At 46.3% G+C, this 72,089-nt stretch overlaps 1 protein-coding gene across 1 annotated transcript; it reads left to right on the top strand.

The window, feature by feature from the left end:
* Positions 1 to 60,999: 60,999 nt before the first annotated feature.
* On the top strand, positions 61,000 to 61,914 carry LOC143768100 (olfactory receptor 11L1-like). Its single transcript, XM_077256787.1, has one exon. The coding sequence runs from the start codon at positions 61,000 to 61,002 to the stop codon at positions 61,912 to 61,914; it is 915 nt and encodes a 304-aa protein (XP_077112902.1).
* Positions 61,915 to 72,089: the final 10,175 nt, after the last annotated feature.

The raw sequence follows: 72,089 nt of genomic DNA, 5'->3' as shown, positions 1-72,089 counted from the left end.
CATGGGATATTAATTGTGATTTACGTTGATAATTTTTAGGTTTTATTGCTCTCAACACATTCCACTATGTAATGAATAAAGATTTACAGCTGGAATATCTCATTCAGTGATATCTAGGATGTGGGATTTTAGTGTTCCATTTATTTTTTTCAGCAGTGTATATATATATATATATATATATATATATATATATATATATATATATATATATATATATATATATATATAGTATATATATGTGTGTGTGTATTTTGACAAGTTTTTCCTTTTTTCCTTTGAAAACGATGTGTAAACGTCAGAGAACTGCTGTATGTAAAATCTGATAGCAATCGCAATGCACTCGGATGTACATCGGATGCTAAGTGTGAAAATCGCATTGTACTCGCACGACGCTCACTTGACACTAGCATATCACTCGTCCATTTTTTCGGTCCTGATATCGGAACTTTTTTTCTCACATATGGGTACATACCCTAAAGGCTCATACTCATGTGTGCGAGAAACAGGAGAGTGCAATCCGATAAAAAATCGGATTGCACTTCGACCAATGTTATTCAATGGGTGACATCTCATTTGCGAGTTTTTTCTCAGCCGAGGGTGCGAGGAAAAAAAAAAAAAACCGCACAGCACTTGCACCACGCGAGTGCTGCCCGATTTTTACGCACCGGTATCCTTTAAAAAGCCGGTAATTTCATGTGAGTTGTACAGTAAAATCACACTGACATGTTAGAATAGAATAGATAGAATAGATATATACACAAAGAATAGGTATATACTTTATATACAGTATATGTCAGTGAGACACACATATATATATATATACTGCTCAAAAAAATAAAGGGAACAATAAAATACCACATTTTAGATATCACTGAATGAAATATTTCAGTTGTAAATCTTTATTTATTACATATTGGAATGTGTTGAGAACAATCTAATATATAATTGCCTAGAATACTACTTCCTGCAATTTGTGCCAACTTCCGTGGCTTTGTCCGGAGCTAATGTCCGGAGATAATGTCCAGAGCTAATGTCCGGAGCTAATGTCCGGAGCTAATGTCCGGAGCTAATGTCCGGAGATAAGTGACGTCACCAGTGTCCTACACCCAGGCAGAGCACAGGGGCCCCAGGCAGCATATGGGGCCCCAGGCAGAGCACAGTGGCCCCAGGCAGAGCACAAGGGCCCCAGGCAGCATATGGGGCCCCAGGCAGCCTATGGGGCCCCAGGCAGAGCACAGGGGCCCCAGGCAGCATATGGGGCCCCAGGCAGAGCACAGTGGTCCCAGGCAGAGCACAGGGGCCCCAGGCAGCCTATGGGGCCCCAGGCAGAGCACAGTGGCCCCAGGCAGAACATGGGGCCCCAGGCAGAGCACAGGGGCCCCAGGCAGCATATGGGGCCCCAGGCAGAGCACAGGGGCCCCAGGCAGCATATGGGGCCCCAGGCAGAGCACAGTGGCCCCAGGCAGAACATGGGGCCCCAGGCAGAGCACAGGGGCCCCAGGCAGAGCACAGGGGCCCTAGGCAGCATATGGGGCCCAGGCAGAGCACAGGGGCCTTAGGCAGCATATGGGGCCCCAGGCAGAGCACAGTGGCCTCAGGCAGAGCACAGGGGCCCCAGGCAGCTTATGGGGCCCCAGGCAGAGCACAGTGGCCCCAGGCAGAACATGGGGCCCCAGGCAGAGCACAGGGGCCCCAGGCAGAGCACAGGGGCCCCAGGCAGCATATGGGGCCCCAGGCAGAGCACAGGGGCAGCATATGGGGCCCCAGGCAGAGCACAGTGGCCCCAGGCAGAGCACAGGGGCACCAGGCAGAACATGGGGCCCCAGGCAGAGCACAGGGGCCCCAGGCAGAGCATAGGGGCCCCAGGCAGCATATGGGGCCCCAGGCAGAGCACAGTGGCCCCAGGCAGAGCACAGGGGCCCCAGGCAGCATATGGGGCCCCAGGCAGAGCACAGTGGTCCCAGGCAGAGCACAGGGGCCCCAGGCAGCCTATGGGGCCACAGGCAGAGCACAGTGGCCCCAGGCAGAACATGGGGCCCCAGGCAGAGCACAGGGGCCCCAGGCAGAGCACAGGGGCCCCAGGCAGAGCACAGGGGCCCCAGGCAGCATATGGGGCCCCAGGCAGAGCACAGTGGTCCCAGGTAGAGCACAGGGGCCCCAGGCAGCCTATGGGGCCCCAGGCAGAGCACAGGGGCCCCAGGCAGCATATGGGGCCCCAGGCAGAGCACAGGGGCCCCAGGCAGCGTATGGGGCCCCAGGCAGAGCACAGTGGCCCCAGGCAGAGCACAGGGGCCCCAGGCAGAACATGGGGCCCCAGGCAGAGCACAGGGGCCCCAGGCAGAGCACAGGGGCCCCAGGCAGCATATGGGGCCCCAGGCAGAGCACAGCGATATTTTGGACCACTGTGCGGTGTTTCAGACCCCCTGTGTGATGTCTGGGGCCCTGTTCTTAAGTATATTAAAGATTAAAGTAACGTATATTAAAGTATATTATAGATCAAATTTGACACGTTTATGAGCACCATTGAGTGATATACTCAAGAATGACATAATTTTTCAACATTTTATGGTTTCAAACTGTAAACACTCAGAGTTTTTTTTACTTCAACCAGAAAACCTTAACGGTTCATAAAAAACTTGACTGTTCAGGATATGATAAAAGTCATAGTATTCTGAATCTTTAACTTATAAAGATACCTTTACATGGGGTGATTATTGGTTCCAGAGAGGCTTTCGGCCGATAATCGTACACATAGCTGGTGACAGGACAATACAATATAAACTTTCAAAGGTAAACACTGATAACATTAAAATCTAATATATAATTGCCTAGAATACTACTTCCGGCAATTTGTGCCAACTTCCGTGGCTTTGTCAGGAGATAATGTCCGGAGATAAATGACGTCACCAGCGTCCTACACCCGCTCAGGGTGGACAAAGATATATGCCTTCGTGGTGATTTTCTGATTGGTTGCCGCCTGCCGCGAGCGACCAATCAGAAATGTGCCGTACTGTGACACACTCCGCCCGCCATTTTGGTGTGATTTTTGAATTTTTACCTCACAGCAAGTTGTACTTATTAGAATTATTTAAAATGAAGGCTTAGCTAAGCCCAAGAGATGATTAAAAACGTTTCATACCAACCCATCAGATGTAAAATTACTGTGAAAATACCTGATGGGCACACAAGTATGCGCCAGTATGGGTACTAAGAGCTTTTCCACATAATAATGAAATATTTTAAAATGTCATAGAACATACCAATATACAAAGTTATTGATACATATTATTTATTATTTACATTATTGTTCTTAAGCAAAGAACCGTTGTTGTGGCATTTGCCACAACACGCAAAGTTATTGTCTGATGTCTTTCATTCCTCCCCTCATAAGCATGTTCATGGATCCTGTGTAACTGTACCTTAAATAACAAGAATTGTCAAGAGCTGGTGAGTGCAGCCATTTTTTGTTCTTTCTTACTATTATTTATTAGTTGTATTATTCTTACATTTGAATAAATAAAGTATATATGGATTCTAGACTCCCGATTCTTTAGAATCGGGCTGCCATCTAGTAAAACATAAAAATGATCAATGTAAACCAAAATGAATATCACATGGAGGTCTGGATTTGGAATGATACTCAAAATCAAAGTGGAAAATCAAATTACAGGATGATACAAATTCAGTGGAAATGCCTCAAGAAAAGGAAATGATGCTCAGTTGTGTGTGTGTTGCCTCGATGTGCCTGTATGACCTCCCTACAATGCCTGGGCATGCTCCTGATGAGGCGGCAGATGGTTTCCTGAGGGATCTCCTCCCTGACCTGGACTAAGGCATTCGCCAACTCCTGGACAGTCTGTGGTGCAACGTGACGTTGGTGGATGGTGCGAGACATGATGTCCCAGATGTGTTCAACCAGGGGAACAGGCAGGCTAGTCCATAGCTTCAATGCCTTCATCTTGCAGGAACTGCTGACACACTCCAGCCACATGAGGTCTGGCATTGTCCTGCATTAGGAAGAACCCAGGGCCAACCGCACCAGCATGTGGTCTCACAAGGGGTCTGAGGATCTAATCTTGGTCCCTAATCGCAGTCAGGCTACCTCTGGCGAGCACATGGAGGGCTGTGCGGCCCTCCAAAGAAATGCCACCCCACACCCTTACTGACCCACTGCCAAACCGGTCATGCTGAAGGATGGTACAGGCAGCAGATCGCTCTCCACGGCATTTCCAGACTCTGTTCCTCCTTGAACAAAGGCTGAGGTAGCAGTCCTGCTGCTGGGTTGTTGCCCTCCTACGGCCCCCCTCCATGTCTCCTGGTGTACTGGCCTGTCTCCTGGTAGCGTCTCCAGCCTCTGGACACTACGCTGATAGTCACAGCAAACCTTCTTGCCACAGCTCACAATAATATGCCATCCTGGATGAGCTGCACTACCTGAGCCACTTGTGTGGGTTGTAGAGTCTGTCTCATGCTACCATGAGTTTGATAGCACAACCAACACTCAAAAGTGACCAACACATCAGCCAGAAAGCATTGGTACTGAGATGTGGTCTGTGGTCTGCACCTGCAGAACCACTCCTTTATTGAGCGTGTCTTGATAATTGTCAATAATTTCCATCTGTTGTCTATTCCATTTGCACAAAAGCATGTGAAATTGATTGTCAAACAGTTTTGCTTCCTAAGTGAACAGTTTGATTTCACAGAAGTTTGATTTACTTGGAGTTATATTCTGTTGTTTAAGTGTTGTCACGGGGAGACTAGGTGAGCGAGAGCTAATAACCCGGGCCCCTGCAATTTCCCTCAGACTAGGGAAATCCTGACTGACCCTCTACCTGGAGTTTACACTGATGGTGTGCATGTCCAGGCCTCGAACCTCACCCTGTCTCCTGTTTCAACCCTAGGCTGAAACCTGCGCCCACCACCCATTGAAGAGGTAATACACCAATACCCACAGTTAGCACAGACAAGGATAAAGGAAAATATACACCACGCCGCAGTCACTCAGGAATACAATATAAATGTGCAGGGCAAAATAAATACAAATATAGGAAGGAGTAAATAAGACTAAGGAAAATACACCACCAGCATCGAATCTCCAACAACCAGCTCTCCACTCCAGACCGAGATAACAACGCACAAGACAGAAGCTATAATCGGCAACGCCCAATGATCAGGAGAACTATTTAAAGGCAATGGGCATGGCCCAGCTTCCAATCCGAGGATCAGGTAAATTAACCCCGGAACAGCTAGATAAAATCTAGCCGACGCCAATGAGCAAACAGTGGTCAAAAGGGGAATTACCGCTGTCTGTCGAACGACCTGGTCTGAACAGCGTCCGACATGACAGTACCCCGCCTTCTACGAGGGACCCCAGGGCCCTCACGGCTTATAGGACCCGGCTTGTCTGGATGGCGACGATGAAAAAACCTGACCAGCCGATCCACATGAATATCCGAGGCTGGTACCCAGGACCTCTCCTCAGGCCCATAACCACGCCAGTGTACCAAGTACTGTAAAGTGCGACGCACTACACGAGAGTCAACCACCTTGGAGACTTCAAACTCCAAATTACCATCCACCAAGACTGGAGGTGGCATAGGCACCGCGTCCGTAGAACCCACCACCTTCTTTAGAAGAGACCTGTGGAACACGTTGTGTATCTTATACACCGTAGGGAGCTCCAATCGGTACGCTACTGGGTTAATGACGGCGGTGACCCTAAATGGACCAATAAACCGTGGACCCAATTTAAGGGATGGTATTTTGAGTCTTATGTTTTTTGTGGATAACCACACCCAGTCATCCACACTCAGGTCCGGACCTGGCACACGCCTACTGTCAGCCACACGTTTGTACCTAGCACCCACATTCAACAGGCGCTGTTTAACTCTCCTCCAGACTGATGACAATTGTGCTCCTAACTGATCCTCCTCCGAAACGCCGGAAGAGCCCCTCTGACTCAAGGTACAAAATTGAGGATGTAGCCCATAAACACAAAAAAGCGGAGACTCCCCAGACGACTCCTGGCGGTGATTATTGATGGCAAACTCAGCCAAAGGAAGAAAAGTAGACCACTCCTCCTGGTTATCAGAGACAAAGCAGCGTAGGTACTGTTCCAAATTTTGGTTCATACGCTCAGTCTGACCATTTGACTGAGGATGGAACGCCGAAGAATGAGACAACTTGATCCCCAGCCGTGAGCAAAATGCTTTCCAAAATTTTGCCACAAACTGAGACCCCCTATCAGACACTATGTTAGACGGAACCCCATGAAGTCTGACCACCTCCTGCACAAATACCTGAGACAGAGTCTTAGCGTTAGGCAACAAAGGCAAAGACACAATGTGCGACATTTTAGAAAACCGATCAACAATCACCAAGATGACCGTGTTCCCAGCTGATGAGGGCAAATCAGTGATGAAATCCATGGAGATTTCCGTCCATGGCTTACTAGGTACTTCAAGAGGAAGTAGTGTGCCAACAGGACGGGAGCGGGGCGTCTTAGCCCTAGCGCACGTGGTACAAGCTGACACGTAAGAGACCACGTCCTGTTGGATCTTGGGCCACCAAAACCGACGTGACACCAACTCCAAGGTACCTCTAACCCCTGGGTGGGCAGCCAGGACAGCATCATGATGCTCCGCCAAAACCTTTAAGCGGAGATGAAGCGGTACAAAAGATTTGTTGATGGGAAGCTCAGATGGTACCTCCTCCTGAGCCTCGGCAATCTCAGCCTCAACCTCGGTAGTGAGAGCCGAAACCACAACACCCTTTTGGATGATGGGTACTGGATCTTCCCGAGGTTCACCCCCCGGAAAACACCTGGACAGAGCATCCGCCTTAGTGTTTTTAGACCCCGGTCTGTAAGTGACAACAAAATTGAACCGCGTGAAAAACAATGCCCAGCGTGCCTGCCTGGGGGACAGACGCTTGGCTGACTCCAAATACAGCAGATTCTTATGATCGGTAATAACAGTAACCTGATGTACCGACCCCTCCAAGAAGTTTCGCCATTCCTCAAAGGCCAACTTGATTGCCAACAACTCCCTGTTGCCGATATGGTAGTTACTTTCAGCGGACGACAGTTTCTTGGAGAAATAGGCGCACGGACGCAAACCACTCAAAGATGAGCCTTGAGATAGTACCGCCCCCACACCAACCTCAGACGCATCGACTTCCACAACAAAGGGTTTTGATACGTCTGGCTGCACAAGAATGGGAGCTGAAACAAAACTGTTCTTAAGAAACTCAAATGCGCGCACAGCAGCCTCAGGCCAAACGGAGAAATTGGTACCCTTTTTAGTCTTGTCAGTTAGCGGTTTAGCAATGATGGAAAAATCCTTGATAAATTTCCTATAGTAGTTAGAAAACCCAAGGAACCTCTGAAGTGCTTTCAGGTTATCAGGACGTTCCCAAAGCAGCACCGCTTGCACCTTAGCGGCGTCCATTTTAAAACCAGAAGCAGACACAATATAACCCAAGAAAGGCAACTCTTGAACAGAAAATACACATTTCTCAAGTTTAGCATACAGCTTATTCTCTCTCAGAAGCTGTAACACCTGCCTGACATGATTTAAATGAGCATCACGGTCGCAATAATATATGAGGATGTCATCTAGGTACACGATAACGAATTTCCCCAAAACATGCGAGAACACATCATTGATGAAATGTTGGAACACTGCAGGTGCGTTAGTCAACCCAAAAGGCATCACCAAATTTTCAAAATGACCCTCAGGGGTATTAAAAGCCGTCTTCCACTCATCACCTTGACGGACTCTTATGAGGTTGTACGCCCCCCTGAGGTCAAGCTTGGTAAACCACTTAGCACCCGCCACCTGGTTGAACAAATCTGGTATCAGTGGCATCGGGTATGGATCACAAACCGTAATCTGGTTCAACTCTGTGAAATCCAAACAGGGGCTTAATCCACCATCTTTCTTCTTCACGAAGAAGAACCCTGCTGCCACCGGCGAGGATGACGGCCTGATGTGCCCTTTGCTCAAGCTTTCAGCAATATAATCTTTTAACACTTGTCTCTCCGGACCGGAGATGTTAAACATCCTTGCTTTAGGCAACTTGGCCCCTGGTTTAAACCTGATAGAACAGTCATAGGGACGATGTGGCGGCAACTCTGAACAACCTTTTCAGAGAACACATCCACAAAATCCAGAAGTGACTCCAGAACGCTTGAAGTCACCGCAGCCACACATGTGGCCAGGCAATTCTCCTGGCAGAACTCGCTCCACTGAATTATGTCCTGAGTTTTCCAGTCAATTACCGGGTTGTGCATGGACAACCAAGGAAAACCCAAAACCACCTGAGCAGGAAGATTCCTGAGCACCTTACATGTAACCCGCTCGGAATGTAGAACCCCAATGTGGAGCTTCACCTCAGCCACAAATTCAGTAATCTCTCCCTGAGAGAGAGGAGCAGCATTGATGGTGACCACATGGATAGGATGAGACAGTTTTTCAATCCTAAAACCTGCTGTGCGCGCAAACTCCTCATCAATGAGATTTGTGGCTGAACCATTATCCACAAAAACAGTAATTGGCAGCTCACTGCCAGCGATAAAAACCTTAGCAGGGAGCATGCATTGAGAAACCACCATGGAGGATATACATAAGCTCAGATTGGTCTCCTCCACACCCTCTGAGCTTAGAAGTTTTCTGCCGTTGCGTTTTTCTTAGACAGCATAGGACAGATGTTAATAAAATGACCAGATTTACCACAGTAAAAACAGGCTCCCTGCTTCCTGAGCTCAGGGGCTCGACGCTTCACATGTGACACCCCTGCGATTTGCATAGGCTCCGTGGGCTCACCTGCAGCAACCTCACGTGAACCTAAACCCTCTCCCAAAGGCGGTGTCTCATGCTCCCCCTGACGCAAACGGCGATCAATGCGGACAACCAGACTCGTAGCGGAATCTAGAGAAGCAGGAGTCTCGTACATCAGAAGGGCTTTTTTAACCCTTCCAGAAACCCCATGAATAAACTGACTCCGCAATGCTGGATCATTCCATTGAGTATCGATCACCCAGCGACGAAATTCAGAACAGTAATCCTCTGCAACTCGCTCCCACTGGCGAATAGTGCGTATCTTAGATTCTGCTAGCGCCATTCTGTCAGGTTCATCGTAGATTTTTCCAAGAGAGGAAAAAAAACTCTCCACAGAGTCAAATGCAGCAGAATCAGATGGCAAAGAAAACGCCCATGCTTGGGGATCCCCGCTTAACAATGACAACACCAGGCCCACATGCTGATCCTCATTACCCGAGGAGATCAGGCGCATACGGAAATATAGTTTGCAAGCTTCACGAAAAGAAACAAATTTACTGCATTCCCCAGCAAATTTTTCAGGCAAAGGGAATTTAGGCTCAGCAACTCTTCCTGTCGCTCCAGCTTGCAGATTAGATACTGCTAGTCCCTGTTGCTGAACTGCCCCCCTCAACTCAGTGACCTCTAGGGACAGCGCCTCCAACTGGCGGCTTATGGAAGTCATGGGATCCATGACAAAAGAAAAAAAAAGAAACCCCCTTTTTTTTTTTCTTTTTTGTTGTTGGGCCAATTATAATGTCACGGGGAGACTAGGTGAGTGAGAGCTAATAACCCGGGCCCCTGCAATTTCCCTCAGACTAGGGAAATCCTGACTGACCCTCTACCCTGGAGTTTACACTGATGGTGTGCATGTCCAGGCCTCGAACCTCACCCTGTCTCCTGTTTCAACCCTAGGCTGAAACCTCCGCACACCACCCATTGAAGAGGTAATACACCAATACCCACAGTTAGCACAGACAAGGATAAAGGAAAATATACACCACGCCGCAGTCACTCAGGAATACACTATAAATGTGCAGGGCAAAATAAATACAAATATAGGAAGGAGTAAATAAGACTAAGGAAAATACACCACCAGCAACGAATCTCCAACAACCAGCTCTCCACTCCAGACCTAGATAACAAAGCACAAGACAGAAGCTATAATCGGCGACGCCCAATGATCAGGAGAACTATTTAAAGGCAATGGGCATGGCTCAGCTTCCAATCCGAGGATCAGGTAAATTAACCCCGGAACAGCTAGACAAAATCTAGCAGACGCCAATGAGCAAATAGTGGTCAAAAGCGGTCTGTCGGACGACCTAGTCTGAACAGCGTCCGACATGACAGTGCGGCAGTATCCAAAGAAAGGACACGAAGCGAACTGTGTTGTAGAGAGTGAGAAACGAAGTCACAGCACAAGGAGAAAACACCGGGAGGAGTTCTGCCCTGAGACAGGCAGCCTCCTTCTGAGGCGCGTAGCCGGTGGCCGGAACACCGAGGGAGTAATTGACTCTACGCATTACTTCAGAGACCAGCAGGACAGTCAATTCCAAGTTGGCTGCCCAACCTTAATACCTAAGAAGGCACGGTGGCAAATTGTGGGGGTCGGGGCGTCTCTAGGGTCCCTATAAACAGGCCTCAGGCCATCCCAGTCATACGGGTTTGTCCTATCCATACCATCTGGGGGAAGAGAGAAGACATCAGAAACATCCACGACAGTTGTGAGGACCTTACCGAGTTGCCCAGCAGGGAGGGACTACAACACACAGGTGCTAGTAGGAAGGCTACTGATTTCCACCTGGATAAGGGGACTCTGGATTTGCCTTCGGACCGGCCGGACTCTGCCTACCCTGTGGTCCGTACCCTGGACTGTGGATGCTGAAGCTTCCAGTAAAAGGTAAAGAGACTGCAACCTTGTGTCCTCGTTATTCCCTGCGCCTCACATCATCCACCATTACCATCTACACTTCTGGGAAGCCCTGGGGATACACTGCACCTGTGGGAAGGTATACCATCTTGCTGCTATAACATCACCCCAGCGGACCCCTAAGCAGCGTCGGTCACCCTGACCGAGTACCACAGGTGACGTCACGAACACCGTACAAACTACACCTTTAATTGGACGCCCCTCAAAGGGCCACGGACCGGGTCAGGCCACCGTGACATCCCCAGAACCGAGAAGGACCCGGTACCGAGTACCCCATTGCCCCGACGTGGGGGCGATCCATATGTTTAACACTTTCATACTATTGGATTAATAATGGATAGGTGTCTTATTGACACCTCTCCATTATTAACCAGGCTTAATTTCACCTTACAATAGCAAGGTGACATTAACCCCTTATTTCCCCATATGCTAATGCTACAGGGCAGTGGGAAGAGAGACTAAGTGCTGGAATAGGCGCATCTTACAGATGCGCCTTTTCTGTGGTGGCTGGGGGTAGATGTTTTTAGCCAGGGGGACCAATAACCATGATCCCTCTTTAGGCTATTAATATCCTCCGTCAGTCACTGGCTTTCCCTCTCTGGCGAAGAAAATTGTGCGGGAGCCCACGCCAGTTTTTTCTGTGATTTAATCCTTTAATTTAACACCTACAGCTCCCAAATTTTACACACACACACACTACTAACATGATTAGTGAGGGACAGGGACATATAAAAATCTAACTGATATGCAATAGTTTACTGTATGTAAACCATGTCTCATATCCTTTCGGGTTCTGCAATGATTATGCAGAAGCTGACAATTGAATTACCCGTTTTTCAGCTATCTAACTCTCTATGAAATATATATATATATATTGTAGCATTTCACCCACTACGGGTCTTGGGGAACACTCACTTGGCATAGGATTCAAGCACTCAGGCGCGGTACCTCTCATAAATCTGTCCATATGGTTTATTCAAACTCCGCATAAATCAGACAGGGGACAGTCCATTTCATTACAGCCATAAAACATTATAAGACATCAGACAGTTCGTGTAGCAGATAGGCTTCTCTGCTGTGTGCTATGATCCCCTTGTCCGGGGTTACCTCTCAGGAGTTCCACTCCTCACACTGACTTCACGTCAGTCCCAGGTCCTCAACACAGATCGTCCAGGTCTACGGTCTCTAGGTGCTTCCAGGACGACTCCACTCCCAGGAGTCTCCAACACTGACCGTCCAGGACCTTGCACAGGAACAAACGGTTCCATACACAGGAACCTCACAGGAACCGTGTGACCCACACCCTGGTCATATTATCTACCTGTAACCACTCCCATGGGTGGGAGTGTGGTTGTGTGGCTAGTTTGTCCTGCCCATCTCACACAACTAGCCTAGTAAGTCTCCCTTATCTATTATACAACATTACACAAACACTTGAGGGACTACATGTCCCAGAACAACCACGTTACATCAGACTTACCACGCAGACTCCCTCTGCGACACATATCGGCCATTCACAACACTGCCAGTCACTGTTTCATTACAACTATGCCTCCAAGTGCATCTTGAAGTGCACACACAGCGCCCCCTGGCTATAACATTGGTCACTGCACCACATACCTCCCCCCTTGCACCACATACCTCCCCCCTTTGTTCAACCCTATCGGGGTGGACACACGACATAAACCTGGGGTTCCGATACCGGGAACCCACGTCACCTTTGATAGGCCTTCCCTGCCCCCAGCGGTCAGTTTGTCGGCCCTGGGCTTCAACCCTTGAGTCACCATCCGTCTGTGTCAGCAGACCCTTTTTGGTCAACCCACTTACAGTCGAGTTGACTGTCTGGTCTGAGTCTGACCCTTCGCTACTACGTCTGCTACCAGGTTTTCCACCTCGGTCATTCAGCCCTGAGCTAACAGAGGAGTCACTTCTTTGGACTCTTCTATTCTTTAGGGTATCCTTTCATATCTCCATACCCTGGGTTGGAAATGGTCGCCATCTTATATTTTGCAGCTGTTTATTAATCTTCAGACGTTCCAGTCTTAGCTGCTCTATCTCCTTAAGATACGTCACCCGGTATTCAAGAAGCACTCGATTGCTCCTAAGGCTATCTACTGAGCCAATTACAGCAAATGGAACCATCCCATCTTCACCAGTTACCTGGACTTCGCCAACATCTGGAATCCTCACTCTTGCCACACCGGATCTATTCACCAGGTCCTGCATCACTTTTCCAAATCTACCAATGACTTTCCCCACCAGATTTCTGGGTACTCGAACGACGTCTTCCACAAAGCCCAGCCGACTTTGAGCTTTCCTGGCATGCTCCAAACGTCGAGCCGCTTCCTTGTTCCTCAACAGGATCATTTGTTTCGTGCAAAGACATTGTAGGTGCATATCCTTCAGGATAGCTACCCGCTTTACTGTGACTTCCTTAGTGGACAGTATCACCAACTGTTTCGTCTCTGGTGCCCAGTTCACACTATGCGCTTCCACTGCTTTTCTAAAGGCCTCATGCACACCTTCACCGGTACAGGCTTCTTGCACCTCTTCGGGTACATCAATCACAGTCTTGAAGAGCAAGGTCTCACTCTCTTCATGGATATACAGATCCCTTTTTGCCTCGAACCTTTCCACGAAGACATCTGCCACTATCGGGTGACTGTCTTGTTCTGCTTTTAGCGCCAATTCATCCTCCGCTTTACACTCTTCCAGATCCCTGGCCAGGATGGGCACTGGCAGCTTCACCTCATTATCACTCTGGTACCGCCACTGTGAGTCTTTGACCAGCATCTTCTTCTCTTGCAGAAGACCACTTAATGCTTCTCTGAGCCCTTCCACATCTTCCCTTAAGGCTTTGTTCACACTTTATATAAACAACCACAAGATGGCAGCACAATGCCTGACATCCAAAAAGAAGCCAACCATAAATAGATAAAATGTAAATTTTATTCCATAATAACACAAAATGAAAACATGTATTAAAAACTACACAATAAATTCAGGATAGTACCCCATGGGAAGGTAGAAGGAAAAAGGAAAAACACCTGCAAATGGCCACAGTACAAAATACAAAATATCACAGGACTCCCATGACCGCTAGACATAGTACACAGAAAATATACAGTGCATAACGCATCCCCCATGAATCTGTGTTTAAACTATGAAAAGACGCCCAATCCGATCCTGAAATCCTACCCAAACCTGTAAAGCTGACCGTAAGGCATACATGAACAAAGCAGAGGTGTAGAAAGGTATGGAAAAACAATTACCTTGGTGGACACAAGCAGGTGTATATTCCTCCCACTGCACTTCCCAGCGCCCCAACGCGCGTTTCGCCCTTGCTTCTTCCGGGACGCCCCCGGAAGAAGCAAGGGCGAAACGCGCGTTGGGGCGCTGGGAAGTGCAGTGGGAGGAATATACACCTGCTTGTGTCCACCAAGGTAATTGTTGTTCCATACCTTTCTACACCTCTGCTTTGTTCATGTATGCCTTACGGTCAGCTTTACAGGTTTGGGTAGGATTTCAGGATCGGATTGGGCGTCTTTTCATAGTTTAAACACAGATTCATGGGGGATGCGTTATGCACTGTATATTTTCTGTGTACTATGTCTAGCGGTCATGGGAGTCCTGTGATATTTTGTATTTTGTACTGTGGCCATTTGCAGGTGTTTTTCCTTTTTCCTTCTACCTTCCCATGGGGTACTATCCTGAATTTATTGTGTAGTTTTTAATACATGTTTTCATTTTGTGTTATTATGGAATAAAATTTACATTTTATCTATTTATGGTTGGCTTCTTTTTGGATGTCAGGCATTGTGCTGCCATCTTGTGGTTGTTTATATTATTTGTTAGAAGTACCATTGCTCTATGTTTGTTGGACATATTGTGTTTAAACATTTGTTCACACTTTGCCAGGTTGACAGGTGATGTTTGAGCTCAGAGACTTCCTTCTCCAGTTCATCTACCCGGTGCTCAGCTACTTGTCTCAGATGCCTTAACTCGGCCTGTAAATCTGTTACCTTTTGCTTCTCATGAGACAACTCATTAGCGAGATCCTGGACTTCCTCTTTATCAACCTTCTCACCAGGTGCAATTTGTTCAGCCCCTTTTCCTCTTTTACGTCTCCGGGAGGAAGACTTGCCACTTGTACTTGAGTCAGCTATACTGCACTCTTTCCCGCTGGTGTCCTTGTCTAAATGGGAGTCACCACCACCCGGTTGGTTATCCTGGAACCAGCAGTCGCCACTTACACAGGTCATATTTTCTGGTATGTCTGCCCCCGCAATCTTGACGTCACCTTGTGGAGCACTGTCGTTCCCCTGTGTCAGTATTTCTGTCAGCACACCATTGTACTCAGTCCTAGCGGTTGCTAATGACAATGACACGTCACAGTCACCCCCGGAGTTTGTGTCACACCCCACAGTACGGTGAACCCTCAAGTTCCTTTCTAACAGGGTGTCAGCTTCACAGGTTTTATTTACCAGATCACTGTCAGTCATTTTGGGGTACACGTCAGGTGACATCATGTCGGTAAGTTGGGCAGACGAACCCTTCCCACTGGTCACCCCGTTGTTTGACCCATCAATTTTGGGACCCATTACTGACTTAACGTATGCCCCTGCAACAGTAATGAGACTTCCATCCTCGTGCTGCAGAGGAACGCCCTCCTCCCACAAGTCTGAGAATAACTTACAGTCCCGGCCTACTATCACCGGACAAGGTAGGTTAGGAACTATGGCGGCCTCAAGATTTGCATAGCCCCTGACTGTCTCAAGGTACACCCGGGTCACTGAATAAACCTTAGTGTCCCCATGGATGCAGGTGACCTCGATCTTTTCAAACCTTACAAATTGATCTTCCGCAGACTTTACCAAGGTCACCGAGCTCCCCAAATCGACCAGACCAAATACTTCTTCTACCTCTGCGTTTAACTCCAGAACACACCCATGTAGCCTTTCACCAGGAGGTTAGTTCTTATGGCAGATTGGACATGCATAGTACCATTGTCCCTGGCTACAGTCCAATGATGCATTCACCGCCGCCTCTTTTTTTCCCGCCACCCCTATTTGGGTTGCCGCCTCTTTTTGGGACTCTGCCCCCTTTAGGGTCACTACCCCCTTTTGGGACTCCACCCCCTTTTGGGCAACTACGCTCTTTTGGGATACCGCCCCTTTCGGGACTCCACCCCTTTTTTAACAACCATCCCTGTTTGGGTTACTGCCCCCTTTTTGGGACACCACCCTATTAGGGACACCACTTCTTCCCTGGGGTACACCCCGTGGACTCCCCACAGTACTTTCAGGCACCAGTTCGCACCATGCACCAGAATGTCCCTGGGCTTGCACTGGCCCTTTAAGAGTCTGCACAACCTGGAGTACAATTTTTTTTTTTCCAAAACTTCACCAGCTCTTGCTGGCACTACTACAGCTCCTGCTGCAGTCCCAAATCACTGGCACCCCCGGGTGCTGATCACAAGCTGCTGCTACCGCCACTGTAGCTCCTGCTGCTGCGGAACCTCTTGCTGCAACCGCGCTGCACGGCTCAACCGCAGACTTCGTGGACCCGCCGATCCACAGCAAGCCGCTTGTCACCTTCGTGGACCCGCCGATCCACAGCAAGTTGATTTAAGAAAAAAAAACACAGTCTCTCACTGACCCCGGTCAGTATAGCACAGACTCCGGTCTGTTACACACTCGGCTTTAACACAGCCCAAACATAGTTTCTCACTGATCCCGATCAGCATAATACACGGTTTTCAGACCGTTACCCGTTGGCAACCTTCACGGGTTCCTGGACACCCCTTGGCCTCAGAAGTGCCCAGACACAATGTCTCTCTTTTCCTTTCACACTGACCCCAGTCAGTACACCACAGATCTCCATCCGTTACCTGTCATTGCCACACAGGTTCCCGGATCCCTCTTCTCCTCAAAGGTATCCCACAAACAACAATTTCCACTGACCCCGGTCAGTACACCACAGATCTCCATCCGTTACCTGTTATTGCAGCACAAGTTCCTGGGACCCTCTTCTGCTCGAAGGTATCCAACCAACAATTCTCACTGATCCCGGTCAGTTTTACACACGGTTGTCAAGACCGTCCACCCTTCTGGCTCAGACCAGCCAGCGCTGCAACATGTGCTCTTTGGATCGTTGCCCGCATTCGAAACACCAATTGTAGCATTTCACCCACTACGGGTCTTGGGGAACACTCGCTTGGCATAGGATTCAAGCACTCAGGCGCGGTACCTCTCATAAATCTGTCCATATGGTTTATTCAAACTCCGCATAAACCAGACAGGGGACAGTCCATTTCATTACAGCCATGAAACATTATAAGACATCAGACAGTTCGTGTAGCAGATAGGCTTCTCTGCTGTGTGTTATGATCCCCTTGTCCGGGGTTACCTCTCAGGAGTTCCACTCCTCACACTGACTTCACGTCAGTCCCAGGTCCTCAACACAGACCATCCAGGTCTACGGTGTTATGGACCTGGTGGTTATGAGCACCCGGAATGACCTGATGAGTAAACTAGTAATCGGAACAAGCTCTGTGAAAGTGGGAAATCTGCTGACCGCAAACCCTACTCCTATCACACACACACTAGAAATAGCCGTGGAGCATACCTAACTCTCCCTAGAAGCCTCTTCACAGCCTAAGAGCTAACTACCCCTAAAGATAGAAATAGAAGCCTAACCTTGCCTCAGAGAAATTCCCCAAAGGTAAAGGCAGCCCCCCACATATATTGACTGTGAGTTAAGAGGAAAGTCACAAACACAGGAATGAAACAGGTTTTAGCAGAGGAGGCCAGACTTCACTAAACAGTCAGAGGATAGAAAAGGGAACTATGCAGTCAGCACAAAAGACTACAAATAACCACGCAGAGTAAGCAAAAAGACTCCCCACACCTGTCATGGATCCCAATGGCTGGGGATCGCACTGGACAAGCAAAATAACATAAATAACGGACGAGCTCTAGGGTGATGGAACCTGGGCTGACCGCTGCCCTACTCCTGACAAACACAACTAGAAATAGCCAGGGAGCGTGCCTACGTTGATTCTAGACGCCACGCGCCAGCCTAAGAGCTAACTAGCACTGCAGAGGAAATAAAGACCTAACTTGCCTCCAGAGGAATGAACCCCAAAAGGTATAGTTGCCCCCCACATGTATTGACGGTGAAATGAGAGAAAGGCACGCACATAGAGATGAAAAATAGATTTAGCAAAATGAGGCCCGCTATAACTAGAAAGCAGAATGATACAAAAGGGGTCTGAGCGGTCAGCAAAAAACCCTAATCAAAAACCATCCTGAGATTACAAGAACCCATGTGCCAACTCATGGCACATGGGGAGAACCTCAGCCCACTAGAGCTACCAGCTAGCATAGAGTCATAATTAGCAAGCTGGACAAAAAAACCAAACAACTGAAAAACAAAACTTAGCTTATCCTGAGAGATCTGGGAGCAGGTAGTCAGGAACCAAACTGAGCACATCTGAGTACATTGATAGCCGGCAAGGGAATGACAGGAAAGCCAGGTTAAATAGGAAACAGCCAGCCTCTGATGGACAGGTGGAAACCAGAGACCGCAACCCACCAAAGTCACCCAGTACCAGCCGTAACCACCAGAGGGAGCCCAAAAACAGAATCCACAACAGTACCCCCCCCTTGAGGAGGGGTCACCGAACCCTCACGAGAACCCCCAGGGCGATCAGGATGAGCTCTATGGAAGGCGCGGACCAAATCAGTCGCATGAACATCAGAGGCGACCACCCAGGAATTATCCTCCTGACCATAACCCTTCCACTTAACCAAATACTGGAGTTTACGTCTGGAAACACGAGAATCCAAGATCTTCTCAACAACATACTCCAATTCTCCCTCCACCAGCACCGGAGCAGGAGGCTCAATCGAAGGAACAACGGGCACCTCATACCTCCGCAATAACGACCGATGGAACACATTATGAATAGCAAACAATGCTGGGAGATCCAAACGAAAAGACACAGGGTTAAGAATCTCCAAGATCTTATAAGGACCGATGAACCGAGGCTTGAACTTAGGAGAAGAGACCTTCATAGGGACAAAACGAGAAGACAACCACACCAAGTCCCCAACAAGAAGTCGGGGACCCACGCGGCGACGGCGATTCGCAAACTGCTGAGTCTTCTCCTGAGACAACTTCAAATTGTCCACCACCTGATTCCAAATCTGATGTAGCCTGTCCACCACCACGTCCACTCCAGGACAATGCGAAGGCTCCACCTGACCAGAGGAAAAACGAGGATGAAACCCCGAATTACAAAAGAAAGGAGAGACCAAAGTAGCAGAACTAGCCCGATTATTAAGGGCAAATTCGGCCAGTGGCAAAAAGGCAACCCAGTCATCTTGATCAGCAGAAACAAAACACCTTAAATAAGTTTCCAAGGTCTGATTAGTTCGCTCCGTCTGGCCATTCGTCTGAGGATGGAATGCAGACGAGAAAGACAAATCAATGCCCATCTTAGCACAAAACGTCCGCCAAAATCTAGACACAAACTGGGATCCCCTGTCAGAAACGATATTCTCCGGAATCCCATGCAAACGAACCACGTTCTGAAAAAATAAAGGGACCAACTCAGAGGAGGAAGGCAACTTAGGCAAGGGTACCAAATGAACCATCTTAGAAAAGCGGTCACACACAACCCAGATAACGGACATTTGTGGTATGAAACCACAAAATTGAAACGAGAAAAAAACAACGACCAACGAGCCTGTCTAGGATTCAGACGCCTGGCAGACTCAAGGTAAATCAGATTTTTGTGATCAGTCAAGACCCCCACACGATGTCTAGCACCCTCAAGCCAATGACGCCACTCCTCAAATGCCCACTTCATGGCCAAAAGCTCCCGATTACCCACATCATAATTGCGCTCGGCGGGCGAGAATTTTCTAGAAAAGAACGCACATGGCTTCATCACCGAGCCATTGGAACTTCTCTGTGACAAAACCGCCCCCGCTCCAATCTCGGAAGCATCAACCTCAACCTGAAAAGGAAGTGAAACATCTGGTTGACATAACACAGGAGCAGAAGAAAACCGGCGCTTAAGTTCCTGAAAGGCCTCCACAGCCGTAGGAGACCAATTAGCAACATCAGCACCCTTTTTAGTCAAATCAGTCAAAGGTTTAACAACACTGGAAAAATTAGTAATGAACCGACGATAAAAATTAGCAAAACCCAAGAACTTCTGAAGACTCTTAACAGATGTAGGTTGTGTCCAGTCACAAATCGCCTGAACCTTGACGGGATCCATCTCAATAGTAGAAGGAGAAAAAATGTACCCCAAAAAAGAAATTTCTGGACTCCGAAGAGACATTTTGAGCCCTTCACAAACAGAGAATTGGCCCGCAGGACTTGAAACACCTTCCTGACCTGTAGAACATGAGACTCCCAGTCATCAGAAAACACCAAAATATCATCCAAATACACAATCATAAACTTATCCAGATATTCACGGAAAATATTGTGCATAAAGGACTGAAAGACTGAAGGAGCATTAGAAAGTCCAAAAGGCATTACCAATTACTCAAAATGGCCCTCAGGCGTATTAAATGCGGTTTTCCACTCATCACCCTGTTTTATCCGCACAAGATTATACGCACCGCGAAGATCTATCTTAGTGAACCACCTAGCCCCCTTAATGCGAGCAAACAAATCAGTCAATAATGGCAATGGATACTGATATTTGACTGTAATCTTATTCAGAAGGCGATAATCTATACAAGGCCTCAGGGAACCATCTTTTTTTGCCACGAAAAAAAAAACCTGCTCCCAGAGGGGACGAAGATGGACGAATATGTCCCTTTTCCAAGGACTCCTTAATATAATTCCGCATAGCAGTATGCTCTGGCACTGACAGATTAAATAAACGATCCTTAGGGAACTTACTGCCAGGAATTAATTCTATAGCACAGTCACAATCCCTATGAGGAGGGAGCGAATTGAGCTTAGGCTCCTCAAAAACATCCCGATAGTTAGACAAAAACGCAGGGACCTCAGAAGGAGTAGATGAAGCTATTGAAATCAGAGGTGCATCATCATGAACCCCCTGACATCCCCAGCTTAACACAGACATTGTTTTCCAATCCAGGACAGGATTATGAGTTTGTAACCATGGCAGACCAAGCACTAGTACATCATGTAAATTATACAGTACAAGGAAGCGAATCACCTCCTGATGAACGGGAGTCATGCGCATGGTCACTTGTGTCCAGTACTGCGGTTTATTCATAGCCAATGGTGTAGAGTCAATTCCCTTCAAAGGAATAGGAACTTCCAGAGGCTCCAGACTAAAACCGCAGCGTTTGGCAAATGACCAATCCATAAGACTCAGGGCAGCGCCCGAATCCACATAGGCATCGACGGAAATGGAAGACAGTGAACAAATCAGAGTTACAGACAAAATGAACTTAGACTGCAGAGTACTAATGGCAAAAGATTTATCAACCTTTTTTGTGCGTTTAGAGCATGCTGATATAACATGAGCTGAATCACCACAATAAAAACACAATCCATTTTTCCGCCTATAATTTTGCCGTTCACTTCTGGACTGAATTCTGTCACATTGCATAGTCTCAGGTGCCTGTTCAGAAGACACCGCCAACTGGTGCACAGGTTTGCACTCCCGTAAACGCCGATCAATCTGAATGGCCATAGCCATAGACTCATTCAGACCTGTAGGTGCAGGGAACCCCACCATAATATCCTTAATGGCCTCAGAAAGACCATCTCTGAAGTTTGCAGCCAGGGCGCACTCATTCCACTGAGTAAGCACCGACCATTTCCGAAATTTTTGACAATATACTTCCGCTTCATCATGCCCCTGAGAGAGGGCTAATAAAGCCTTTTCAGCCTGAATCTCCAGGTTAGGTTCCTCATAGAGCAATCCCAGTGCCAGAAAAAACGCATCCACACTGAGCAATGCAGGATCCCCTGGTGCCAATGCAAATGCCCAATTCTGAGGGTCGCCCCGCAGGAAAGATATTACAATCTTAACCTGCTGAGCAGGGTCTCCAGAGGAGCGAGATTTCAAAGAAAGAAACAATTTGCAATTGTTCCTGAAATTCAGGAAGGTAGATCTATCTCCAGAAAAAAACTCTGGAATAGGAATTCTAGGTTCAGACATGGGAGTGTGAACAACAAAATCCTGTATGTTTTGAACTTTTGCAGCAAGATTACTCAGGCTGGAAGCCAAACTCTGGACATCCATGTTAAACAGCTAAGGTCAGAGCCATTCAAGGGTTAAGAGGAGGTAAGAAGCAGCTAGACAGCAATTAAGGGCTAGGCAGCAAAACTCTGAGGGGAAAAAAAAAAAAATTTCCCTTAAACACTTCTTTTTCTCCTGCTTCAGCCCAAACAATTAACACTTTGTGGACCGGCTATACAGTCATGGATCCCAATGGCTGGGGATCGCACTGGACAAGCAAAATAACATAAATAACGAACGAGCTCTAGGGTGATGGAACCTGGGCTGACCGCTGCCCTACTCCTGACAAACACAACTAGAAATAGCCAGGGAGCTTGCCTACGTTGATTCTAGACGCCACGCGCCAGCCTAAGAGCTAACTAGCACTGCAGAGGAAATAAAGACCTAACTTGCCTCCAGAGGAATGAACCCCAAAAGGTATCCGGATGATTGGACCAGTAGAGTCATCTCCGAGGTCCATTCTTCTGTGTTGGCTGGTCATCCTGGAATATTTGGTACTAGAGACTTGGTGGCCAGGTCTTTTTGGTGGCCTTCCTTGTCAAGGGATGTGCGCACCTTTGTGCAGTCTTGTGAAGTGTGTGCTCGGGCTAAGCCTTGCTGTTCTCGGGCCAGTGGGTTGTTGTTATCCTTGCCTGTCCCGAAGAGGCCTTGGACGCACATTTCCATGGATTTTATTTCAGATCTCCCTGTCTCACAGAAAATGTCCGTTATCTGGGTTGTGTGTGACCGCTTTTCTAAGATGGTTCATTTGGTACCCTTGCCTAAGTTGCCTTCCTCCTCTGAGTTGGTCCCTTTATTTTTTCAGAACGTGGTTCGTTTGCATGGGATTCCGGAGAATATCGTTTCTGACAGGGGATCTGTCATGAATCCCCAATGGCTAGGGATAGCACAGGACAAGCAAAGTACAAAGAAATTACGGACGAGCTCTAGGGTGATGGAACCTGGGCTTACCGCTGCCCTACGCCTGACAAACGCAACTAGAGATAGCCAGGGAGCGTGCCTACGTTGGTTCTAGACGCCACGCACCAGCCTAAGAGCTAACTAGTACTGCAGAGAAAATAAGACCTCACTTGCCTCCAGAGGAATGAACCCCAAAAGATATAGTTGCCCCCTCACATGTATTGACGGTGAAATGAGAGGAAGGCACGCACATAGAGATGAAAAATAGATTTAGCAAAATGAGGCCCGCTATAACTAGAAAGCAGAATGATACAAAAGGGGTCTGAGCGGTCAGCAAAAAACCCTAATCAAAAACCATCCTGAGATTACAAGAACCCATGTGCCAACTCATGGCACATGGGGAGAACCTCAGCCCACTAGAGCTACCAGCTAGCATAGAGTCATAATTAGCAAGCTGGACAAAAAAACCAAACAACTGAAAAACAAAACTTAGCTTATCCTGAGAGATCTGGGAGCAGGTAGTCAGGAACCAAACTGAGCACATCTGAGTACATTGATAGCCGGCAAGGGAATGACAGGAAAGCCAGGTTAAATAGGAAACAGCCAGCCTCTGATGGACAGGTGGAAACCAGAGACCGCAACCCACCAAAGTCACCCAGTACCAGCCGTAACCACCAGAGGGAGCCCAAAAACAGAATCCACAACACACACCGACTCACGGTGTGGAGGTGCCACTCTGCACCCCAGAGCTTCCAGCTAGCAAGGGAATATCATGATAGCAAGCTGGACTAGAAATTGGCAGTACTAAGAAATATATTCAGGAAGCAGTAACAACAAATGAACTAGCAAAGACTTAGCTTCTGCTGGAGTAGACAGGTCCTCAGAGAAGTCCAAGAGAGATCTGAACCAATACTGAAACATTGACAGCTGACATGAAGTAACGATCTGAGTGGAGTTAAAAAGGGAAGCCAACATAGCAATAAACGAGAGCAGCTGACAAAGCCAACCTCAGTGACCAGCAGTTCCGCTCAAAGCCACCAGAGGGAGTCCAAGAGCAGAACTAACCAAAGTACCATTCATGACCACAGGAGGGAGTCCGAGAACGGAATTCACAACAATATCCCCCCCTTGAGGAGGGGTCACCGAACCCTCACCAGGGCCCCCAGGCCGATCAGGACGAGCCAAATGAAAGGCACGAACTAAATCGGCAGCGTGGATATCGGAGGCAACAACCCAGGAATTATCCTCCTGACCATAGCCCTTCCACTTAACCAGGTACTGAAGCTTCCGTCTCGAAATACGAGAATCCAAAATTTTTTCCACCACATACTCCAACTCCCCCTCAACCAACACCGGGGCAGGAGGATCAACGGAGGGAACCATAGGCGCCATGTACCTCCGCAACAACGACCTATGGAACACATTATGGATGGCAAAAGAAGCTGGAAGGACCAAACGAAATGACACAGGGTTGAGAATTTCAGAAATCTTATAAGGACCAATGAAACGAGGCTTAAACTTAGGAGAAGAAACCTTCATCGGAACATAACGAGAAGACAACCAAACCAAATCCCCAACACGAAGTCGGGGATCAACATAACGACGGCGGTTAGCGAAACGTTGAGCCTTCTCCTGGGACAACGTCAGATTGTCCACTACGTGAGTCCAAATCTGCTGCAACCTGTCCACCACAGAATCCACACCAGGACAGTCAGAAGGCTCAACCTGCCCCGAAGAAAAACGAGGATGAAAACCAGAATTGCAAAAAAAAGGCGAAACCAAAGTAGCCGAACTAGCCCGATTATTAAGGGCGAACTCAGCCAATGGCAAGAAGGTCACCCAATCTTCCTGATCAGCAGAAACAAAGCATCTCAGATAGGTTTCCAAAGTCTGGTTGGTTCGTTCGGTTTGGCCATTTGTTTGAGGATGGAAAGCCGAAGAAAAAGACAAATCAATGCCCATCTTAGCACAAAAGGACCGCCAAAACCTAGAGACAAACTGGGAACCTCTGTCCGACACAATGTTCTCCGGAATGCCATGCAAACGAACCACATGTTGAAAAAATAATGGCACCAAATCAGAGGAGGAAGGTAATTTAGGCAAGGGTACCAAATGGACCATCTTAGAAAAGCGATCACAAACCACCCAGATGACAGACATCCTTTGAGAGATAGGAAGATCTGAAATAAAATCCATGGAAACATGCGTCCAAGGCCTTTTCGGGACTGGCAAGGGCAAAAGCAACCCACTGGCACGAGAACAGCAGGGCTTAGCCCGAGCACAAGTCCCACAGGACTGCACAAAAGAACGCACATCCCGAGACAAGGAAGGCCACCAAAAGGACCTAGCCACCAAATCTCTGGTCCCAAAAATCCCAGGGTGACCAGCCAACAGTGAGCAATGAACCTCAGAAATAACTCTGCTAGTCCATCTATCAGGGACAAATAGTTTCTCCGCTGGACAACGGTCAGGTCTATCAGCCTGAAACTCCTGCAGCACCCGCCGCAAATCAGGGGAGATGGCAGACAGAATTACCCCCTCTTTGAGAATACCAGCCGGCTCAGGGACACCCGGAGAATCAGGCACAAAACTCCTAGAAAGGGCATCCGCCTTCACATTCTTAGAACCCGGAAGGTATGAGACCACAAAATCAAAACGGGAGAAAAACAGCGACCATCGAGCCTGTCTAGGATTCAACCGCTTGGCAGACTCGAGATAAGTCAGATTTTTGTGATCCGTCAAGACCACCACGCGGTGCTTGGCTCCCTCAAGCCAATGTCGCCACTCCTCGTATGCCCACTTCATAGCTAGCAGCTCCTGATTGCCAACATCATAATTACGCTCAGCAGGCGAAAATATTCTAGAAAAGAAGGCACATGGCTTCATCACAGAGCCATCAGAACTTCTTTGAGACAAAACAGCCCCTGCTCCAATCATAAATGGCCTGTATTTTAACAGGATCCATCTCGATAGTAGAATGGGAAAAAATGAAGCCCAAAAAGGAAACCTTCTGAACTCCGAAGAGACATTTAGACCCCTTCACAAATAAGGAATTAGCACGAAGGACCTGGAATACCATTCTGACCTGTTTCACATGAGACTCCCAATCATCCGAAAAGACCAAAATATCATCCAAATATACAATCATGAATCTATCCAGATACTTTCGGAAGATGTCATGCATAAAGGACTGAAACACAGATGGAACCTTTGAAAGCCCGAATGGCATTACCAGGTACTCAAAATGGCCCTCGGGCGTATTAAATGCTGTTTTCCATTCATCGCCCTGTTTAATACGCACAAGGTTATACGCCCCTCGAAGATCTATCTTGGTGAACCAACTAGCCCCCTTAATCCGAGCAAACAAATCAGACAGCAGAGGCAAAGGGTACTGAAATTTGACCGTGATCTTATTGAGAAGGCGGTAATCTATACAGGGTCTCAGAGAACCATCCTTCTTGGCCACAAAAAAGAACCCTGCTCCCAACGGTGATGAAGACGGGTGAATATGCCCTTTCTCCAAGGACTCCTTTATATAACTCCGCATAGCGGCGTGCTCTGGCACAGATAAATTGAAAAGTCGGCCCTTAGGAAACTTACTACCAGGAATCAAATTTATAGCACAATCACAATCCTTATGAGGGGGTAGGACACTGGATTTGGGCTCATCAAATACATCCTGGTAATCCGACAGAAACTCAGGGACTTCAGAAGGAGTGGAAGCAGAAATTGACACCAACGGAACATCGCCATGTACCCCTTGACAACCTCAACTAGACACAGACATTGATTTCCAATCCAATACTGGATTATGAACCTGTTGCCAAGGCAAACCCAACACGACCACATCATGCAAATTATGCAACACCAAAAAGCGAATATCTTCCTGATGTGCAGGAGCCATGCACATGGTCAACTGAGTCCAGTACTGAGGTTTATTCTTGGCCAACGGCGTGGCATCAATTCCCCTTAATGGAATAGGATACTGCAAAGGCTCCAAGAAAAAACCACAGCGCCTGGCAAACTCCAAGTCCATCAAATTCAGGGCAGCGCCTGAATCCACAAATGCCATAACCGAGTAGAATGACAAAGAGCAAATCAGAGTAACAGACAAAAGAAATTTAGGCTGTACAGTACCAATGGTGACAGACCTAGCGAACCGCTTAGTGCGCTTAGGACAATCAGAGATAGCATGAGTGGGGTCACCACAGTAAAAACACAGCCTATTCTGACGTCTGTGTTCTTGCCGTTCAGTTCTGGTCAAAGTTCTATCACATCGCATAAGCTCAGGTGTTGTGAAATTGGATTCTGGGCTCCCCCGGTGGCCACTTGTGGAATTGTACTTGTGTGCATCATCCCCTCTGTTCACCTGCTCCTATCAGGATGTGGGAGTCGCTATATAACCTTGCTCCTCTGTCAGTTTCATGCCGGTCAACAATGTAATCAGAAGCCTTCTGTGCATGTTCCTGCTACTAGACAACTCCTAGCTAAGTTGGACTTTTGTCCTTGTGTGTTTTTGCATTTTGTTCCTGTTCACAGCTGCTGTTTCGTTACTGTGTCTGGAAAGCTCTTGTGAGCGGAAATTGCCACTCTGGTGTTATGAGTTAATGCTAGAGTCTTAAAGTAATTTCTGGATGGTGTTTTGATAGGGTTTTCTGCTGACCATGAAAGTGCCCTTTCTGTCTTCATGCTATCTAGTAAGCGGACCTCGATTTTGCTAAACCTATTTTCATACTACGTTTGTCATTTCATCTAAAATCACCGCCAATATATGTGCGGGCCTCTGTCTGCCTTTTGGGAAAATTTCTCTAGAGGTGAGCCAGGACTGTCTTTTCCTCTGCTAGGATTAGGTAGTTCTCCGGCTGGCGCTGGGCATCTAGGGATAAAAAACGTAGGCATGCTGCCCGGCCACTTCTAGTTGTGCGGCAGGTTTAGTTCATGGTCAGTATAGTTTCCATCTTCCAAGAGCTAGTTCTCATATATGCTGGGCTATGTTCTCTCGCCATTGAGAATCATGACAGTTTGACCGGCCAGAAAAAAGGGTTAAATTACTGGCTGAGAAAGGAGAGAAAAAAGAAGTCTGCTACAATTTTTTTTTTTTTTTTCCCTCTAGTTCTGAGTGTGCTCTTAATTGAATCACTTGCTAGTTTGCCTATGCTGCAGCCTTCCTCTCTTTCTCTCCTTCTAATCCTTGAATGGCTCTGTGTTCACCTGTTTCAAATGGATCTTCAGAGTGTAGCTACAGGTTTGAATAATCTCGCCACAAAGGTACAAAATTTGCAAGATTTTGTTGTTCATGCACCTATGTCTGAGCCTAGAATTCCTTTGCCTGAATTCTTCTCGGGGAATAGATCTCACTTTCAAAATTTTAAAAATAATTGCAAATTGTTTTTGTCCCTGAAGTCTCGCTCTGCCGGAGACCCTGCACAGCAGGTCAGGATTGTAATTTCCTTGCTCCGGGGCGACCCTCAGGACTGGGCTTTTGCATTGGCACCAGGGGATCCTGCGTTGCTCAATGTGGATGCGTTTTTTCTGGCCTTGGGGTTGCTTTATGAGGAACCTCATTTAGAGCTTCAGGCGGAAAAGGCCTTGATGTCCTTGTCTCAGGGGCAAGATGAAGCTGAAATATACTGCCAAAAATTCCGCAAATGGTCTGTGCTTACTCAGTGGAATGAGTGCGCCCTGGCGGCGATTTTCAGAGAAGGTCTCTCTGATGCCATTAAGGATGTTATGGTGGGGTTCCCTGTGCCTGCGAGTCTGAATGAGTCCATGACGATGGCTATTCAGATCGATAGGCGTCTGCGGGAGCGCAAACCTGTGCACCATTTGGCGGTGTCTACTGAGAAAACGCCAGAAAATATGCAATGTGATAGAATTCTGTCCAGAAGCGAGCGGCAGAATTTTAGACGAAAAAATGGGTTGTGCTTCTATTGTGGTGATTCAACTCATGTTATATCAGCATGCTTTAAGCGTACTAAGAAGCCTGACAAGTCTGTTTCAATTAGCACTTTACAGTCTAAGTTTATTCTATCTGTGACCCTGATTTGTTCTTTGTCATCTATTACCGCGGACGCCTATGTCGACTCTGGCGCTGCTTTGAGTCTTATGGATTGGTCCTTTGCCAAACGCTGTGGGTATGATTTGGAGCCATTGGAGGCTCCGATACCTCTGAAAGGGATTGACTCCACCCCATTGGCTAGTAATAAACCACAATACTGGACACAAGTGACTATGCGTGTTAATCCGGATCACCAGGAGGTTATTCGCTTTCTGGTGCTGTATAATCTACATGATGTTTTGGTGCTGGGATTGCCATGGCTGCAATCTCATAACCCAGTCCTCGACTGGAGAGCTATGTCTGTGTTAAGCTGGGGATGTAAAGGAACTCATGGGGACGTACCTTTGGTTTCCATTTCATCATCTATTCCCTCTGAGATTCCTGAATTCTTGTCTGACTTTCGTGACGTTTTTGAAGAACCCAAGGTTGGTTCACTACCTCCGCACCGGGAGTGCGATTGTGCCATAGACTTGATTCCGGGTAGTAAATACCCTAAGGGTCGTTTATTTAATCTGTCTGTGCCTGAACACGCGGCTATGCGAGAATATATAAAGGAGTCCTTGGAAAAGGGACATATTCGTCCTTCGTCATCTCCCTTAGGAGCCGGTTTTTTCTTTGTGTCTAAGAAAGACGGCTCTTTGAGGCCGTGTATTGATTATCGACTTTTGAATAAAATCACGGTTAAATATCAATATCCGTTACCACTGCTTACTGATTTGTTTGCTCGTATAAAGGGGGCCAAGTGGTTCTCTAAGATTGATCTCCGTGGGGCGTATAATTTGGTGCGAATCAAGCAGGGGGATGAGTGGAAAACCGCATTTAATACGCCCGAGGGCCATTTTGAGTATTTGGTGATGCCTTTTGGTCTTTCAAATGCCCCTTCAGTCTTCCAGTCCTTTATGCATGACATTTTCCGCGATTATTTGGATAAATTTATGATTGTGTATCTGGATGATATTCTGATTTTTTCGGATGACTGGGACTCTCATGTCCAGCAGGTCAGGAGGGTTTTTCAGGTTTTGCGGTCTAATTCCTTGTGTGTGAAGGGTTCTAAGTGTGTTTTTGGGGTTCAAAAGATTTCCTTCTTGGGATACATTTTTTCCCCCTCTTCCATCGAGATGGATCCTGTCAAGGTTCAGGCTATTGGTGATTGGACGCAACCCTCTTCTCTTAAGAGTCTTCAGAAATTTTTGGGCTTTGCTAACTTTTATCGTCGATTTATTGCTGGCTTTTCTGATGTTGTAAAACCATTGACTGATTTGACTAAGAAGGGTGCTGATGTTGCTGATTGGTCCCCTGATGCTGTGGAGGCCTTTCGGGAGCTCAAGCGCCGCTTTTCTTCCGCCCCAGTGTTGCGTCAGCCTGATGTTGCTCTTCCTTTTCAGGTTGAGGTCGACGCTTCTGAAATCGGAGCTGGGGCGGTGTTGTCGCAGAGAAGTTCCGACTGCTCCGTGATGAGACCTTGTGCCTTTTTTTCCCGTAAATTTTCGCCCGCCGAGCGGAATTATGATATTGGGAATCGGGAGCTTTTGGCCATGAAGTGGGCTTTTGAGGAGTGGCGTCACTGGCTTGAGGGGGCCAGACATCAGGTGGTGGTATTGACTGACCACAAAAATTTAATTTACCTTGAGTCTGCCAGGCGCCTGAATCCTAGACAGGCGCGCTGGTCGTTGTTTTTCTCTCGGTTTAATTTTGTGGTGTCTTACCTACCGGGTTCTAAGAATGTTAAGGCGGATGCCCTTTCTAGGAGTTTTGAGCCTGACTCCCCTGGTAATTCTGAGCCCACAGGTATCCTTAAAGATGGAGTGATATTGTCTGCCGTTTCTCCAGACCTGCGGCGGACCTTGCAGGAGTTTCAGGCGGATAGACCTGATCGTTGCCCACCTGGTAGACTGTTTGTTCCTGATGATTGGACCAGTAGAGTCATCTCTGAGGTTCATTCTTCTGCGTTGGCAGGTCATCCTGGAATCTTTGGTACCAGGGATTTGGTGGCAAGGTCCTTCTGGTGGCCTTCCCTGTCACGAGATGTGCGAGGCTTTGTGCAGTCTTGTGACGTTTGTGCTCGGGCCAAGCCTTGTTGTTCTCGGGCTAGTGGATTGTTGTTACCCTTGCCTATCCCGAAGAGGCCTTGGACGCACATCTCGATGGATTTTATTTCGGATCTGCCTGTTTCTCAGAAGATGTCTGTCATCTGGGTGGTGTGTGACCGTTTCTCTAAGATGGTCCATCTGGTTCCCTTGCCTAAGTTGCCTTCTTCTTCCGAGTTGGTTCCTCTGTTTTTTCAAAATGTTGTTCGTTTGCATGGTATTCCGGAGAATATCGTTTCTGACAGAGGGACCCAATTCGTGTCTAGATTTTGGCGGGCATTCTGTGCTAGGATGGGCATAGATTTGTCTTTTTCGTCTGCTTTCCATCCTCAGACTAATGGCCAGACCGAGCGGACTAATCAGACCTTGGAGACATATTTGAGGTGTTTTGTGTCTGCGGATCAGGATGATTGGGTTGCTTTTTTGCCTTTGGCGGAGTTCGCCCTCAATAATCGGGCCAGCTCTGCCACCTTGGTGTCCCCGTTTTTCTGTAATTCGGGGTTTCATCCTCGATTTTCCTCCGGTCAAGTGGAATCTTCGGATTGTCCTGGAGTGGATGCTGTGGTGGAGAGGTTGCATCAGATTTGGGGGCAGGTGGTGGACAATTTGAAGTTGTCCCAGGAGAAGACTCAGCTTTTTGCCAACCGCCGTCGTCGTGTTGGTCCTCGGCTTTGTGTTGGGGACTTGGTGTGGTTGTCTTCTCGTTTTGTCCCTATGAGGGTTTCTTCTCCTAAGTTTAAGCCTCGGTTCATCGGCCCGTACAAGATATTGGAGATTCTTAACCCTGTGTCCTTCCGTTTGGACCTCCCTGCATCCTTTTCGATTCATAATGTTTTTCATCGGTCATTGTTGCGCAGGTATGAGGTACCGGCTGTGCCTTCCGTTGAGCCTCCTGCTCCGGTGTTGGTTGAGGGTGAGTTGGAGTACGTTGTGGAAAAGATCTTAGACTCTCGTGTTTCCAGACGGAAACTCCAGTATCTGGTCAAATGGAAGGGATACGGTCAGGAGGATAATTCTTGGGTCACTGCCTCTGATGTTCATGCCTCCGATCTTGTCCGTGCCTTTCATAGGGCTCATCCTGATCGCCCTGGTGGTTCTGGTGAGGGTTCGGTGCCCCCTCCTTGAGGGGGGGGTACTGTTGTGAAATTGGATTCTGGGCTCCCCCGGTGGCCACTTGTGGAATTGTACTTGTGTGCATCATCCCCTCTGTTCATCTGCTCCTATCAGGATGTGGGAGTCGCTATATAACCTTGCTCCTCTGTCAGTTTCATGCCGGTCAACAATGTAATCAGAAGCCTTCTGTGCATGTTCCTGCTACTAGACAACTCCTAGCTAAGTTGGACTTTTGTCCTTGTGTGTTTTTGCATTTTGTTCCTGTTCACAGCTGCTGTTTCGTTACTGTGTCTGGAAAGCTCTTGTGAGCGGAAATTGCCACTCTGGTGTTATGAGTTAATGCTAGAGTCTTAAAGTAATTTCTGGATGGTGTTTTGATAGGGTTTTCTGCTGACCATGAAAGTGCCCTTTCTGTCTTCATGCTATCTAGTAAGCGGACCTCGATTTTGCTAAACCTATTTTCATACTACGTTTGTCATTTCATCTAAAATCACCGCCAATATATGTGGGGGCCTCTGTCTGCCTTTTGGGAAAATTTCTCTAGAGGTGAGCCAGGACTGTCTTTTCCTCTGCTAGGATTAGGTAGTTCTCCGGCTGGCGCTGGGCATCTAGGGATAAAAAACGTAGGCATGCTACCCGGCCACTTCTAGTTGTGCGGCAGGTTTAGTTCATGGTCAGTATAGTTTCCATCTTCCAAGAGCTAGTTCTCATATATGCTGGGCTATGTTCTCTCGCCATTGAGAATCATGACACTCAGGCCTCTGCTCAGAGGACACCGCCAAATGGTGCACAATTTTGCGCTCACGCAAACGCCGATCAATTTGGATGGCCAAGGACATTGATTCATTCAGACCAGCAGGCGTGGGGAATCCCACCATAACATCCTTAAGGGCTTCAGAAAGACCCTTTCTAAAAATTGCTGCCAGGGCACACTCATTCCATTGAGTAAGCACAGACCATTTTCTAAACTTCTGACAATATATCTCCGCTTCATCCTGACCCTGACACAAAGCTAGCAAGATTTTCTCTGCCTGATCCACTGAATTCGGTTCGTCATAAAGCAGTCCAAGCGCCAGAAAAAACGCATCTACATTAAGCAATGCAGGATCTCCTGGCGCAAGGGAGAATGCCCAGTCTTGAGGGTCGCCACGCAACAAAGAAATAATAATTTTTACTTGCTGAATGGGGTCACCAGAGGAGCGGGGTTTCAAAGCAAGAAACAGTTTACAATTATTTTTGAAATTCAGAAACTTAGATCTATCCCCAGAAAACAAATCAGGAATTGGAATTCTAGGCTCTAACATCGGATTCTGAACTACATAATCTTGAATGCTTTGTACTCTTGCAGTGAGATGATCCACACAAGAGGACAGACCTTGAATATCCATATCTACACCTGAGTCCTGAACCACCAAGAGATTAAGGGGAAAAGAGAGACAAAACACACTGCAAAGAAAAAAAATGGGTTCAGAACTTCTCTTATCCCTCTTTTGAGATGCATTAACACTTTGTGGGCCAGCTGTACTGTTATGGACCTGGTGGTTAGGAGCACCCGGAATGACCTGATGAGTAAACTAGTAATCGGAACAAGCTCTGGGAAAGTGGGAACTCTGCTGACCGCAAACCCTACTCCTATCACACACACACTAGAAATAGCCGTGGAGCGTACCTAACTCTCCCTAGACGCCTCTTCACAGCCTAAGAGCTAACTACCCCTAAAGATAGAAATAGAAGCCTAACCTTGCCTCAGAGAAATTCCCCAAAGGTAAAGGCAGCCCCCCACATATATTGACTGTGAGTTAAGAGGAAAGTCACAAACACAGGAATGAAACAGGTTTTAGCAGAGGAGGCCAGACTTCACTAAATAGTCAGAGGATAGAAAAGGGAACTATGCGGTCAGCACAAAAGACTACAAAAAAACCACGCAGAGTAAGCAAAAAGACTCCCCACACCGACTTACGGTGTGGAGGTGCCACTCTGCACTCCAGAGCTTCCAGCTAGCAAGGGAATATCATGATAGCAAGCTGGACTAGAAATTGGCAGTACTAAGAAATATATTCAGGAAGCAGTAACAACCAATGAACTAGCAAAGACTTAGCTTCTGCTGGAGTAGACAGGTCCTCAGAGAAGTCCAAGACAGATCTGAACCAATACTGAAACATTGACAGCTGGCATGAAGTAACAATCTGAGTGGAGTTAAATAGGGAAGCCAACATAGCAATAAACGAGAGCAGCTGACAAAGCCAACCTCAGTGACCAGCAGTTCCGCTCAAAGCCACCAGAGGGAGTCCAAGAGCAGAACTAACCAAAGTACCATTCATGACCACAGGAGGGAGTCCGAGAACGGAATTCACAACACTACGGTCTCTAGGTGCTTCCAGGACGACTCCACTCCCAGGAGCCTCCAACACTGACCGTCCAGGACCTTGCACAGGAACAAACGGTTCCATGCACAGGAACCTCACAGGAACCGTGTGACCCACACCCTGGTCACATTATCTACCTGTAACCACTCCCATGGGTGGGAGTGTGGTTGTGTGGCTAGTTTGTCCCGCCCATCTCACACAACTAGCCTAGTAAGTCTCCCTTGTCTATTATACAACATTACACGAACACTTCAGGGACTACAGGTCCCAGAACAACCATGTTACATCAGACTTACCACGCAGGCTCCCTCTGCGACACATATCGGCCATTCACAACACTGCCAGTCACTGTTTCATCACAACTATGCCTCCAAGTGCATCTTGAAGTGCACACACAGCGCCCCCTGGCTGTAACATTGGTCACTGCACCACAATATATATACATAATGTATATGCGTGTGTGTGTGTCACTATCATATATATATATTGCAGCTTGGCTAAGGGTCATATTGTCGATGGGAGGTACTGTATGTGTCACAGAGATGGCTTGTCTCTATGATGTAACCCGGAGTGTTTTCTTTAAATCACATAAGCTTTAAGGGATCGTTTAGTACACTTGGGTCCAGGTTATAGGTAGCTGTGAGAGATGGAGGGTCCTGCTACCCATGTACCTCACCCCTGGGTAGGGGCATCACTGTACCTCTATATGTGTTTGAGGACCTGCGGTGATGTCATGACCATGTGACTAATCATGTGATAGGTTCCTGGGTGTGGTTATAGCTATATAATGTAGGCTACTGCTTAACACAGGGCCTGTATGTGGGGAGGTGGAAGCCTCCAGTGTGTGTTGAGGCTCCAGGACTGAGCCTGAAGTACTGGTCACTTGTACTTTCTTTTACCTGAGCTAAAGGCTATTTTGTTTTTCTGTTTTGTGGGTTTGTGCAGCAATAAACCCTGTGAACTTTTAAAGGAACGTGCCTCCTAATTGCCACCCTGTTGTGGATTCTGTTTTTGGGCTCCCTCTGGTGGTTACAACTGGTACTGGGTGACTTTGGTGGGTTGCGGTCTCTGGTTTCCACCTGTCCATCAGAGGCTGGGTGTTTCCTATTTAACCTGGCTTTCCTGTCATTCCCTTGCCGGCTATCAATGTATCAGTGTGTCTCTGTTACCTTTGCTACCTGCTCCTAAAGCCTTCAAGACAAGCTAAGTCTGGATTTCCCTGTTTCATGTTTGCTTTCATGTTTTTAGTCCAGCTTGCAGATATGTAATTCTCTGCTGCTGGTTGCTCTAGTGGGCTGAAATTACCACTCATGTACCATGAGTTGGCACATGAGTTCAAGTAATTTCAGGATGGTATTTTGAAGGGTTTTAAGCTGACCACGCAGTTCACCTTTTGTATCCTCTGCTATCTAGCTTAAGCGGGCCTCATTTTGCTGAATCTGTTTTCATAACTACGTTTGTGCCTTCCTCTCATTTCACCGTCATTATATGTGGGGGGCTGCTATTTCTGTGGGAATATTTCTCTGGAGGCAAGAGAGGTCTGTAATTCTTCTGATAGGGGAAGCTAGATCTCCGGCTGGCGCGAGACGTCTAGAGTCCCCCCAGGAACGTTCCCCGGCTACTGTTAGTTGAGTGTTGAGGTTCAGGATCGCGGTCAGCTCAGGTTCCATCACCCTAGAGCTCGTCCTGTTTTTGCCCGTGTTATGTTGTTAAATTCCCTGCCATTGGGAACATGACAGTATAGCCGGCCCACAAAGTGTTAATTGTTTGGGCTGAAGCAGGAGAAAAAGAAGTGTTGAAGGGAAATTTTTTTTTTTTTTCCCTCAGAGTTTTTCTGCCTAGCCCTTAATTGCTGTCTAGCTGCTTCTTACCTCCTCTTAACCCTTGAATGGCTCTGACCTTAGCTGTTTAACATGGATGTCCAGAGTTTGGCTTCCAGCCTGAATAATCTTGCTGCAAAAGTTCAAAACATACAGGATTTTGTTGTTCACACTCCTATGTCTGAACCTAGAATTCCTATTCCAGAGTTTTTTTCTGGAGATAGATCTACCTTCCTGAATTTCAGGAACAATTGCAAATTGTTTCTTTCTTTGAAATCTCGCTCCTCTGGAGACCCTGCTCAGCAGGTCAAGATTGTAATATCTTTCCTGCGGGGCGACCCTCAGAATTGGGCATTTGCATTGGTACCAGGGGATCCTGCATTGCTCAGTGTGGATGCGTTTTTTCTGGCACTGGGATTGCTCTATGAGGAACCTAACCTGGAGATTCAGGCTGAAAAGGGTTTATTAGCCCTCTCTCAGGGGCATGATGAAGCGGAAGTATATTGTCAAAAATTTCAGAAATGGTCGGTGCTTACTCAGTGGAATGAGTGCGCCCTGGCTGCAAACTTCAGAGATGGTCTTTCTGAGGCCATTAAGGATATTATGGTGGGGTTCCCTGCGCCTACAGGTCTGAATGAGTCTATGACTATGGCCATTCAGATTGATCGGCGTTTACGGGAGCGCAAACCTGTGCACCAGTTGGCGTTGTCTTCTGAACAGGCACCTGAGACTATGCAATGTGATAGAATTCAGTCCAGAAGTGAACGGCAAAATTATAGGCGGAAAAATGGATTGTGTTTTTATTGTGGTGATTCAGCTCATGTTATATCAGCATGCTCTAAACGCACAAAAAAGGTTGATAAATCTTTTGCCATTAGTACTCTGCAGTCTAAGTTCATTTTGTCTGTAACTCTGATTTGTTCACTGTCATCCATTTCCGTCGATGCCTATGTGGATTCGGGCGCTGCCCTGAGTCTTATGGATTGGTCATTTGCCAAACGCTGCGGTTTTAGTCTGGAGCCTCTGGAAGTTCCTATTCCTTTGAAGGGAATTGACTCTACACCATTGGCTATGAATAAACCGCAGTACTGGACACAAGTGACCATGCGCATGACTCCCGTTCATCAGGAGGTGATTCGCTTCCTTGTACTGTATAATTTACATGATGTACTAGTGCTTGGTCTGCCATGGTTACAAACTCATAATCCTGTCCTGGATTGGAAAACAATGTCTGTGTTAAGCTGGGGATGTCAGGGGGTTCATGATGATGCACCTCTGATTTCAATCGCTTCATCTACTCCTTCTGAGGTCCCTGCGTTTTTGTCTGACTATCGGGATGTTTTTGAGGAGCCTAAGCTCAATTCGCTCCCTCCTCATAGGGATTGTGACTGTGCTATAGAATTAATTCCTGGCAGTAAGTTCCCTAAGGGTCGTTTATTTAATCTGTCAGTGCCAGAGCATACTGCTATGCGGAATTATATTAAGGAGTCCTTGGAAAAGGGACATATTCGTCCATCTTCGTCCCCTCTGGGAGCAGGTTTTTTTTTCGTGGCTAAAAAAGATGGTTCCCTGAGGCCTTGTATAGATTATCGCCTTCTGAATAAGATTACAGTCAAATATCAGTATCCATTGCCATTATTGACTGATTTGTTTGCTCGCATTAAGGGGGCTAGGTGGTTCACTAAGATAGATCTTCGCGGTGCGTATAATCTTGTGCGGATAAAGCAGGGTGATGAGTGGAAAACCGCATTTAATACGCCTGAGGGCCATTTTGAGTATTTGGTAATGCCTTTTGGACTTTCTAATGCTCCTTCAGTCTTTCAGTCCTTTATGCACAATATTTTCCGTGAATATCTGGATAAGTTTATGATTGTGTATTTGGATGATATTTTGGTGTTTTCTGATGACTGGGAGTCTCATGTTCTACAGGTCAGGAAGGTGTTTCAAGTCCTGCGGGCCAATTCTCTGTTTGTGAAGGGCTCAAAATGTCTCTTCGGAGTCCAGAAGATTTCTTTTTTGGGGTACATTTTTTCTCCTACTATTGAGATGGATCCCGTCAAGGTTCAGGCGATTTGTGACTGGACACAACCTACATCTGTTAAGAGTCTTCAGAAGTTCTTGGGTTTTGCTAATTTTTATCGTCGGTTCATTACTAATTTTTCCAGTGTTGTTAAACCTTTGACTGATTTGACTAAAAAGGGTGCTGATGTTGCTAATTGGTCTCCTGCGGCTGTGGAGGCCTTTCGGGAACTTAAGCGCCGGTTTTCTTCTGCTCCTGTGTTATGTCAACCAGATGTTTCACTTCCTTTTCAGGTTGAGGTTGATGCTTCCGAGATTGGAGCGGGGGCGGTTTTGTCACAGAGAAGTTCCGATGGCTCGGTGATGAAGCCATGTGCGTTCTTTTCTAGAAAATTCTCGCCCGCCGAGCGCAATTATGATGTGGGTAATCGGGAGCTTTTGGCCATTAAGTGGGCATTTGAGGAGTGGCGTCATTGGCTTGAGGGTGCTAGACATCGTGTGGTGGTCTTGACTGATCACAAAAATCTGATTTACCTTGAGTCTGCCAGGCGTCTGAATCCTAGACAGGCTCGTTGGTCGTTGTTTTTTTCTCGTTTCAATTTTGTGGTTTCATACCTGCCAGGTTCAAAGAATGTGAAGGCAGATGCTCTTTCCAGGAGTTTTGTGCCTGACTCTCCTGGAGACTCTGGGCCTACTGGTATCCTTAGGGATGGGGTAATATTGTCCGCCGTCTCCCCAGACTTGCGACGTGCATTGCAGGAGTTTCAGGCGGATAAACCTGATCGTTGTCCACCAGAAAGACTGTTTGTTCCGGATGATTGGACCAGTAGAGTCATCTCCGAGGTCCATTCTTCTGTGTTGGCTGGTCATCCTGGAATATTTGGTACTAGAGACTTGGTGGCCAGGTCTTTTTGGTGGCCTTCCTTGTCAAGGGATGTGCGCACCTTTGTGCAGTCTTGTGAAGTGTGTGCTCGGGCTAAGCCTTGCTGTTCTCGGGCCAGTGGGTTGTTGTTATCCTTGCCTGTCCCGAAGAGGCCTTGGAAGCACATTTCCATGGATTTTATTTCAGATCTCCCTGTCTCACAGAAAATGTCCGTTATCTGGGTTGTGTGTGACCGCTTTTCTAAGATGGTTCATTTGGTACCCTTGCCTAAGTTGCCTTCCTCCTCTGAGTTGGTCCCTTTATTTTTTCAGAACGTGGTTCGTTTGCATGGGATTCCGGAGAATATCGTTTCTGACAGGGGATCTGTCATGAATCCCCAATGGCTAGGGATAGCACAGGACAAGCAAAGTACAAAGAAATTACGGACGAGCTCTAGGGTGATGGAGCCTGGGCTGACCGCTGCCCTACGCCTGACAAACGCAACTAGAGATAGCCAGGGAGCGTGCCTACGTTGGTTCTAGACGCCACGCACCAGCCTAAGAGCTAACTAGTACTGCAGAGAAAATAAGACCTCACTTGCCTCCAGAGGAATGAACCCCAAAAGATATAGTTGCCCCCTCACATGTATTGACGGTGAAATGAGAGGAAGGCACACACATAGAGATGATATATATAGCTTTAGCAAATTGAGGCCCGCTGTAAACTAGAAAGCAGAAAGATACAAAAGGGGACTGAGCGGTCAGCAAAAAACCCTAATCAAAAAACCATCCTGAGATTACAAGAACCCATGTGCCAACTCATGGCACATGGGGAGAACCTCAGTCCACTAGAGCTACCAGCTAGCATAGAGACATAATAAGCAAGCTGGACAAAAAACCAAACAACTGAAAATCAGCACTTAGCTTATCCTGAAAGATCTGGGAGCAGGTAGGCAGGAACCAAACAGAGCACATCTGAATACATTGATAGCCGGCAAGGGAATGACAGAAAGGCCAGGTAAAATAGGAAACACCCAGCCTCTGATGGACAGGTGGAAACCAAAGGCCGCAACCCACCAAAGTCACCCAGTACCAGCAGTAACCACCAGAGGGAGCCCACAAACAGAATCCACAACAGTACCCCCCCTTGAGGAGGGGTCACCGAACCCTCACGAGAACCCCCAGGGCGATCAGGGTGAGCTCTATGGAAGGCGCGGACCAAATCAGTCGCATGAACATCGGAGGCGACCACCCAGGAATTATCCTCCTGACCATAACCCTTCCACTTAACCAAATACTGGAGTTTGCGTCTGGAAACACGAGAATCCAAGATCTTCTCAACAACATACTCCAATTCTCCCTCCACCAGCACCGGAGCAGGAGGCTCAACCGAAGGAACAACGGGCACCTCATACCTCCGCAACAACGACCGATGGAACACATTATGAATAGCAAACGATGCTGGGAGATCCAAACGAAAAGATACAGGGTTAAGAATCTCCGAGATCCTATAAGGACCGATGAACCGAGGCTTGAACTTAGGAGAAGAGACCTTCATAGGGACAAAACGAGAAGACAACCACACCAAATCCCCAACAAGAAGTCGGGGACCCACGCGGCGACGGCGATTAGCAAACTGCTGAGTCTTCTCCTGAGATAACTTCAAATTGTCCACCACCTGATTCCAAATCTGATGTAGCCTGTCCACCACCACGTCCACTCCAGGACAATCCGAAGACTCCACCTGACCAGAGGAAAAACGAGGATGAAACCCCGAATTACAAAAAAAAGGAGAGACCAACGTGGCAGAACTAGCCCGATTATTAAGAGCAAATTCAGCCAGTGGCAAAAAAGCAACCCAGTCATCTTGATCAGCAGAAACAAAATACCTCAAATAAGTTTCCAAGGTCTGATTAGTTCGCTCCGTCTGGCCATTCGTCTGAGGATGGAATGCAGACGAGAAAGACAAATCAATGCCCATCTTGGCACAAAACGTCCGCCAAAATCTAGACAAAAACTGGGATCCCCTGTCAGAAACGATATTCTCCGGAATCCCATGCAAACGAACCACGTTCTGAAAAAATAAAGGGACCAACTCTGAGGAGGAGGGCAACTTAGGCAAGGGCACCAAATGAACCATCTTAGAAAAGCGGTCACACACAACCCAGATAACGGACATTTTCTGTGAAACCGGGAGATCAGAAATAAAATCCATGGAAATGTGCGTCCAAGGCCTCTTCGGGATGGGCAAGGATAACAACAACCCACTGGCCCGAGAACAGCAAGGCTTAGCTCGAGCACACACTTCACAAGACTGCACAAAGGTACGCACATCCCTAGACAAGGAAGGCCACCAAAAAGACCTGGCCACCAAGTCTCTAGTACCAAATATTCCAGGATGACCAGCCAACACAGAAGAATGGACCTCGGAGATGACTCTACTGGTCCAATCATCCGGGACAAAGTCTTTCTGGGGGACAACGATCCGGTTTATCCACCTGAAACTCCTGCAATGCACGTCGCAAGTCTGGGGATACGGCGGACAATATTACCCCATCCCTAAGGATACCAGTAGGCCCAGAGTCTCCAGGAGAGTCAGGCACAAAACTCCTGGAAAGAGCATCTGCCTTCACATTCTTTGAACCTGGCAGGTATGAAACCACGAAATTGAAACGAGAAAAAAACAACGACCAACGAGCCTGTCTAGGATTCAAACGCCTGGCAGACTCAAGGTAAATGAGATTCTTGTGATCAGTCAAGACCACCACACGATGTTTAGCACCCTCAAGCCAATGACGCCACTCCTCAAATGCCCACTTCATGGCCAAAAGCTCCCGATTACCCACATCATAATTGCGCTCGGCGGGCGAGAATTTTCTAGAGAAGAATGCACATGGCTTCATCACCGAGCCATTAGAACTTCTCTGTGACAAAACCGCCCCCGCTCCAATCTCGGAAGCATCAACCTCAACCTGAAAAGGAAGTGAAACATCTGGTTGACACAACACAGGAGCAGAAGAAAACCGGCGCTTAAGTTCCCGAAAGGCCTCCACAGCAGCAGGAGACCAATTAGCAACATCAGCACCCTTTTTAGTCAAATCAGTCAAAGGTTTAACAATACTGGAAAAATTAGCAATGAACCGACGATAAAAATTAGCAAACCCCAAGAACTTCTGAAGGCTCTTAACAGATGTAGGCTGTGTCCAGTCGCAAATAGCCTGAACCTTGACGGGATCCATCTCAATAGTAGAAGGAGAAAAAATGTACCCCAAAAAAGAAATCTTCTGGACTCCGAAGAGACACTTTGAGCCCTTCACAAACAGAGAATTGGCCCGCAGAACCTGAAACACCTTCCTGACCTGTAGAACATGAGACTCCCAGTCATCAGAAAACACCAAAATATCATCCAAATACACAATCATAAACTTATCCAGATATTCACGGAAAATATTGTGCATAAAGGACTGAAAGACTGACGGAGCATTGGAGAGTCCAAAAGGCATTACCAAATACTCAAAATGGCCCTCAGGCGTATTAAATGCGGTTTTCCACTCATCACCCTGTTTTATCCGCACCAGATTATACGCACCGCGAAGATCTATCTTAGTGAACCACCTAGCCCCCTTAATACGAGCAAACAAATCAGTTAATAATGGCAATGGATACTGATATTTGACTGTAATCTTATTCAGAAGGCGATAATCTATACAAGGCCTCAGGGAACCATCTTTTTTTGCCACGAAAAAAAAACCTGCTCCCAGAGGGGACGAAGATGGATGAATATGTCCCTTTTCCAAGGATTCCTTAATATAATTCCGCATAGCAGTATGCTCTGGCAGTGACAGATTAAATAAACGACCCTTAGGGAACTTACTGCCAGGAATCAATTCTATAGCACAGTCACACTCTCTATGAGGAGGGAGCGAATTGAGCTTAGGCTCCTCAAAAACATCCCTATAGTCAGACAAAAACGCAGGGATCTCAGAAGGAGTAGATGAAGCGATTGAAATCGGAGGTGCATCACCATGAACCCCCTGACATCCCCAGCTTAACACAGACATTGTTTTCCAGTCCAGGACAGGATTATGAGTTTGTAACCATGGCAGACCAAGCACTAGTACATCATGTAAATTATACAGTACAAGGAAGCGAATCACCTCCTGATGAACGGGAGTCATGCGCATGGTCACTTGTGTCCAGTACTGCGGTTTATTCATAGCCAATGGTGTAGAGTCAATTCCCTTCAGAGGAATAGGAACTTCCAGAGGCTCCAGACTAAAACCGCAGCGTTTGGCAAATGACCAATCCATAAGACTCAGGGCAGCGCCCGAATCCACATAGGCATCGACGGAAATGGAAGACAGTGAAAAAATCAGAGTCACAGACAAAATGAACTTAGGCTGCAGAGTACCAATGGCAAAAGATTTATCAACCCTTTTTGTGCGTTTAGAGCATGCTGATATAACATGAGCTGAATCACCACAATAAAAACACAATCCATTTTTCCACCTATAATTTTGCCGTTCACTTCTGGACTGAATTCTATCACATTGCATAGTCTCAGGTGCCTGTTCAGAAGACACCGCCAACTGGTGCACGGGTTTGCGCTCCCGTAAACGCCGATCAATCTGAATGGCCATAGCCATAGACTCATTCAGACCTGTAGGCGTAGGGAACCCCACCATAATATCCTTAATGGCCTCAGAAAGACCATTTCTGAAGTTTGCAGCCAGGGCGCACTCATTCCACTGAGTAAGCACCGACCATTTCCGAAATTTTTGACAATATATTTCCGCTTCATCATGCCCCTGAGAGAGGGCTAATAAAGCCTTTTCAGCCTGAATCTCCAGGTTAGGTTCCTCATAGAGCAATCCCAATGCCAGAAAAAACGCATCCACACTGAGCAATGCAGGATCCCCTGGTGCCAATGCAAATGCCCAATTCTGAGGGTCGCCCCGCAGGAAAGATATTACAATCTTGACCTGTTGAGCAGGGTCTCCAGAGGAGCGAGATTTTAAAGAAAGAAACAATTTACAATTGTTCCTGAAATTCAGGAAGGTAGATCTATCTCCAGAAAAGAACTCTGGAATAGGAATTCTAGGTTCAGACATGGGAGTGTGAACAACAAAATCCTGTATGTTTTGAACTTTTGCCGCGAGATTACTCAGGCTGGAAGCCAAACTCTGGACATCCATGTTAAACAGCTAAGATCAGAGCCATTCAAGGGTTAAGAGGAGGTAAGAAGCAGCTAGACAGCAATTAAGGGCTAGGCAGCAAAACTCTGAAGGGAAAAAAAAAAAAAAATTCCCTTAAACACTTCTTTTTCTCCTGCTTCAGCCCAACCAATTAACACTTTGCAGCCGGCTATACTGTCATGAATCCCCAATGGCTAGGGATAGCACAGGACAAGCAAAGTACAAAGAAATTACGGACGAGCTCTAGGGTGATGGAACCTGGGCTGACCGCTGCCCTACGCCTGACAAACGCAACTAGAGATAGCCAGGGAGCGTGCCTACGTTGGTTCTAGACGCCACGCACCAGCCTAAGAGCTAACTAGTACTGCAGAAAAAATAAGACCTCACTTGCCTCCAGAGGAATGAACCCCAAAAGATATAGTTGCCCCCTCACATGTATTGACGGTGAAATGAGAGGAAGGCACACACATAGAGATGATATATATAGCTTTAGCAAATTGAGGCCCGCTGTAAACTAGAAAGCAGAAAGATACAAAAGGGGACTGAGCGGTCAGCAAAAAACCCTAATCAAAAAACCATCCTGAGATTACAAGAACCCATGTGCCAACTCATGGCACATGGGGAGAACCTCAGTCCACTAGAGCTACCAGCTAGCATAGAGACATAATAAGCAAGCTGGACAAAAAACCAAACAACTGAAAATCAGCACTTAGCTTATCCTGAAAGATCTGGGAGCAGGTAGGCAGGAACCAAACAGAGCACATCTGAATACATTGATAGCCGGCAAGGGAATGACAGAAAGGCCAGGTAAAATAGGAAACACCCAGCCTCTGATGGACAGGTGGAAACCAAAGGCCGCAACCCACCAAAGTCACCCAGTACCAGCAGTAACCACCAGAGGGAGCCCACAAACAGAATCCACAACAGGGATCCCAGTTTGTGTCTAGATTTTGGCGGACGTTTTGTGCTAAGATGGGCATTAATTTGTCTTTCTCGTCTGCATTCCATCCTCAGACGAATGGCCAGACGGAGCGAACTAATCAGACCTTGGAAACTTATTTAAGGTGTTTTGTTTCTGCTGATCAAGATGACTGGGTTGCCTTTTTGCCACTGGCCGAATTTGCCCTTAATAATCGGGCTAGTTCTGCTACTTTGGTTTCTCCTTTCTTTTGTAATTCGGGGTTTCATCCTCGTTTTTCCTCTGGTCAGGTGGAGCCTTCGGATTGTCCTGGAGTGGACGTGGTGGTGGACAGGCTACATCAGATTTGGAATCAGGTGGTGGACAATTTGAAGTTGTCTCAGGAGAAGGCTCAGCAGTTTGCTAATCGCCGTCGCCGCGTGGGTCCCCGACTTCTTGTTGGGGACTTGGTGTGGTTGTCTTCTCGTTTTGTCCCTATGAAGGTCTCTTCTCCCAAGTTCAAGCCTCGGTTCATCGGTCCTTATAAGATCTTGGAGATTCTTAACCCTGTATCTTTTCGTTTGGATCTCCAAGCATCGTTTGCTATTCATAATGTGTTCCATCGGTCGTTATTGCGGAGGTATGAGGTGCCCATTGTTCCTTCGGTTGAGCCTCCTGCTCCGGTGCTGGTGGAGGGAGAATTGGAGTATGTAGATCTTGGATTCTCGTGTTTCCAGACGTAAACTCCAGTATTTGGTTAAGTGGAAGGGTTATGGTCAGGAGGATAATTCCTGGGTGGTCGCCTCTGATGTTCATGCGACTGATTTGGTCCGCGCCTTCCATAGAGCTCATCCTGATCGCCCTGGGGGTTCTCGTGAGGGTTCGGTGACCCCTCCTCAGGGGGGGGGGTACTGTTGTAGATTCTGTTTTTGGGCTCCCTCTGGTGGTTACAACTGGTACTGGGTGACTTTGGTTGGTTGCGGTCTCTGGTTTCCACCTGTCCATCAGAGGCTGGGTGTTTCCTATTTAACCTGGCTTTCCTGTCATTCCCTTGCCGGCTATCAATGTATCAGTGTGTCTCTGTTACCTTTGCTACCTGCTCCTAAAGACTTCAAGACAAGCTAAGTCTGGATTTCCCTGTTTCATGTTTGCTTTCATGTTTTTAGTCCAGCTTGCAGATATGTAATTCTCTGCTGCTGGTTGCTCTAGTGGGCTGAAATTACCACTCATGTACCATGAGTTGGCACATGAGTTCAAGTAATTTCAGGATGGTATTTTGAAGGGTTTTAAGCTGACCGCGCAGTTCACCTTTTGTATCCTCTGCTATCTAGCTTAAGCGGGCCTCATTTTGCTGAATCTGTTTTCATAACTACGTTTGTGCCTTCCTCTCATTTCACCGTCATTATATGTGGGGGGCTGCTATTTCTGTGGGAATATTTCTCTGGAGGCAAGAGAGGTCTGTAATTCTTCTGATAGGGGAAGCTAGATCTCCGGCTGGCGCGAGACGTCTAGAGTCCCCCCAGGAACGTTCCCCAGCTACTGTTAGTTGAGTGTTGAGGTTCAGGATCGCGGTCAGCTCAGGTTCCATCACCCTAGAGCTCGTCCTGTTTTTGCCCGTGTTATGTTGTTAAATTCCCTGCCATTGGGAACATGACACCACCCACTGCACCAGAGGGAGTACAACCCCTACAATTGGTGCTAGACATGCGGGCAGTGTTCCCAGCAGAGACATGAGACTGTTACTGCATGTGTAGCGCCCCAGAGTCCTGGTCGTTGCAGTAATGACGCTCCGCCGCTAAGGGAAGTGATGTACGTCTGATGGCACTTAAGGAGTTCACCTGACCAGGTATCACAGTCACACATTACACTTTCACATTCTGGCCACCAGGGGGAGCAAAGGGTTCTATGTATTAGGCCACTCCTCACAATCTGGTAAAACTGGGGGCTTGATAGGAAGTTAGTCAGAAGCTGACTGGGTTGGATCCAGGCAACATCCTGTGGCAGAGGGGGTTTCAGGGGAATATTCAGGGGGGTCTCTGTCAGGGGTGGGATCCTGACAGTGGCCTAGCGAACAGAACAGAACGTTACGGAGCCGCGCCTGCACCCGTTGCGGCGGCATCCTAAGAAAGGAAACGAAGCGAGGTTTATTGTGGAGAAGTGAGAAACAAAATCGCAGCAAAAAGCAGATAAAGCCAGTAGGAGTCATGCCGTAAGATCGAGGCAACATCCTACTAAGGCGCGTAGCCGGTGGCCGGAACGCCAAGGAAGTATTAGGCTCCAAGCATTACTTCAAACAGCAGCAGGACAGTTAATTTTAGGTTGGCTGTCTCACCTAAATCACCTAAGCAGACATAAGGGGCAATTGTGGGAGAGGGGCGACGCTAGGGTCCCGGAAGAACACCAGGCCTACCCGTCATACGGGTGCGTCCTATCCATATCATCTGGGGGACGGAGAAAGAACATCAGAACAGTTGTGAGAGAAGAACATCAGAAACAGACACAACAGTTGTGAGGACTATCCCGTGGTGCTCAGCAGGGAGGTACTACAACACACAGGCGCTAGAAGGTAGGCACTGATTTCCACCTGCAAAGGAAACTCTGGATGTGCCTTCGGACCGGCCGGTCTCAGCCAGCCCTGTTAGCAGTACTCTGAAGCCTTCAGTAAAGAGGTAAAGAGACTGCAACCCTGTGTCCTCGTTATTCATCGCGCCTTGCACCACGCACCACCATCACACCTTTCATTGGACGCCCTTTAGCAGGGTCACGGACCGGGTCTAGCCACCGTGACAACCCCAGGACCGAGACAGAGAGGCCCGGTACCGAGTACCCCGCGGCCCTGCATCTGGGGGTTCTCCACATGTCCTGGGTCAAGTCTGCAGCAAGCATCACCAGACAAGATGGAGGACCTGCTGAAACACTTGGTCCAGTCGCAGTCACAGCAGCAAGAGACCAACAGGCTGTTGTTGCAACAGATACAACAGAGCCAGCAGGAGCAACAGCAGCAGATGCAGCTTCTGGCAACTGCCATCCAGGGCAGGATGAGCACCCCAACCCCAGGTCTGGCTGATGAAGCCCACGTCCGGAAGGCGGTAAGACGCGCATTGCAGAAAATGACCCCCGGGGATAGTGTTGAGGTCTTCCTGATGGTGTTTGAGAGGGTCACTGAGAGAGAAAAACTTCTGCCAGAGCAGTGGGCAGAGGTACTGGTGCCATACCTGATGGGGGAACCCCAGAAGGCGTACTATGACTTGACCTTGCAGGATGCCAAGAAGTATCACAAATAGTGTTGAGCATTCCGATACCGCAAGTATCGGGCTTCGGCCGATACTTGCGGTATCGGAATTCCGATACCGAGTTCCGATACTTTTGTGGTATCGGAAATCGGAATCGGAAGTTCCCAGTGTATGGTTCCCAGGGTCTGGAGGAGAGGAGACTCTCCTTCAGGCCCTGGGATCCATATTCATGTAAAAAATAAAGAATTAAAATAAAAAATATGGATATACTCACCCGTCTGTGGGCCCCTGGACCTTACCGATTGTAACCGGCAGCCTCTTAAACTGCTCATTCTTAGGAACGGAGGCTGCCGGTTACAATCGGTAAGGTCCAGGGGCCCCCGGACGGGTGAGTATATCCATATTTTTTATTTTAATTCTTTATTTTTTACATGAATATGGATCCCAGGGCCTGAAGGAGAGTTTCCTCTCCTTCAGACCCTGGGAACCATCCAGGATACCTTCCGATACTTGAGTCCCATTGACTTGTATTGGTATCGGGTATCGGTATCGGCGATATCCGATATTTTCGGGTATCGGCCGATACTATCCGATACCGATACTTTCAAGTATCGGAAGGTATCGCTCAACACTAATCACAAACTGAAAGTTGAGATTTTAGCACGTTTGGGGGTGACACTGACTGTCAGGGTACAGCGAGTTCACCACTGGGCCTATCACTGGGACAAACTGCCTCGCTCCCTGTTGCACCTGATCCAGAAATGGCTGCAGCCACAGTCCTCTACACCTGCGCAGATGGTAGAACGAGTGGTGATGGATCGGTTTGTGCACTCCCTGCTGAGGCCCATACAGACTTGGGTTGCCCAGGGTGATCCCCGGAATGCCGATAAGCTGGTTGGACTGGTTGAGAGATACCAGGGGATAGAAGGCTCCTTGGGGAGGCAGCCCATTTCGTACTGGTGGTCCCAGCGGGGGGCAAATTCCCAAAAAGGTTGGGCATCTGTTGTGAACTCTATTTTTGGGCTCCCTCAAGTGGTCACAAGCGGTACTGTGTAGTGTTGTATTTCTGCAGGTTGGCAGCATCAGCTGGTTCGTTATCCTTGGTTGGTTTCCTATTTAGCTCACCTGGATACTCAGTTCCTTGCCTGCTCTCAATGTATTCAGTGCTCTTCAGATTCCTTGTGACTACCTTGCTCCCAGTCTCTCCAAGACAAGCTAAGTTTTTGTTTGTTTATTTTTTGATTGTCAGCATTCATCATGTTTCTTGTCCAGCTTGCTAAGATGTGATTTCCTCGCTTGCTGGTTGCTCTAGGGGACTGAGTTTCTCCCCCCACACCGTTAGTTGGTGCGGGGGTTCTTGAAATCTCAGTGTGGATATTTTGTAAGGGTTTTTTACTGACCGCACAGACCCCTTTTCTATTTTCTGCTATCTAGTATTATTGGGCCTCATTTGCTGAATCTGCTTTCACCCCTGTGTATGTGCCTTCCTCTTACCTCACCGTAATTATTTGTTGGGGGCTTCTATATCTTTGGGGATTATTTCTCTGGAGGCAAGTGAGGTCTTTCTTTCTCTCTAGGGGTAGTTAGTTCCTCAGGCTGGCTTGAGACGTCTAGGATTTTAGTCACGTTCACCGGCTACCTCTAGTGTGTTGGATAGGTTCAGATTTGCGGTCAGTCCAGTTTACCACCTCCCTAAAGCTTGTCCTATGTTTTGTTACTTAGCTGGAGTATTTTGTGATCCTCAACCACTAAGGATCATAACAGGCATCCAAGGTCAATAGGGGCGGGGGAGTTGGTGCCCAAGGCCCCTACGGGTGATGTTATTTGCTGGAGGTGCCACGGGCCAGGACATATAGCTGCCCGTTGTTCCCAGACCACCGAGCAGATGGACTGCAGCATGGAATGCCACAGTTCATACTATGCATATCCAGCCTGCAGTGAGAACTCTCCATCCAACGAGGGGCCTCAAGCGTGTCCCGTGAAGGTGAACGGTCGAGCAGTAATGGCATTGCTAGACTCTGTGAGCTTAGTGACCTTTGTGAGGGCCACTTTTCCTCTCAACCTACTCCCGGGGAAGAAGGTCGGCGTTCGATGCATACATGGTGATGCAAAGGACTACCCTAGGGCCAGAGTGGACATTGAAATGGCACATGGCATTGAGTCCCATGAAGTTGACATCATTCGGAACTTGTTGTATCCTATAATTATAGGCCGAGATTTCTGTTTGTTTTGGGATTTGTGGGGAAAGGGTTTTGAGGTCACTAGCAAGAGTAGGGAACCAATGAACCCTAATAAGATATCACCACACCCAAAGGCAGACGGGTTTCCTTTTTGTGTCCCTGTAGGGGATGAGGAGGAAGTGTCCCCTGTATCTGACATTCCGGAGTTAGGGGTGGCCGGTGAGAATTTTGGGACTGCCCAACAAAGGGACCCAACTCTTAGGGAAGCCTTTAACAATGTCACCGTCATTAATGGGGTTGCACAGGAGCCGGGGACAGACACAAGATTTCCCTATTTTATGATGAGTGGGGAGTTGTTGTACTAGGTCACAAAAATAAGGGAGGAGTGCCAGGTCCATATAGATGGAAGATGTTGGACATGGCCCATTTACACACCTTGGGGGGACACCTGGAGGTGGAAAAACACAGGAACGGATTGTGCAGAGGTTCTATTGGCCTGGGTGTCACCAGCAAATAGTGAACTATTGCAGGTCCTGCCCTACATGTCAGTTAACTGCCCCCACCCCTCATTTTCGGAGCCCCCCTGTGCCATTGCCCATTATTGAGTTGCCATTCAAGAGAATTGCCATGGAATTGGTCGGTCTCCTAGTTAAATCAGCCCAGGGCCATCAGTATATTTTAGTCATCCTGGACTATGCCACATGCTATCCTGAGGCAATTCCCCTGAGAAATTCTTCCACGAAGAGTATAGCCCGCAAGTTGGTCCATGTTTTTTCCCAGATGGGTTTGCCGAAGGAGATCCTGACCGACCAGTGGACACTTTTTATGAGCAAGATGATGAGGGAATTGTGCATGCTAAGAAAAGCCATAGAGAAAGATGGTAGAGACTGGGACTGTCTCTTACGTATCTGCTGTTTTCCATCCATGAAGTTCCACAGGCCTCCACGGGGTTCTCGCCATTCGAGCTTCTGTATGACTGACATCCGCGAGGTCTCCTGGATATAGCCAAGAAAACCTGGGAAACCGAAGTCACGCCCCACAGAAGCATCATTAAGCATGTGGCACTGATGCAGCAGAGGGTTGCAAAGGTGATACCCATCGTGAAAGAACACCACACACAAGAAGCTCAGGCCAGGCTCTATAACCGGTCAGCAAGAGTGTGGCAGTTCAATCCGGGAGAACGAGTTTTTGTGCTAGTTCCGACGGTGGAGAGCAAGGGCCATATGAGGTGGTGGAGAAGCTTGGTGAGGTAAACTATAAGATTCACCAACCAGGAAGAACGAAACCAAACCAGGTTTACCATGTCAACCTCATCAAGCCATAGCAAGATAGAGAAACAGCGGTAACTCCGTGCTTGCTGGGCAACCCAGAAGGTGAGGTTGGAGGGGTTACTATTAGTGATGAACGAATATATTCGTTACTCGAGATTTCTTGAACATGCTCGGGGTCCTCCGAGTATTTTTTAGTGCTCGGAGATTTAGTTTTTCTTGCCGCAGCTGAATGATTTACATCTGTTAGCCAGCATAAGTACATGTGGGGATTCCCTAGCAACCAGGCAACCCCCACATGTACTTATGCTGGCTAACAGATGTAAATCCTTCAGCTGCGGCAAGAAAAGCTAAATCTCCGAGCACTAAAAAATACTAGGAGGACCCCCGAGCATGCTTGAGAATTCTCGAGTAACGAGTATATTCGCTCATCACTAGTTACTATAGTAGAGACGCTATCGAAAGCCCAGAAACAGCAGTGCCGGGAGTTACTCCAGAAAAACAGGGAACTGTTTTCAGAGTTGCTGGGGTGCATGAAGGTCGTAGAGCAAGAAGTCCTGACAGAGCCACATGTGGGGGGGAACATGAAGCCTTATCGAATTCCTGAGACCCGTCGAGAAGTAATCTCCAAAGAGGTGGAGCGTATGTTAAAGCTTGAGATCATTGAGGAATCCAAGAGCGGTTGGTCGAGTCCAATTGTCCTGGTCCCAAAACCTGATGGTGAATGGAGGTTCTGCAATGATTATCGGAAGCTGAATGAGGTCTCCAAGTTCGACGCATATCCCATGCCATGCGTTGATGAGCTCATCGAAAGACTTGGGTCCGTTAGGTACATAACCACCTTGGATTTGACGAAGGGATATTGGCAGATCCTTATGGCACAGGGAGCCAAGGAGAAGACTGCATTTTCTACACCAGATGGATGCTTCCAGTTCGTCCGGATGCAGTTTGGCCTGCAGGGAGCTCCGGCGACCTTCCAGAGGGCTATGGATAGAATCCTTGCACCTCATAAGCCATACGCTGCTGCGTACCTGGATGATATCGTCATTTTTAGTCCGGACTGGGAGAGTCATCTAGAAAAGGTCTAAGCAGTGTTTGATGCTCTAAGGGAGGCGGGGTTTACAATAAACCCAAAGAAGTGTGCCTTGGGTAAAGAAGAAGCCAAGTACCTGGGATGTGTAGTGGGTCGTGGCGAAAAAAACCCCCAAATCAGTAAAGTGGAGGCAATTCAAACATGGCCAAGACCATTCTCCAAAAAGCAAGTTAGAGCCTTCCTGGGAATCGTGGGATATTACAGGAGGTTCATCCCAAACTTCGCCATGGTGGCTGCACCTCTGACCGATCTTCTTAAGGGGACAAAATCAGTAATGGTTAGATGGTCCGAAGAGGCAGAGTCAGCCTTCCAAGAAATAAAAGGGGCTCTGTGTAAGCAACCCGTTCTGATTGCCCCGGACTTTAAGAAAGAGTTTATTTTTCAGACAGATGCCTCAGATGTTGGGGTACGAGCAGTCCTGGTTACCCATATACCTCACCCCTGGATAGGGGCATCACTGTACCTCTATATGTATTTGAGGACCTGCGGTGATGTAATGACCATGTGACTAATCATGTGATAGGTTCCTGGGTGTGGTTGTAGAAATAAAATGTAGGCTACTGATTACCACAGGGCTTGTATGTGGGGAGGTGGAAGCCTCCAGTGTGTGTTGAGGCTCCAGGTCTGAGCCTGAAGTACTGGTCACTTGTACTTTATTTTGCCTGAGCTAAATGCTATTTTGTTTTTCTGTTTTGTTTTGTGGGTGTGTGAAGCAATAAACCCTGTGAACTTTTGAAGGAACGTGCCTCCTGATTGCCACCCGCTGCACCTGAGCGAGTACAACCCCTACAATATATACACCTATACTATGTGTATATTTCAATTCTATCTATTCTATTCTAACCTATTCTATTCTATACTGCATGCGGCATCTGACGGCTTTTAGAATCGCATTGCATACGGATTGCATACTCATGCCATAGGGATGTTCCGAGGAAAAATTGCATGGAAATGGCATTACACTTGCATGACAATTGCATGACACTCGCATAGCACTCGTCCATTTTTTTTTGTCCGGAAATCGGACCTTTTTTTTCTCACAAATGAGTATGAGCCGTAAGAGTCAAATTCAGCTCTGAAAGAGTATCACGAGCCACATCCAGAGCCACCCTCCTCGTCCAGTATTGAATACCAGCTCCTGCCTCCACCACAGGAGCAATACTGAGAGAAATCACACACAGTTGCTATGCTAGAATTGCAACTCACTTGAGATAATGGGTAAAGTTAAAAAACTGCAACTGACCCTGCCAATTCCTGACTAAAGATCCTGACTCTGCAGTCCCTAGTGGTTCCTACATGAGCTGAGATAGCCTTAACCACAAACTAGAAGATGGCAACTTGGATCTATGCTGCCTGAAAGGCCGTAGTGCACTTCATGTTGCTCCTAAAAAACGAGAGAACAGAGCACAGTGTGAACTGCCCACAAAAGTGAAAATGTGCTGAAAAAGATCCCAGAGTGAGTAAAATAAACCACGAAATAAAAAATAAAGTATGAAGTATGTACTGTTAGATAATATGCAGTCTACTTCCTAAAAATAAACAGAAGATAGGTGCAGAGTACAGTACAGAAACAGCAAAGAGATAAACACTAGCTGACATTTCACTCATTGGCTTTAAACTACAGCAGAATGGCTAAACATCCAAAAGAATTTGTGTAATAGAAAAGCAATGAAAAATCCCAAGATATTTAACAATGGATTTAGGAATGCATGAAGTATTCAAAAGACCATTGCGTTCCAGGGTGGGGTCGCTTCCGGTCACACTACCCATTTCCTTGTAATCTGTGGTAAGGGGCCAGGTCTTCTCCTTTTCAGACATTCCCACCAGGGGCGGACACTATGCTTAGGCCGCCGACCCTGCCATGCAAACTTTCGCACCATTTCCAAGTCAGGACGCCCACGAAGGGCGGGATCACAGTTGTTGTTCTCCATCTTGGTGCCACCTTCTGCTATTTTCAAAGTTGCCATCTTGGTCATCACAGAGTCAATCACATTCAGTACATTAGTCACATCACCAGTTTCTTCATCTTTCCTGGTCACATCCAGAACATCAATTTCTTCATTTCTTTCAGCATCCAGAATATCAATTTCTTCATTTCTTTCAGCATCCAGAATATAAATTTCTTCATTTCTTTCAGCATCCAGAATATCAATTTCTTCCTGCCGCACTACGCCAAGTGTAAGGGGCAGAGTCAGGGCTGTAGTCGTGGCTGAGTATATCTGGTTAAACATGCCCTGGCCTCCCATCACATATAAACAATGTCCCTTTCTTTGCATACCTTCTGCTGCACCCTCTGCACTGTCAGGGTCCCATCGGGGCAGCTGACGTTCGGCTGCTGGTGTTGCTGAGCACAAAGAGACAGTCCATTTCAAACTGTAAACGAAGTACTTTACATGGTTTCAATTGTGCACATCCACATCAGTTACAGCATCAACACAGAGTATGGGATCGTTCACATCCTGTACTTTCCCTGTGCCTTCTCTTATTTCTTCCAGGGATTCCTCGAGTAGTACCGAACTGTTCGGTACTGCAGCTTCCTCCCTGTCCAGCATGACTACTCTTAGGAGTTCCTTCATCTGTTTCGGCACCGAACAGAAGGGCTTCAGCCTAGGTAGATAGCTGCCACATTTTTGGAGAGACTTGCGTCTTTATCCTACTGCAATTCTTAAGCTGTAACTGTCTGACCCACTGGCACTGAATGGCTGGGCCCTTTCCTTCAATCTGTGGTGCTGCTGCACTGTCACAGGCTCTTAAGCCCTTCAGGATGCCTGGAGCTCCCTAGCCCCTCTGAGCTGTACCAGCTCCCTGTCTTGACTCAATTCTAATCAGGAAATACTCTTGTCTTGCCCAAGGCTGGCTCCTCCTATAGTTAACTATGTACACTATGGTGCCCCATCTAGTGTCCCAACTGAGGTTCTGCACTTTCCCTATAACAAAGTAGTAAACATTGTAAGCAGCAACAAGGTACATAACAATTATAATCATATATATAGCATCGATTTTCCACAATGAGAAGTGGGTCGGTTCTTAAAGGGGTAGGGATGAGTGCCAGTCCTTAGAGCCCCTTACACTTCCATTCAAACACAGGGACTTTATTGAAGTTTATAAGGGTTATGTACAAGTGATAGCAGGTATACAGTCTGTGGTAGATCAGCTCACTTGGCTGGACACAAAGGTAGAAATGGAACACTATCTCTTTAAGAACCTTAGGGAGGGAGTGCTTGACAGAGTTTTCCTCTTGAGACACCATTCCAGCTGATTAGGTTTTTCCACTTGCGGGCCATGGAAGCTTCAGCCTCCATATATGCCCTTTTTGCGTGCATGCTACCAGGTTGTTTTGCTGATAGCTCTCTATAAAGGTGGTGGGATCTGGAGCACTCAACTGAAGCAACCATTTCATGTAGTCTCCAGGCACAACCTCTAGGAATGTTAAATTTTAAGGTGCCCTATATTTCGTTTTCAAGGTGAGATGAGCCATAACCAGAGATGTCCATTAGAGCCTTACTCCCCTCTCTCCATTCACACTACATGCAGGCTCAGCTAATGTATGTACATATGTGAGGATAGAGTTTAATGGGAATTTTAAGACATCAGTTTCTATTACAGATACCTGTATCTGTTCTGTTAATTTTATTGCATGTCATGTTCTCATCTATTTCTGTGGATCAGAATGATGGATGGAAAAAAACAGATCATCTTAAAAAAATCAGACAAAATAGAAAGTAATGTTTGAATTGGCCCTTAAATGTCAGCAATACCTGACCAAGTAATCAATGGACTGTCAGAGTGAGTCTATGCAAGGCTCTCTGTTCTGGTACATTAAGATATGGTAAAAGCCCAGAAAGTTATATGAAATTCATGGCCCTAATGACTGAGTTGTTGTTATTGTGAGAAAACCATTTGATGGGTTTAGTTGCCATTTTTCAGAGGTCTGGGAAATACAGAAATACAATAAATGCTATAGGAGCCATTTTATGATCTTTTCTTCTATTATATACTACAGTGGTAATGAGTCTCTAGTGAATTGTTATTTGGATAATAATTGCAGAACAAATTTGAAAATAAAATGTTTCTTTCGTTCCACATGGGAATATAATAAATGATCCCTAGATATTCAGTACAGCAATAACAGAAATTATGCACATTCACATAAATATACTGCACGCTAATATTTGTACACAACTGCCTACCAAAATTATTACTACACTGTAAGTATCGCAATACATTGTCTTATCGGAATTCATACTAATTGTATACATTTTAAAATCGCTTTTATTTTTGTAGATATGTTTGTACCAGCTATCCTCAGCTATCTAAATCTGTACAAGAGCTATCCGGATTTGATAGTTCTTATTTATCATGTGGATTCAGCCTAGACCCTAAACAGTCACATAGATTATAGAGAAGGAGGCTGAAATGTCTTTCTGAAATATATAAAAAATGAGTGTGACTTTATTACACTTATATTAGTGCAGAAGAAATCGCTTTTAACATCCCCATTTTACAAAGTACAGAAGAGCACCTACTAAACAATTGGTCCCTCAAAGCAGGTACCTTTGCTGGTCATCACTCTTGGCTATGTCTTATAGACTGGATAACTGATTTTAAAGAGCTTTTTCTATTAACTTAGTATGTTTTGATACAAGATACAGAAAAGGAATGACTGAATTATTAAATCCCTTTAATAAGCTGACCTAAGTGGGTGATAACTGTAGATATTATATAGGACACATTCAGTCACTTTCAGAAAAACTTGATTTCATTTGATAAGTTATGTCAATAAATAAAACTTCTAACCACTACCAGTAAAAATGATGTTGTGTTATCTCAGACAAATCACTCCAGAATACCCGTCACTACTTGTCTATGTTTTATCTAACTTGCTGTTGTAGAGTTTGTCTCTTCTCCCATTGTCCCACTCAAACTGCATAGACAGGCTTTCAGTTCAGGGCAGGAAAGCCATTCCCAGGAGCAGAGCATGTTGGGAATTGACAGAAAGGAAGTCCAGCACATAGTGCTGACAGAATATTATAAAGAGTGGATGACAAATTAAATAGCACGAGAATTGAATCAATTACTGGACATATTAGACTGGTATGTGAATAAAAATAAATTTTACTTTGTTGTGAGGGATGAGGGAAACATATTTACGAGGCCACAGAGGTACACTAAAAATATCTTCAAATATGTCATGGGAGATTTCAAAAACTAGTTCTGACCCTTGACTCAAATCCACTAAAGCAAGTGTCCACCTGCTGATTGTGATGTCCAGATCAGATACAGGTTTCTTGACCCACACTCAAGAGACTCATAAGCACATATAATGCTGTTGAGTTCAGGTCAGGAGACCCTAGGCCGGCTCAGACATGAAGGTCCATACCCAGAACCTGAAAGTCTGATGTGTTACACTGGCCTTATTCAGAGATGTCTATGGGGAAGCTGAAATGGAATTACAGTCTAATTTCACAAGGGTGCACTTGGGGGAACCTTCACAGGTGAAGATAACAACTTCTGTCCATCATTAAAGCATTAGTAATGTTGTGATTTTCCACCTACAGTACCTCAACACTGTTTAGTTACGTAGTTCGTGGGTTGAAAAGATAGCATCAAGTTTAAAGCTCCAGTTGATACATAAGAAGACAAAAATCAACCGTGAATGGCATAGACAAATTTACAATAAAGCTGAAAAAAAATCCTTCCTGATCCGTAATGACAAACTGGAACCTAGGTTACCTTTCTACATTAATACCAGTGATCTTGCAAATTGTGTTTTTGAAAGTGGATTTGTTATCCTTTTGTAAGAGGGTGTGCCGTAAAGGATGAGATTCCTCCGTGTTATGCAAGATTTGTGTCCAGAGACTGCCAGCTGCTGTCCAAGCAGAGCCCTGTGGAACCAGCTCAGTATGACTTCTGACAGGTCACTGATCCCTCAGTGACCTGCCCCTAGTTTACCTAATCAATATTATATATATTTTTGTTTTAATCACTTTCTGCTCTGCTTCTTGGTCCTTTCCAGGTTTAACTTCTAGTCGAAATAACCCAATAGTTGTTGTTGCTGCTATACATATATTTTTTTAATCTATAATTTTTTATTATTACTTTAATAAAATTTATATTTTATCCTCTAAATTTGCTTATGATGTACCAATTACCTTAGAGGTTACAAGTTTTCAAAAATGAAGATGGAGGTCCTGGCTAGGTGTGTGGGCTTTGCAGGCCACATGGTGCCTGGTGACATCAGCTGGCTAGGACCAGATGTTGAGAGGTTCAGTCAGGGAGACCACCAGTAAGCAATAAACAATTGTCTACTGAACAGTAATGTGGCATGAGTTATCTACAATAGGTAGCAGGTGCATAACCTCAGAACATTTCCCTTCCAACATGATGCATCTTCACACCCAGTCTCTATACTTTTTCCAGGCTTGATTGTGTCTGCCCCCAAGTTTCTCTGTCTTCACCACAACCCAACACTGTACTACAGTTCAGTAACTTAGAGAACTGCCCTCAATAGGCATACTTTGTCCGCTTAGGGGAGCTAGTTTACAACTATGGGCATTTCTTAGCTTATCTGCTTATTGAAGCTTTAGCGCTCCCACATGGGACACTCTCTTTGTCTCACATTCGCTGCTACATCTTGGCCCATTGGATTCATTAGGACTGGAGAGAGATTTCTGTTATAGAGAATACCACAACTCTTCATGAATTAGATGAGCTGTGGAGTCATGCCCCTGCCACACCCTTGTCCTGTCTCACCTCTGCCCATTTTGGAGGAGCTAGTAGCAACTGCTTGTATTGGTCAAATCATCAGCAGATTTGGTTTCCAGTACAATATATATTCTGATCACAACAAGTTATACATATCTACTCCTGATATCACTCTCACCATAATAGAAAATACCAGGAATTCTTTGCTGTCTCTAACACCATGCCCTTCCTTTATCTTCACTTAATCCACTCCCGTCTGGACTACTGCAACTCTCTATTAATTGGCCTCCCCCTCACGTGACTTTCCCCTCTCCAGTCTATCCTTAATGCAGCAGCCAGAGTCGTCCATCTGGCTAATCGTTACTCGGACGTGTCTGCTCTTTGCCAGTCGTTACACTGGCTGCCCATTCATTACAGGATACAATTCAAAGTACTTGTTCTCACCCACAAAGCTCTCCACAGTGCGGCTCCCCCTTACATCTCCTCCCTCATTTCTGTCTATCGGCCTAGCCAACCACTACGCTCTGCAAACGACTTTCGACTAACCTCTGCACTAATCCGTACCTCCCACTCCCGACTCCAAGACTTCTCCCGTGCTGCGCCAATCCTCTGGAATGCTCTACCACAAGATATTAGGACCATCCACAACTTGCATAGTTTTAGGCGCTCGCTCAAAACTCATTTGTTCAGAGCGGCCTATCACGTTCCCTAATCAGTCATTTTATGTTTGTGTGTGTAGCCCATTCACTATCTAGATCTACCCCCCACCCCCTGAAGATGGCTGGACCATCATTGTAAATACATCATTGTAAATACACACCTGTACTTTGTATCTCCCCACCTCATTGTAGATTGTAAGCTCTCACCAGCAGGGTCGTCTTATTTTGTCTTATCTTGCTTTATTACTGTATTGTTAACATTGTTACCTATGACTGTTGTGTTTGAAACTGTTAAACTGTAAAGCGCTGCGGAATATGTTGGCGCTATATAAATAAAGATGTTATTATTATTATTATCTGTAGCTGAATCTCTCCAAAATTGAACTTCTTGTGTGTCTTCTCTTTACTAACCTGCCTATACCCAATATTTTAATTTCCTCAGGTGGTTCAACAATAACTTCCAAGCAGCATTTTGTCCATGAACTGTATGAGTTATTATGTTTTCTCTCTATCTAGAATACATGGCATATCAATCGTCTAAACATCTGTAATGAACCAAACAAAAGTTACAGAATTTATTCTTGTGGGTTTCGGAAACCTTCAAGGTTTCAATATTTTATTCTTCATTCTTTTCTTGATCATCTTTCTTTTCACAGTAATGGGAAACCTTATGATCATTGTCCTTGTTTTAGTCAACAGTAAGCTCCAATTTCCCATGTATTACTTTCTGTGTCATCTTTCCTTTACTGACATTGTGATTAGCACGAACATTGTTCCCAACATGCTTGGTGCCATTCTGTATGGAGGTAAAACAATGACTTACATAAGCTGCATCATCCAATTTTACTTCTTCAGTGGTACAATTATTACAGAGTGTTTTCTTCTTTCAGTGATGTCCTATGATCGCTACCTGGCTATCTGTAACCCCTTAAGATACTCTGGTATCATGAACCTTAAATTTCAAAACTATCTTTCACTATGGCCATGGTTGTTTGGTCTTACGTTTAATCTTACAGGAATCATACCCGTTTCAAAGTTTAATTTTTGCCATGACAATATCATTGACCATGTCTACTGTGACCTATTCCCTCTTCAGAAGCTTTCTTGCTCGGATACTTCTTTTGTAGAACTGGAAGTCTTTTTAATTTCTATGCCAATATTTATCCTTCCTTGTGGTTTTATCATTGGAACCTATGTGTATATCTTCCTCACTATAGCAAAAATCCCATCCACAACTGGCAAGCAAAAAACCTTTTCTACCTGCAGTCCTCATCTTATTGTTGTGGGGGCATTTTATGGAACGTTAATAGCTAAATATATGATTCCATCTGTTGGACAATCCTTGATTATTAACAAGGTTGTTTCCCTATTACATACTTTAATCACCCCCTTATTTAACCCTATAATATACAGCTTCAGAAACCAGGGCATAAAGATAGCATTCAGAAAATGTTTTTCTCTATAACAAAATTGTATCTACTTTTAACTGTCAATCTTCGACAATTGTTCCGTCATTGACCTAGATATAGAAAGGGGTTTCCTGCTGTGTACAAGTTTTTCTTGTTGTTAGAAACATCCTCGAAAAATATTCTGATTACTGATAATCTGTTGGGGAATCTAGTAGTGGAAGTGTTCAATATCCTGCAGTAACACCACAGGAAATGTGAAGTTTACCATGCCTCGAAAAAATATTGGGCTGTCTGTATAAAGCATCCTCTAGAGTAAGAGGCAACGTTTGTAGCCCATTTTGCTCTAATAGATGAGATGAATGTGGGATCTCCTATTTACTGTGGGATTCAATTTGTCTTTTGCATGTTCATTCTATATTGATTGAATTTTCAATATAAAGCATGATGTAGAAAACTCAAAAATATTTGGCTACTAAAATATTTATGATTAATGTTTGAAGAAATTATACATAATCACTCACATGAATACCGTAATTAGAAAATGTCACCAATAATTACTAAAAGAAAGTAACACATGCTGTGAAGTTCTGCATATGAATGCCTCCAATCAAAAATGGAGATAAAGTAGAGAATTATTTGTAGATAATGGAAAGAAAACAGCAATAAAAACAGTAGAGGTTGGAAAAGAGAATAGTGAAAGTCATCTCCCAACATCTGTGACTACTGTAGGTATTTTTTAAGTAAAGTTTTATGAATAAAATCCAGAAAATCAAGGATAACATGGTATCTCTTAATTCTTTTGACTCCATGATAAATTCTTCTATAGATGAATTAAAACTGCTTATCCATCTACTTGCCCTAGGTACTCCTAATTACAGGAGTCCACTTTGACATTCATGATCTATCCTTGGATAGGTTGTCAATTTCATATCAGTGGAGGATCAACACCCGGCATATAAACAGTGTACGGAGCCAGAACTGCATAGCTCTGAACAATTCTTATTGGCTGCTCCTCAGTTCTTCAGCTCAATTTTATTAACTTAAATATTTAGCTTGAATTCGCATGTATAGGAGATGAGCTGCAGTACCCAAGCGCTGCTAAGAAGTGTATGGGGCTGTGCTGTTCTGACTCTATAAACTGTTTACATCCAGCCAGCATCGGAGCCAATAACACGGTCCTTGGGGGTGCCAGGTTTAAGACCCCCAGCAATCTGACATTGATTGACCTAGGATAGGTCATCATTATTAAACTAGTAGACAGCCACTTTACCAGGGTTTCATTAGATATGCTTCACAACAGTGATCCCCAACCTTTCTTAAGAGTCACATTCACCTCTGGAAGAGCTTCATAAGCTACCCTTCTTGTCCAGTACTGACAACTAGCTCCTGCCTCCATCACAATAGCAATACCGAGAGAAATCACATACAGTTGCTCTGCTAGAATTGCAACTCACTCAAGATAATGGGTAAAGTTAAAAAAACTGCAACTGACCCTGCTTGTTCCTGTACAGACTAGAGATCCTGACACTGCAGTCCCTAGTGATTCCTGAGTGAACTGAGATAGCCTAACCACAAACAAGAAGATGGCAACCTATGCTGCCTGAAAGGCCGTAGTGCACGTCATGTTACTCCTAAAGAACTGGAAAGCAGAGAAGAGTGCGAACTGCCTAAAAAATTGAAAATGTGCTGAAATGGATCCAAGAGTGAATAAAATAAACCATGAATTGCAAAATAAAGTATGAAGTATGTACCGTTAGATAATATGCAGCCTACTTCCTAAAAATGGGGGCGCGTGGGTATCCCCTTGGACACAGAAATGGGAAAGCTCTAAAGGGTGGTCTCATGCCTCTTTTATTATCTAGACTATATTAGCCACATGGCCATTGATTTACATAAATTATCTTTATAATGAAAGTCTAACTTTGAGATTTATGTGACCACTCTATTTGGGCTATGGATGAAATATGTCGCACTGGCACTTTAGATTATATTTTTGAATATGACCCTTGTTTTGGTTATATGAGGTAACTCTATCTCCATGCCTGTGTCTTTGGGGTGACACCATGTTTGTGGTGCACCTTTAACCTTATCAACTGCTCTATTCTAATTACATACTCTGTGATATTTATGTCTATGTGTCATAACCGATTTCTAAGATAAAAATTACTGTTTTATGATACACAGTTTTTGTGGTTTAATGCTCCATTTTGTGGTGTTTTGTTCCTAAAAATAAACAGAAGATAGGTGCAGAGTACAGAACAGAAACAGCAGAGATAAACCCTAGATGACATTTCACTCACTGGCTTTAAACTACAGCAGAATGGCTGAACATCCAAAAGAATTTGTGTAATTGAAAAGCAATGAAAAATCCCAAGATATTTAACATTGGATTTAGGAATGCATGAAGTATTTAACCCTAGAACGCATACCCATAGAAATCTACACATTCACGCACCTGGGTGTTGTGAATTCCGTTCTCAGGCTCCCTCCTGTGGTTATGAGTGGTACTGTGTGAGTTTGTTCTTGGGCTCCCCCTGGTGGCCTTTAGCGATATGGCTGGGCTCAGCTGCTTCATTTCCTTCTATACTGGGCCTATTTAACTCACCTGGACCTTCATTTGTTGCCTGCTGTCGGTGTATTCAGTCCTGTCTCTGAGCTCTCCTGAATATTCCTTGTGAGCAGTCTCCTGCTGGAGAAGCTAAGTTTGCTTGTTCATTTTGCTCATTATTTCCTTGAAAACGTTTCTCAGTATATTATGAGTTCAGTCCAGCTCGCTTTTATGTGATTTTTTGCTTGCTGGTTAGTTCTGGGGTGCAGAGGGCACCCCTCACATCGTGAGTCGGTGTGGGGGTTCTTGTATTCTCTGCATGGTTTATTTTTGATAGTTTTTGTACTGACCGCACAGACTCCTATCTATTTTCTGTCTATCTAGTGTTAGCGGGCCTCATTTGCTAAACCTGTTTCATTTCTACGTTTGTATTTTCCCCTTAACTCACCGTTATTATTTGTGGGGGGCTGTCTATAACTTTGGGGTTATTTCTCTGAGGCAAGTGAGGTCTTTGCTTTCTCTCTAGGGGCAGTCAGTTTCTCAGGCTGTGAAGAGGCGTCTAGGTTTTTAGGTAACGCTCCACGGCTGCCTTTAGTGTGTTGGATAGGTTCAGGATTGCGGTCAGTATAGCTTCCACATCCCCAGTACTTGTCCTATCATTCTGGTTATATGTGTCAGGTCAGTTTTGAGATCCTACCACCGGATCATAACAGTACAGCAGGCCACAAAGTGTTAAGGCAGCAGAAGAGGGAGAAGAGAAATCCTGAAGTCATTTTTTTTTTTTTTTCTCTGCACTGTGTTTAGTCTCTCTCCTCCCCTTAATCTCTGGGTGGTTCAGAATTCAGCTGCAGCTATGGACCTTCAGAGTCTGTTTTCTAGTGTGGATCATCTCACTGCAAGGGTACAGGGCATTCAGGATTATGTAGTCCGCAGTCCTATGTCAGAGCCTAAAATACCAATTCCTGAGCTGTTCTCCGGAGATAGATCTAGGTTTTTGAACTTTAAGAATAATTGTAAGTTATTCCTTTCTCTGAGACCTCGCTCCTCTGGTGATTCTGTTCAGCAAGTTAAAATTGTTATTTCTTTGTTGCGTGGTGACCCTCAAGATTGGGCATTCTCTCTGGCGCCAGGAGATCCTGCATTGCTAAATGTGGATGCGTTTTTTCTGGTGCTTGGAGTGCTTTATGAGGAACCTAATCTGGTAGACCAAGCAGAGAAGGTTTTGCTGGCTCTCTCTCAGGGTCAAGATGAAGCAGAGGTTTACTGTCAGAAGTTTAGGAAGTGGTCTGTGCTCACTCAATGGAATGATTGCGCCCTGGCGGCGATTTTCAGAAAGGGTCTTTCTGAAGCCCTTAAAGATGTTATGGTGGGGTTCCCCATGCCTGTGGGTCTGAATGAGTCTATGTCTTTGGCCATTCAGATAGATCGGCGTCTGCGGGAGCGTAAACCTGTGCACCATCTGGCGGTATTTTCTGAGCAGAAACCTGAGCCTATGCAATGCGACAGGATTCTGACCAGAGTTGAACGGCAAAACCACAGACGTCAGAATGGGTTGTGCTTTTACTGTGGTGATTCTACTCATGTTATCTCAGAGTGTTCTAAGCGCACAAAAAGGTTCGCCAAGTCTGTCACCATTGGTACAGTACAACCTAAATTCATTTTGTCTGTTACTTTGATTTGCTCTCTGTCATCCTACTCAGTTATGGCTTTTGTGGATTCAGGTGCCGCCCTGAATTTGATGGATTTGTCATTTGCCAGGCGCTGTGGTTTTATCTTGGAGCCTTTACAGTTCCCTATTACACTAAAGGGAATTGATGCTACGCCATTGGCCAAGAATAAACCTCAGTACTGGACTCAAGTGACCATGTGCATGGCTCCTGCACATCAGGAGGTGATTCGCTTTCTTGTGCTACATAATTTGCATGATGTTGTCGTGTTGGGTCTGCCATGGCTGCAGGCTCATAATCCAGTCCTGGATTGGAAAGCAATGTCTGTGTCGAGTTGGGGTTGCCAGGGAATTCATGGCGATGCTCCTTTGGTGTCAATTGCTTCTTCTACTCCTTCTGAAGTCCCTGAATTTTTGTCGGACTACCAGGATGTATTTGATGAGCCCAAATCTAGTGCTCTACCTCCTCATAGGGATTGTGATTGTGCTATAAATCTGATTCCTGGTAGTAAGTTCCCTAAGGGACGACTTTTTAATTTGTCTGTACCAGAACATGCCGCTATGCGGAGTTATATAAAGGAGTCCTTGGAGAAGGGGCATATTCGCCCGTCCTCGTCCCCTTTAGGTGCGGGGTTCTTTTTTGTGGCCAAGAAGGATGGTTCTCTGAGACCCTGTATAGATTATCGCCTTCTAAATAACATCACGGTCAAATTTCAGTACCCCTTGCCACTGTTGTCCGATCTGTTTGCCCGGATTAGGGGGGCCAGTTGGTTCACCAAGATAGATCTTGCAGGGCGATGAATGGAAAACAGCATTTAATACGCCCGAAGGCCATTTTGAGTACTTGGTGATGCCTTTTGGGCTTTCTAATGCCCCCTCTGTGTTTCAGCCCTTCATGCATGACATCTTCCGAGAGTATCTGGATAGATTTATGATTGTGTACCTGGATGATATTTTGGTCTTTTCTGATGATTGGGAGTCTCATGTGAAGCAGGTCAGGATGGTATTTCAGGTCCTGCGTGCCAATGCCTTGTTTGTGAAGGGCTCTAAATGTCTCTTCGGAGTCCAGAAGGTTTCCTTTTTGGGCTTTATTTTTTCTCCTTCTACTATTGAGATGGATCCAGTCAAGGTCCAGGCTATTTATGACTGGACTCAACCTACATCTGGGAAGAGTCTTCAGAAGTTCTTGGGTTTTGCTAATTTTTACCGTCGCTTCATCACTAATTTTTCTAGTGTGGTTAAGCCTTTGATGGATTTGACCAAGAAGGGTTCTGATGTGACGAATTGGTCTCCTGTGGCCGTGGAGGCCTTTCAGGAGCTGAAACGGCGATTTTCTTCGGCTCCTGTTTTGCGCCAGCCCGATGTCTCTCTTCCCTTTCAGGTCGAGGTTGATGCTTCTGAGATTGGAGCAGGGGCTGCCTTGTCGCAGAGAAGCTCTGATGGCTCTGTGATGAGACCATGTGCTTTCTTTTCAAGAAAGTTTTCGCCTGCCGAGCGGAATTATGATGTTGGTAATCGTGAGTTGTTGGCAATGAAGTGGGCATTTGAGGAGTGGCGACATTGGCTTGAGGGAGCCAAGCATCGTGTGGTGGTCTTGACGGATCACAAGAATTTGACTTATCTCGAGTCTGCCAAACGGTTGAATCCGAGACAGGCTCGATGGTCGCTGTTTTTCTCTCGTTTCAATTTCGTGGTTTCATATCTTCCGGGTTCGAAAAACGTGAAGGCTGATGCCCTTTCTAGGAGTTTTGTACCTGACTGCCCGGAAGTTTCTGAACCGACTGGTGTCCTCAAAGAGGGGGTGATTTTGTCTGCCATCTCTCCTGATCTGCGACGGGTGTTGCAGGAGTTTCAGGCCAATAGACCTGACCGTTGTCCACCCGAGAGACTGTTTGTCCCGGACAGATGGACCAGTAGAGTTATTTCCGAGGTTCATTCTTCGGTGTTGGCAGGTCATCCTGGGATTTTTGGTACCAGGGAATTGGTGGCGAGGTCCTTTTGGTGGCCTTCCTTGTCGCGGGAAGGGCGTTCCTTTGTGCAATCCTGTGGGATTTGTGCTCGGGCCAAGCCTTGCCGTTCTCGTGCCAGTGGATTGCTTTTGCCTTTGCCTGTCCCGAAGAGGCCTTGGACGCATATTTCCATGGATTTTATTTCGGATCTTCCTGTCTCTCAGAGGATGTCTGTCATCTGGGTGGTTTGTGATCGTTTTTCTAAAATGGTCCATTTGGTACCTTTGCCTAAGCTGCTTTCCTCCTCCGATTTGGTGCCACTGTTTTTTCAGAATGTGGTTCATTTACATGGCATTCCGGAGAACATTGTGTCTGACAGAGGATGCCAGTTTGTGTCCAGATTTTGGCGGTCCTTTTGTGCTAAGATGGGCATTGAATTGTCTTTTTCGTCGGCCTTCCATCCTCAGACAAATGGCCAAACCGAACGAACTAATCAGACCTTGGAAACTTATTTGAGATGTTTTGTTTCTGCTGATCAGGATGATTGGGTGACTTTTTTGCCATTGGCTGAGTTCGCCCTCAATAATCGGGCTAGTTCTGCTACTTTGGTTTCACCTTTCTTTTGCAATTCTGGTTTTCATCCTCGTTTTTCCTCGGGTCAGGTTGAACCTTCTGACTGTCCTGGGGTGGATTCTGTGGTGGATACGTTGCAGCAGATTTGGAACCATGTGGTGGACAATTTGATGTTGTCCCAAGAGAAGGCTCAGCGCTTTGCTATCCGCCGTCGCTGTGTGGGTCCCCGACTTCGTGTGGGGGATTTGGTGTGGTTGTCTTCTCGTTATGTCCCGATGAAGGTTTCCTCTCCTAAGTTCAAGCCTCGTTTCATCGGTCCTTATAAGATTTTGGAAATCCTCAACCCTGTGTCATTTCGTTTGGACCTCCCAACATTGTTTGCCATTCATAATGTGTTCCATAAGTCATTGTTGCGGAGATATGTGGTGCCTGTGTGTTGTGAACTCTATTTTTGGGCTCCCTCTAGTGGTCACAAGCGGTACTGTGTAGTGTTGTCTTTCTGCAGGTTGGCAGCATCAGCTGGTTCGTTATCCTTGGCTGGTTTCCTATTTAGCTCACCTGGATACTCAGTTCCTTGCCTGCTCTCAATGTATTCAATGCTCTTCAGATTCCTTGTGACTACCTTGCTCCCAGTCTCTCCAAGACATGCTAAGTTTTTGTTTGTTCATTTTTTGATTATCAGCATTCATCATGTTTCTTGTCCAGCTTGCTAAGATGTGATTTCCTCGCTTGCTGGTTGCTCTAGGGGACTGAGTTTCTCCCCTCACACCGTTAGTTGGTGCGGGGGTTCTGGAAATCTCAGTGTGGATAATTTGTAAGGGTTTTTTACTGACCGCACAGACCCCTTTTCTATTTTCTGCTATCTAGTATTAGTGGGCCTCATTTGCTGAATCTGCTTTCACCCCTGTGTATGTGCCTTCCTCTTACCTCACCGTTATTATTTGTTGGGGGCTTCTATATCTTTGGGGATTATTTCTCTGGAGGCAAGTGAGGTCTTTCTCTCTCTCTAGGGGTAGTTAGTTCCTCAGGCTGGCTCGAGACGTCTAAGATTTTAGGTATCGCCAGAAGGGGATCCATTATGCATCTGATCTCCTGGTAACTCCAGCTAAGGCTGCCGGAATAGCGGGATTCCGCCAGCCTTAGCTGGAGTCAGCAGGAGGTCAGATCCATTACGGATCCCCTCCTGGCGGACCCCAGCGCTAGTTGGAATGCATCCTTACCTTGCAATTGTAAAATATATTTTGAAAAGTATTTTTATTTGAGTTATTCCGTGTTATTTGCACACAGGCCTAAAAGGCCCCAGGTGCGTGAATATGGGGTAGTCCCAAAAAAAGGTTGTTATACCGAAATGTCTGTGACATAAAAATAAATGAATAACTGGAAATTACTAACAACTATATACATGAGGATTACCTAGATTTTCAAAATTCTGACTAAAGTACTTTTACAGAAAATAGAAAACAAGTAACCTGGCAGGCCTGCGTGGCCCCAGGTATGCGTTCTAGGGTTAAAAGGCAATTGCACTAATGTATTTTAGGAGGCAGCAAAAAAACATTTCCTACATTGTGCTGACCTATTTATCCTGTTATGTATATGTGTACTTTGCTTTATCTTCACAACAATAATGTGTAGCACCGGCATCCCTGAACGCTGCCCCTTTCTCCAGGCAGGGATGCTGACTCACTCGCCACCACAGAACCCCGTCCCACTCTTCCTCCTCCTCCTCTGCCGCTTCCCGGGGTACGTACACAGAGCGTGGATCCTTGGGCAGTGTGCTTAGGGCACAAGCCTGCTCACTACATCCTAAAGTGTACCCAGCCAATGGCTGAGAAACATTTAATATTTAAGGCACCTCCACCTGCATGGAGGTGCCTGTGCAACGTTGTTAGATTGTTCCCCATGTGCTTGCTAGTTCTCAGGTCCCTGTCTGCTAGTACCCACTAGTTTTTTCTAGTACCTGCCTTGTCAGTCTGTATTTCAGCAGGTACCTGCCTGCACCTGCCGTGCCAGCCTGTATACCAGCTGGACCCACCTGCACTGGCAATGCCAATCTGTATATCAGCCAGGCCAGCCTGCACCTGTCGTACTATTCTGTATATCAGCCATACTCTCCTACTGGGCAGTTCCGGCTACCTGTCCCTTGAGGTCAGCTGCCGCGCATCCAAGGTCTATCCTGGAGTAGCACCTAGTGTCCATAGAGAGCCAAGCTTAACCTCACCATCAGGGGCTCAAGTGAAAAGTCAGGTGCTCATCCAGTCACGCCCCTCCAAGCTATCCTTGGACCATGGCACAGTGGACGTCCCTGGAATGTGCCAAGCCCCGACGCGCATTTCGGCGTCTGCATCTGACGAAGGCAGACGCCGAAATGCGCGTCGGGGCTTGGCATATTCCAGGGACGTCCACTTCATATAGCAGGTAATTACCAGTTGGTTTTGGCCCCTTTTTTTCATTTAGTCTTTTTTTCCCGCTTGGTTCTCTATACTATACTGGTCATTACACTCTTTATGTTACACATCGGTCACATTTGTTGCCAATATTTAGCACCAGTACCCAGCGTTAGCAATTATATTCGGTCTCCTTTTGCCACTAATCAATCTATTTTGCACATGCACTTTATAATAGTGATTTGGTATATCTGCTATTTATGTTTATACCTATATGGCTTACACAAGTATGCACATATATGTTGAATTCCCACTGTGGTTATATATTTAATTTATTCTTAGTGCCATTTATATGTCCCTGGCGTTGTGCTTTTTATGGTATTTTTTCCACCGTGTTACTACATCATATATTTTAATAAATATTGTTATTTATACTTTATCTTGGACTTTGTTTCATTTTTTTCTTCATGTTTTCAAGTGTTATCCCGATCTGTCCGATACACTTCCTATTGGTACACATTGGTGGTGTTTTTTCCCCCTTTACATAATTGTTTATGTGTACCTCGCCTTGAGACTTATTTAATTGAAAAAGAGGGTGCATAAAGGGGTGGTACTGTAGCACTGGCATCTCTGTATGATGCCCCTCTACACTGGCAGCGACAGTGACTCACTCACCACCGTGGCCCTCGTCCAGCTCTTACTCCTCACTCCTCATCTGCCGCTGGCTGGGGTGCGAGCAAGGCGAGCGGATCCCGGGCACTGTCTCTAGGGCATGCGCTCCCTCCTTCTGAAAGAGGCTGTGCACGCTGTCCTAAAGTGTCCCCAGCCAATGTGTGGGAGAAAGGTATTATTTAAGGCAATTCCACCAGCAGGGAGGTGCCTGTGCAACATTGTTAGTTTGTCCCTTACACGCTTGCTTGTTCTCAGGTCCCCGTCCACTAGTTCTGCTAGTTTCTGTCTGTCCATCCATAACCGCCTTGCATATACCTGCCTTCTCAGTCTGTGTTTCAGCCAGCATCTGCCTGCACCTGCTATGCCAATCTGTATAACAGCCAGAACAGCCTGCACCTGCTGTTCCAGTCTGTATATCAGCTGGACCTGGTAACACTTG

The sequence above is a fragment of the Ranitomeya variabilis genome, chromosome 4 (genome assembly GCF_051348905.1).
Source record: "Ranitomeya variabilis isolate aRanVar5 chromosome 4, aRanVar5.hap1, whole genome shotgun sequence".
NCBI classification, from domain to species: Eukaryota; Metazoa; Chordata; class Amphibia; order Anura; family Dendrobatidae; genus Ranitomeya; species Ranitomeya variabilis.
The sequence above is the reverse complement of the archived record's forward strand: the minus strand, read 5'-3'. Positions and strand labels throughout refer to the sequence as shown.

Excerpts from the sequence above, each read along its gene's own strand:
- LOC143768100 (XM_077256787.1), top strand. The coding sequence starts at position 61,000 with ATGAACCAAACAAAAGTTACAGAATTTATTCTTGTGGGTTTCGGAAAC.